Here is a 72,089-nt window from a genome sequence, read left to right as displayed (position 1 = left end):
CCTGTAATAGAGTTGGTTGATCTCAAGGTTTTGTGTCTAAGTTCAGCAGTTGGTAAGGACACCATTTACTAGGTTTTAGCTCAGTTTTTTGGATTAGTAACCTTTGGATTATTAATGAGCAATTAGGGTTAGTTTTTATCATTTTTTAGAATCTTTCAAAGTGGATTTACTATGTCTTTCGGGTGTGAGTTAGAATTGGGAGACACATCTAGGTAAGTAATCCACATAACTACTTGCTTATTTATTTATTTATTTGCTTATTAATTTATTCATTTATTTACTTTGAAAATCAACAGAATTATTTGGAGATCTCTTCAATTGGCATCTTCGTCCTGTTTGCTAGAGTTTTGGAGAATGCCTTTAAAAGAACATTGAGAAATGTTATTGCCATGAACTTGGAGATATTCTCTGCTCCTTAGGAGTAAGTGTGATGAATCCATGATTCACCTCGCTAAGATCCCCAGTCTCATTATTGATGCCGGGAAAGAAGGCCACCACATCGTGCTTAATCTTGTTCCAGAACGTATGGTGAAAGAACGAACAATAGAAAACCTTCTTGATCTCCCTTGCAGGGAAGGGCTTCTGCCTTCTAGTGTTAACCATACGCACTTCAAATCTTTGATATTTTTTTTATTTTCTTTATGCTGTGTGGGTAAACAATATTTCAAAAAGATCCTCTTTGCAAATGTAATGATTTAGTAATGTTCTAGTAATTTTGCATTTTCTACTTTTTAGGTTGGTCGATCAAGGAGATTTGGGCCATTTGGCCATCTTGGTTTGACTGTGAATTTGATCACACATGAAGACCACTTCAAGGTGTAAGCTGATCTGATAACCTTTCTCCTAATGATGCTTTTTTTTTTTTCCTTTTTCTATTAAATTATTGGAGATGGATACCAGTGCAGATACCGGATTGCGAGAGCTTGGGACTAAGATAAAGCACATATCTCCACATATAGACCAGGAGATTTACTGCTAGTGAGCTTAATGATGATACCACCATGTGTGATCTTGAAGGCCTTGCATGCTGTAAATACAAGTTGACTAGGTAAGTGATGCAGAATGTTTGTTTGTTTGTTATTTAGTGTTATTGTTTGATGTCAGAACATATGCCCTTCATCAACATTTTAATTCTCTCTTGAGAGCAATTAAAATTTCAATGTCAATATGCTTATTGTGAGTTATTTTAAATAACATTTAGTTAGTTTAATTTGCATAGCTTTTCATGTTTCCAAATCAACTTTGTTATACTTTATTTGTGCCTTTGTTCTCCCTTTGAGTTTGTTTTCCAAGGATTTTCAAAATCACAGAAAAAGGCTAAACCAAATCTGAGATCACATGAATTGCAGATGTGTTAATTGCTTCATGACATTGGACAAGTGATTGCCACGTTTACTTCGAGGAAAAATTAGTACTAGTGATTAGTTTAAATTTTTTTTAACACAACTCATAATTTATTGCAGTTTTGGGATTAATTTTCTTAACACATTCAATTGAAAAGCTAACATATGGATCGGGAAGTTTGTACAGTTGGATTCTAATTCAAATCAACAAAGACAATGTTTGACCGCAGGAGAATGGAAAGATTTAAGCAAGTGTCTTTCCTAAATTGTTTTTCAATTAGAGGGAAGATGGTTTATCAAAGTTGAAATTATCTCTTTTAATTTCATTTCTCTCTTTGGAAAAAACAGTGATATGATCAAGTCAGGAATGCAACCTTTTAGCTGTTTAATTATTTATTATTTCCCCTGTCAAGTAATTTGATCATAGTTTTGCTCTGGTCATACTGTAGCTATACATATTTAGTTTAATTATCTCCAGCAATCTGCCAGCTGAAGATGGTTTTTCCTTGTAACTTTCTTATTTGCTGATGATATCAGTCTCTCTACTATGTAAATGACATTTATGGACGGTTTGACACCTTTTGGGGAAAGGAGCTCATAGAGCTATTTTATTAACACAAATAAAAAGGTTTACAGAGTTCTTAAGATTACAAACCAGAAAAAACAACAAAGAAAACAATAACAAAAGAAAGAAAGCAAAACAACCAAACAACATAAATACAACTTAAAACTGAAAACCTGCACAAGTGAAGCCCTTCATTATCCACTTCGGGAGATCTCTACCCAGGTGGTAAAGGGAAATCGTGTGAAGATTCCTGCCAAGCAAAGCCAATTTATTGGCAGGTGATATCCATTTAGAGGGGACTAGATGGACGCGAGGGGAGCCAACGCTGAATAACAACTGGTTAATATCCCGAGTCCACTGATTGATGAAGTGAATTGGTATATCAGCAGTCCAGGGGTTGCCCAGTAGAGCTTGATAAACTACTCGGTTGGATGTGAGGACGTGATGCAGACTGATTTGAGCTCTGGAGACTTCAAGAAGGATAATTTGAAAACTTTGAAGCTCAAGCAAAGAAGCAGGATTCCCAGCAATAGGACCACAACCTGAAGACATAACAACCCGATTATGATTAGAAATGAAAAAACCAAAGCCACTTACCTCAGACCTAGGCGCATGCATCGGTGAAGTGAAGAGAAAAGGACCGTCCGCATTCTAAAAGTTGTTCAGTAAGAGTCGCCGACCAACCAGAGAGGTATTCACAGCAGAGTGACTCTTGACATGAGGAATAGCTTTTGTAGTGATAATGGAAAAATTAGGAGCAGCATGATTGAAGATAATTTCACATCTGTGTTTCCAAATATACCAAGCAACCGCAGTAATAATGGACTTATGAAATAAAGTATATTGGCTCCAGGTGATCCATGAACCCTCTATGAAACCATCAGGAAAGGCAAAAATACTCCCAATAAGAATTCTAACATCATGCCAAATAGACTGAGCTTTAGGACAGTGAACCAGGAGGTGATCAGTGCTTTCAAAATCCAAGCCACAATGAACACAAAAGTTACGAGGACCCGAGTTAATGCGATGGAGAAAATCATAAGTGGCCAGCTTACCATTAAAACAGATCCAAAGAAATATTGAACTCGAGGGGCCACATTGAGTTTCCAGATAGTCCTCCACCCATTCCAGGAATTAAAGTCATGATCAGAATGATTAAAAAAATGATACACCTTAGGAGAGATCTTAAGCTTGCAGGACTTAGGAGTCCACAACCAGTGACAAGAAGAATTAAAATCAATATGCCCAAGTTTGTCCTCAAAACAATCCACATTAGTATCAAATAAATTGAACAGCTGTTGAAAGTCCCAAACACCGTGAGAAATAAAGTCAGAGACTTGAGAATTTTCCAAGCCTAAAGCCATGTTGCAGAATGTAGGCTTAAAGGCGATGGGGATACTATCACACCAAGGATCAAATAAGAAAGAAGCCATATTAGGATTCACAGAATTCAAAGAGCAATAAGGCTTCAGATGATTGGAAGTATAACAGAGACCTCTAAAGAACCAAGAACAGCCTGAGGGAATAGAATCCCTCCAAAAATTAAACTTACCATATTTAGACACAAGGATATCAACCCAGATAGCCTCACAGCCATTTAAAAACTTGAAAACATTATTGGCCATCAAAGAAATTTTAGCAAGAGAAAGGTTTCTAATACCTAGACCCCCCTCAGGCTTGGGAAGAGAAAGATTTACTCAAGCAACCGCACGGATGCCCTTTCCATTGCCACCTTTATACCAAAGAAAATCCCTAACAATTTTATTAATTTCCTTGAGAACTGTATCCGGGATTATATAAGCAGAAGAGTAGTAAGTTGGGATTGAAAGGATGGACGAGTTAATGAGTATAATCTTGGCTGATTGGGAAAGTTTAGAGTGTTTCCAATTCGAGCACAGTCTGCGGATTTTGTCGATCATGGGATTAAAAGACATCATCGCAATTCTTTTGGGTGAAATGAGCACTCCTAAATAAGTAAAAGGAAAGGAAGCATGGGTGAAGTTAAGAATGGTGCAAATGCTTTTCCTAACTCTATGATTAAACCAGGAAGGGAAGTACACTGCAGATTTGAGAAAATTGGGATGCTGGCCAGTAAGACGACCATAAATAGCAAGGCAGAGCTTGATGCATTTGGCAGTCTTTCTGGTAGCATGAGAAATAAGAACAAGATCGTCAGCGAACATCAAGTGGTTGAAATTAACATTTAACCTAGAATTAAAACCCTGAATCCAATTCCTATGAAGAGCATAGTTAAGCATGGAAGTGAGATTCTGGGAGACCAGAATGAAGAGATAGGAGGAAATGGGATCCCCTTGTCTAATATCTCGGGAGGAAGTAAACCAAGAACTAGGCTGACCATTGATGAGAAGGGAGAAAGAAGAAGCAGATAGTCAATTCTTAATCTAGGAAACCCAAATTGGAGGGAAGTTCATCTTGGTTAAGGTGGCAAGAATTGCATTCCAGCTAATAGAATCATAAGCCTTTTTAATGTCAATTTTGACAATCATCCTAGGGGGGTGGGTAAAGTCTTTCTCAATCGTATGGGCAATCTCCTGAAGGGCAATGATATTGTCAAAAGGACTACGGCCAGCCACGAACCCAGCTTGCTCTCGACCAATGAGTTTTGGGAGAACAAGCTTGAGTCGGTTAGCCATAACCTTAGATAATATCTTAAAAGACACATTACAATGGGAGATGGGTCTAAAATCAGAAACCAAGGTATGGTTATCCTTCTTGGGGATAAGGGTGATAAAGGTACGGCCCCAAGAAGCAGGAAGGGAACTGTGCAGAAAAAAACTTACTAACAGCTTCAAAAAGCTGATCACCAATACCATTCCAAAAGAATTGATAAAATTCCAAATTAAAACAATCGGGACCAGGACTCTTACCAGAAGGGAGCTCTATGACTATACGATAAACCTCTTCCTTAGTTACTTCCCCGGTAAGCATATCACCGTCCGAAGAAGACAGACGGGGAAGGTCATCCAGTAAAGCAGAAAGAATGTCAGATAAAGAATCAGAAGAGTTAGCAGACCATAGTGTAGAATAATAATTCAAAAAGGCATCATTAATAGAGTTCTGGTCAGAATAAATATTACCAGTGATATCAGAAATTTGAGAAATAAGGCTTCTGTGCTTACGGATACGGGCATAGTTATGAAAAAAACTTGTGTTCCGATCACCATTACAAACCCAGAGTAAATGGTTACGCTGAGCCCACTTAATAGCATTTTGCCTTTACAGAGCACCAAATTTAGCATAAAGATTTAAGAGATGAGAGTGCAAACCAGGAGAGGAGATGTCCTGATGTTCAGCTATCTGAATAGCATCCTCGGTGGAGAGTAATTCAGATTCAATAGAATTGAAGCCAGTCGCATACCAAGATTTGATATGAGATCGCACTCGAGATAAAAGATGAGTACAAGCATGCAAGGCATTGCCATTAGGGTTGCAATTAAGAGCTTTCCTAACTGCAGCATAACAACCCAGATAGTCAAGCCAAAAATTATCAAATCTAAATAAACCGGACTTAAGAGAAGGACTAGTATGAACAGTAAGAAGAAGGGGGGCGTGATCAGAGAAAAGCCTAGGTAAGTGAGAAAGAGTATACGAGTTGAATTTGGAATACCACACAAGATTGACTAAGCACCGATCAAGACGAGCCCATCTCCGAGCAGCACCTGTTCTATTATTACAAGGGGAGATAATAGAATTAAAATCACCAATAATAATCCACGGAAAATCAAGAGTGGAGAGTTTAGAGAGTTCAAACCAAAGAGCCCTTTGAGAAGAGATACGAGTACCATTATAAATCCCCGAAATCAGCCAATTGTGAGATTGATCCGAAGAGATGATCAAATGTAGCGCTCTCCTAGAAATAGCAATAGGGGAAACATGGCCTGAACAAATATTCCAAATAACCATAATAACTCCAGAGTAACCATTCGCTAGAATCACCGCCCATTTCCAGCTACGAGGAAGCTTTCTAACTAGATGGTCCACACGAAGAGAGTCAGCCCAAGTTTCAACTAAACAGAGCAGATAAGGTTATCATGACGGATAAACCTCATGATCCGGTTGGAGGTATCCCTACTAGATATCCCCCTACAATTCCAACAAATAATCTTAGGTTTAATCATGAAAATAAGCAAGAGAAAGGACACAAAAACAAGAATGAACACCAAATCCATATAAACTGGGAAGGAGAAGAAAAAGAGGAAAGTTTAGGAGGAGTGGCTCTCCCCGCTTCAACTATGCCCTTCTTATGCGGGTCATTAGGGACTGCAAGGTTCTTCCTAACCAAAGATTCTCTACGCTGAACGTCTTGATACTGATCCAAAGTCATCAGGTCATCGATTTCATCCTCTTCCTCGGACATTTCTTCATCACTAACATCCTCCTCACCCTCTACATCAGCATCAGAAGAAGGACCAGGATCATCCTCGTCAGGAGCGTTTGACGCTAAGGCAGCAGTGACCCTATCCACCGCCATCAGATGAGGTTCACCATGGTCATCATGAGGATGGGAGTTAGTCTCCAAGGGTGCCATACGGAGAATGGGTGGAGGAGAGTTAGTGCGCGGGATGAAAGACGCTTTGCCTTTGCCTTTGTCGTGATTTGACTGGGAGACACGAGAGACAGTGCGCATTTCCTAGACGAAGAACATCAGTATTTTTGAAAAGAGAGCCATTAGGTGGCTCAGAGTCCCGAGAGACCACCAAACGAGGCTCATCAACGGTCAGATTTGAATCAAGAGTAACATCGTGCGGAGGGGGAGTCTCGCCATCAATGTTTTCAGCTCTTGGTGTACGAGAGGAGATGTGGCAGCCCCTGCCACACCCTGAGAAGCCGCCACTTGTACCTTGCGCTGCAGAGGGGATGTCAGAGCGAGTGACGTTGTCAGCAGGCCTCGTCTTGGCTGCCCCGTCCACAGTCGCATGCTTGCCACTTGTCAAAGCACCGTGACCGCGGACACAACCACGCCGGCGAGGAGCTAACAACCATGACCTGAATTCCAAGTCCGGCGAAAGATCGTTAGAACTTGGAAATGACGACTTGCTCATCTCATCGGGACGGTGCTGCGATGGCGTTATCGTCAACCCAGGTTGCACTAAGAGAGAGTTCGATTTGACTGCCAACCCTTGTGACGCACAAGGGGGTGGAGGAGATCTTTCCCTCCCAGCAGGCACCGGCTGAGGACAAGCCTTCAACCCATGCCCAACCAGACCGCAAGAGTAGCAGAAGGTCAGAAGCCGTTCATATAAGACCACCACAAAGACTCGGTGCACATCATCGCCAAGCCAAAAGCCACGGCTCAACGGCTTGGAAAGATCAACCTCCAGACAAATGCGAGCAAACCTTGAATGAACGAGTGAAGATGTAAGGTCATCCACCTTCAAAAGATTACCAATATGAGCCGTGATAGACTCCAGGGTTTCAGCCTCCCAGAAATCGACAGGTAGATTATGAAGTTGGACCCAAATAGCAGCGGTGGTAAGCTTAGCAGAAGATGGTTCAAAGAAAGGTTGCCAGGGTGAAAGTTGAAGGACTATGCCATTGATAGACTAAGGGCCTTCCACAAGGATTCTTTGTTTAATATCATGAGAAGCACACCGAATTAATAAGAAGCCATTAGGGAGGTCAGAAATGGAGACCTCACCGATATCCATCCATTTTGCAAGGAGAGACAACTTCACCTGTTCAAACGGAGGTGGCTTGCCGAAAAACTTGCCATATAGAGAATGCTGGAAACGCATCCGAGCGTGAGCAAGGGAATCATCATCCAGCCTAACGAACTGAGATGTGGAGCTTTTGATTTTCGAGAGAAGTTGCGGATTGTAAAGCGGGGAATTCTCAGAGGTACGAGCAACAGTAGAGGCGATTTGAGCCCAGGTTCTTGGTGGAGGAGGTTTGGAGACGGGAGGCGGATCATTTCCCCCACTTGCCATCGCAAGGGGGAAAAGAGAAGCAGTGGGGAGCCAAGGAGAAACTGGGAGCAAGGAAGCCTCAAAGCTCAGGTGACAAGGTTGAAATGCGGAGGATTTGTGGTTTGACACCTTTGAACTGTTGATCTGTTCTATCTTCAACTGTCTGTCTGAATTGCATTTGATGGGGCATATGATTATATTAAATGAAGTATACCTTGCACCTCTTTTGGGCAACCCCTTGAATGTTGATTTAAGAATGGGTTCCTATGATGGTTTATTTGTTACTTCCTAACATTTAAATTTTTAATATTTGTAAAGGTACAGTTCTTGTTTCTAGGGCTAACAATTGATTAGGTACAACTTTAGACTTTTTTCAATGTTATCTATGATCCATGAGTTTCATATGCTTTTTTTATTACCAGGTGGAATATTTAAATCACTGTTAGGTCTTGCTGTAGTTATTGATGACTTTTAATTCACCAGTAGAAATTCTAGTTTCATGTGTTTTGTATTGCAATTATAAAAAATTTGACTTAAACCTTTTATGGGTAGTTGATGATCCATATTTGAGTTGAAATGTGACTTATTAATTATCATCATGCATTTCCCTTAAATTTATTTTTATGCTTAAAATTTTGTGCTCTATTTGAATATGCAGAGATAGCTGGGGGCAAATCCCATGCATGTTTTGTTTGTTAAATTGAGGAATTTTAGTGAATTGATAAAATTTTATGTAGATATGTATATGTTCTAGTGGGTTATTAAACCAATTTTAATTATAACCAGTTTAAATTGAGTACGAGTAACATATGCCTCACATTATTCCCTGTATGTTATGCATAATTACTTGAAATAAAAATACAAAACGAGAGAGAAAATGATAGCCAAGAAATGTGGTTGTTTTTGGTTTAACTTGGATTTACTAATAGTTCGATCTATGATCCAATGTCTATGTCCCTGGTTATTATAGTTTTTTTTCCTTAATAAAGAGTTTAACAGTATGGTTATATGTGATAAATGAAAAGATCAATTGATAAAGAGTTTAATAGTGTTATTATATGCATTTGTTTGCTCAACCGATGTGGAATAGAAGAAGCTATAAATGAATTTGTATATCTCAATAGTTAAAATAAATAAATTTATATCTTTTTTTTATAAAAGTGGATAAACCACAAATTTATTGAAAATGAAACACTGCAAAGAAGTACAGTACAGATAGAAAGGGAAGTACAGAAACTCTCACCAGAGGTGAGGCACAAGTACTACAAGATACATAACAAGGAAAACAAAGAACGATAAGATAAAATAGCTATGAAGACGAAAGCCACCAACAAGGGGTACAGGTCAACAAAGCTGACAGTGGAGAACTCTACTCCAGAGCAGGATTAGGATCTGAATCGCCAAAAATGTTGGATTCCCTTGCGCTGATGAAGTTGATTGAGCGCTTGATTTTCTGAGTAGCCACAGCCAAAGACTGCTGTTGGTTAACATCGGTCATTGAAAACCAGGAAAGTAGCATATTAGCAATTTTAAACATTAAAGAGTGAGCAGGTGCTGCAGAAAATTGAAAAATGCGATTGTTACGCTCTAGCCAAATATTCCAAATAATAGCTCTAACACAAAGGTCCCAAAGAGGTTGGCATTGAGGTTAAATGGAAGTGATCCAAGTGGTCCAAATCTTCGAAAAGGAAGTTGGAATGGAGTGTATTTCAAAAATTTGTGAAAAAAAGGACCAGATACGTGAAGTGTATGAGCAGTCTATGAAAAGATGTTCTACTGTCTCAGAGGCTCTATGGCAAAGCACGCAAGTATCTGTTGTATTTTGTAAGTTGCAACCTTTTTTGAAGAGATTTGTAAGGGTGAGGATTTTATCTTCCCAAGCAAGCCAGCAGAATAGGGTGATTTTTGTTGGGCATCTAATTTTCCAGAACTGCTTATAAAGTGGACAGCGAATCCCTCCATCGATAATAAACTTGTAAAAAGATTTTACCGAGAAGGTTCCACTTTTATTCAGAGGCCAAGTGTAAAAGTCTTCTAGTCCACTTGAGCAATCAGGGATTATCTCCAACATAGAAGTAAATTCATCAGAATTACTGTTGAAGAAGAGATTTTCAGGGGAGTATATTTGTTCGGTAATCTGACGAACCGTAATCCAAGGGAAAATACATTCATTAAAAAGAAGAGGCCAATGATCTTTCAGAGAAATGCCCGAGAACCACCTATCATACCAAAAGTAGGTATTGGCTCAATTTTTAATAGTTTTAGAAACGCAGGAGCCAAAAGTATTCAAGGAAGAGAGGATTCCTACCCAAAAAAAAGGATTTATTTCTTGGAGGCGAGTGAAAAAGAGGACATGTAGGGTTACTGGAAAAATGGTTAGCTTTAATAATTTTAACCCAATAGCCATTAGGATTAGAAATAATTTTCCACCACCGTTTTCCAAGCAAAGCACAATTGAAATCCTGGAGACTAAGTATTCCCCAACCGCCCATATTCCGTGGTCTACAAATCTTTTTCCAAGCCACCAGCCTGAAGCCTTTGGGTCCTAAATCAGGTCCCTTCCAAAGGAAGTCCCTATGGATCTTGTCAATTTCTTTAATCACCCAAGTAGGAAGTTTGAATACTGACATCCAATATACCGGAACAGTTGAAAGTACAGAGTTGAGAAGAGTTAATCGACCTCCAAGAGAGAGATAAATGACCTTCCAAGGAGATAGTTTAGCACGAACAGTCTCAATGAGATGAAACCAGTCATGTCTTTTTGGTCGTCGACCAGATAAAGGAACCCCCAAATAAGTTAGCAGAAGGCAATCTCTAGAACAATTAAGTATCATAGCAGAAGTGAAGTAGGGTTGGAAGCCGTAATTAGTGGAGTATAAGCAGCTTTTAGAGTAATTAATGGTAAGACCAGAAGAACCTTCAAAAAGATAAAGAATTAACTTAATTATGTTAAGATCCTCCTGACCTCCAGCAGAGAATATGATCAGATCATCCGCATATTGAAGATGGAAGATGCTATCTGAATGGTCAAGTGGCACACCCACTAGGGTTCTAGATCTAAGGGCATTGGTAAACATAGCACTTAGAACGTCAGCAGCTAAAGCGAAAAGAAAATGGGATAGGGGATCTCCTTGTCTGAGACCTCTTTTGCAACCAATATAGCCCTGAATGGTTCCATTGATGATGATCTGAGCTTTTGCAGTTTTAAGAATAATGTGAATCCACGAGATCCATCTGGATCCAAATCCCCTTGCTTTGAGGATTTCAAGTAAAAAATCCCAGTCTAAAGAATCAAAAGCTTTACCAAAGTCCACTTTAAATGCATAACCAAGAGTTATTCGTTTTTGAAGATTGAATATCACTTCTTGGGGGGCAATGATATTTTCTGCAATACACCTGCCCTTAATAAAGCCAGATTATGATTCATCCACCAAATCGCCAATCACCAAGCTTAATCTAGAAGCAAGAATCTTGGAGACAATTTTACAGATGGAATTTATCAGGCTGATGGGGCGAAAATCAGAGACATCTGAGGGTGTAGATTTTTTAGCAATAAGAGCAATGTGAACCCAGTTCAAACTTTCATAATTAATAGTACCTTTGTAGAAATCATCACAAAGATTAACAATGGTGTTTTGAACAATGCTCCAGCTTTTTTGGAAGAAAAACATAGGGAAACCGTCAGGACCAGGAGCTTTGTCTGCGTGAAGGCTAAAAATAGCAAGCCTAATTTCCTCCATGGTGAATGGTAGCTCAAGATTAGAAAGATCAACTCTTACTTTGTATCCAAATAAGAGTTGCCAATCCAACAGGAATCTGTTAGAAATCGGAGATCCCAGAATAGATTGAAAGTGAATATTGAAAATTTTTCCAATATCCTTTTCACCTTCCATCCAAAGTCCTTGATGACAAATTCTAGGGATAAAATTCTTATTCCTTCTACCATTGGCAATTTGATGAAAGAACTTTGTGTTAGCATCCCCTTCCTTAAGCCAGGTAATTCTAGATCTTTGTTTCCAGTACATTTCTTCCTGGTTTAAAAGAGTAAAAAATTCTTGACAAATACTATGAAAACGAGAGGATTCATCAATAGAAAGGGGTATAGATTCCCCAATCATATCTAAAGAATGAAGTTCTGCCATGAGAATCTTTTTTTGATGGTTGGAATTACTAAATGTAATTTTTGCCCAGTTGCGGAGTTTATCTTTCAGAAAAGCCAATTTTTTGGTAAAGATAAAGGCACCACAACCTTCTGGGTTGATTTCAGTCCACCAATCATGAATTAAATCTGGTAAAAGGGAATTGGTAAACCAAAATTTTTCAAAGCGAAATCTACGTGGATGAGAGTGGTGATCCCCAAAGTCCAAACAAAAGGGAGAATGGTCGGAGCCAATTCTCGGTAGTACAAATTGATTGAATCTGTGATATAAAGTGGACCAATCATTATAGATCAAAAAACGATCCAAACGAGTCCAAAGTGGTACTGATTGTCCGTTGGTCCAAGTGAATCTACGGCCTTGTAAAGGAGGATCTATGAGATTAAAATCACTTAAGAATCTTTGAGCAAAAATAACATCTATGATATTAAAATCTCCAAGATTTTTGTCTTCGGGAGTGAAAATAGTGTTAAAGTCTCCACAAATCACCCAGGGGTTATTATGAAGAATTCGCACTTGACGAAGTTCATCCCAAAAAACTAATCTAAGATTTCTAGAATTCGGTCCATAAACATTTGTGCAAGTCCAAATATTATTGTTATGAATGTTTTTGAAAGTAATTGAAATGGAGTATGAGCCTTTGTGAATAACAGTTCCTGAGACTAGAGAGTGGTCCCAAGCAATGATTATCCCTCACCGTGCTTTCTGTGCAGTATGTAATCGAAAAGAATTAAATCGTAAAGCCACTAATAGATCTCCAAATTAGAACTATGAATTTTTTGAAGTTTGGATTCTTGTAAACAGATAATATCTACATTAGCACTAAGAATGACATCTTTAACTAAATGACGTTTATAGGGCCTCGCCAAGACCCTCTAACGCTCCAAACTAAGGATTTTCATAATAACAGAAATGGTCTAGCTATCAGATCTCCGAATGGAGTCTGATGAATTTTTGAAATTAGTAACTCTATCCTTTTCCAAAGAACGAATTTTATCTAGGCATTTAAATTTGTGATTTGGAGAACCCAAGAAGTTAATGCCACAAGAATTGCTATAATTAAAAAATTGAGTATCAGTCCAAGTAGATAAGACAGAATCAGAGGGATTAGGAATACCTTCTCTGGGGTCTTCAGGAATTTTCTTCTTAGTCGATCTAGGAGGGTGCGGGACACACCCTGCTTCTTCAGTCCAGCGGCCTGAAGGTTTCTTGTTTCGATCACTTCTTCTGATTTGCCTTGTTGTATTATCGGAAGAAGTTTGATCTGGAATGATACCATGAGCAGAAGTCCCCAAGTGATCCTTGTCGATCCTAACTTGATCGGGAAGTAAATCAATCTGTTATTTCAAAAGAAGATTGTCTGAGTGAAGATCAGTATCAGTTTGGGTGATATTATCTTCCTCTAGAAAGTGCTCATCTTCTACCATCTCCTCAGCTAAAAAATCATCATCTTCTCCCCAGTCAACAAGCTCATCATCAGAAGGTAAATTTAATGAATCCTTCAGAGGTGAAGGATTGTGAGCATAAAATTTATCTGTGTTAATAATTGGAATTAACGTCCATCTACCGTGTACGAAAATCCATTTATACCTATCTGGTATAATTAGAGTTGGTGGATTATATTTCAGGTGAGAAGGTAATGTCCCCTCAGTAGATGAGAGATTTGGATTTATTTGAGAAGAATCCTTGCTAAGGTTGGAAGCAATATTTCCTTCATTTGTTTGAGTAACTAATGAATTAGGAATCTCCTTATCTTGAGGCACCTTAAGCAAGAAAGCTTTGAGAGAGGGAGCAAAATCCTCATCACGAGGAGATGATGGATGAAAGTAATGTCCATCATCAGAGTTCTTATCTCGAGGTGAATTTTCTTTTAAAGGGCTGCCTATTGAATTGTTCAACGAATATGGGTGATTCAAAGAGTTTTGAAATTCATTGGTCAAAGAATCTTCAGCAACCTTATCCCGAGGAGAATGAGACGTGTGCATGGCTCCAAATGGAGAGTTAGAATTACAATCTCGAGGCAATTCTAAGGTTGATGAGCATCCATGCATCTCGTCGGCCCTGTTGGGCAATAATCTGTCCCCTTCCTCGTTTCTCTCGCAAGAGACTGGAGGAATCCGGGGAGCCTCGACCTGATTATCACCAGAGCTCCAGTACTGGTCATCCGGCATCGATTTGCCAATGACAACTGTTGTTTCCGGTGGTGTATTTCGATTAATAGGGTGACCAACCTCCTTGGTTCCCGTCGGGAAGTTAATACCGGAGACAAGCTCATCGGTCTCACCGTGAGTAATGAGACTGGGAGTGGATGCAAGAACCTGCTTTCCTTTTGCAGACGATGGAATCTGGTGTGTGCTGCGAGTAGGAGGGGCTGGTGTAGCTTGCTTAGAAGCATTAGTATGAATGAAGACATTGGAAGAATCCAGTCCAGTTGTGTTCTTCATCTGAGTTGGTTAAGAGTTGGAACTTTGTATAACTTTGGAACGGAGAACCGGGATTCCATCATCTTGAAGATAAACCTTGAAACTCCTAACACCAACATCCACAATCATGTTTAAAGGAAAGTTGATAGCTTTTTTAAGCCTCACCAAAACCCTTAGATGTTCAAGAGAGACATCCTCCTTCTTTCGAACAAAAATCAGGTCACCAATTGGCCGAAGAACCTCCACAATAGAATTCCAATTCCAAAAATGAAGAGGAAGGTTCGATATCCTTATCCAATTGTAGTTGCCAGCCGCAATAGCATGGATCCAAATTCAGGAGTCCAGTGTGACAGTTTAAGAGAGCACTGTCCAAGGTTTGTTTGTAGAGAAACCGGGCTTTTCTTAACAAAGTAAGCTGCTGCCTTAGCTGAAAATAATGTTAGAATGAAATCATCTCCATAAGGGGTTATATGCTCACATTGATCTGTCTTTAAGTGTTGAGGAAGAAAGTCATGCAGTGATTTAACACTAGCATTACCAGAGAGAACTTTAATGATAATTATTCTTTTAAGGTCGTCTTTTGATTGTATTATGGCTTCTGAAATTGGAAGAGATACCCTTAATGAAGAGGAGGAAGGGCGAGCAGGCACATGAAGGAGAGGTTTCAGAGGTTTATCTTTAATGAAAGGATGCATCTTGGTGTTGGGAGTGACCTTCACAGAGGAAAGAGAAACTCGGGGGGTGTACGGAGGGGACAACGGACGGCAAAATGACCAACACCTGAGCATCTTCTACATGTGAGTTGATGTCTACAATCACCCACATCGTGGCCTGGACGCAGACACCGTTTGCAAACCTCTCCGGTGTCCGGCGATCGGCGGCGTTTGATAGAAGAGAACGGCCTTGTGGAGGACAAGGACAGGGGGTGAGTAGGTGGTGGAGAGCTCCGAACCACTTCGGCGAAGGTTACACCATCTTTCACCGGGGATTTACGCGAAACAGGGACTTCAGCTGGAGTAGAAGAAGATTGAAGCGGAGAGAAGGTGGCTGACGGACGAGCATGACGAGAAAGGGCGGAGTTGTTATGTAGTCCTCCCCTGGTTCCTCTGCGAGAGCTGTTGCGATAACCACTGCGAGCGCCACCGTGAACTTGCCGATAACCACCGTAACCCTCACGAGCGCCACTGAGGAACCTCATTGCCTCATCGCCTCATGCTAAGTTAAATTTATATCTTTTAAAACCTACATTTTATAAACAAAATGAATATTGTTTCCTCAAAAAAAAAAATTTGAACATTGACCAAAAACTTCAGAGGCCTGTCATTGTCAAGATGAAGTGCATTATTCAAATTATGAGATGCAAATAAAAAAGCCAATAGTTTTTTTTTTAACAAAGAAAATGGTGTAGCGATATATTAAAGTGTTGTTAAAAGACATACAGGTATGGTGGTGCATTATTTATGGTGATTTATAGACACTTGGTAATTTATTAACCCATCCATACATCACATGAGGAAATACCAATGGACCCAGATTCGACCCAGAACTTTGACCATCACTAGTTGGTAACAACACCATTGGGTTACCAGTGGCTTGTTGAGCGATTAGTATTATCATATGGTACATTATTATTATTATTATTATTTTGTTTTTTGACAATAAGCAACAAGCGCTCTTAACTTAAAGGTCTGTCAAGGGACAAGCGGATACAAAACTGCACTACTTACAGTGGGACTATTGACCCCTAGTGATTTATTAAGTTGGTCAAATCGATGTCATACATATATATAGGCCAATGAAAGTCTGTAATATGCACGTCTAAAAGATTTGCAAGAATCCTACTAAGTTAATAATTCCATTTTACTATGCAACTAGGTAAGGGAGGGAACCCCTACCTGGAAGCCATTTAAACTGTGAATAGTACTTGTATTAGGAAACATTTGATAAACAGTACCATGAGCGAAGTTTTGACCCTGTATTTTTCCATTCATTGCATGTGACAATCCAAGTTAAGCAGTGGTTGTCTACATGGTACAAATTCAATAATATTTATGATTTTCTTTAGTTATTTTATTCCGATGAAATATATATCTTTAAAATAACACAATGGCATTTAACTTTCCCTATGGCTTTTGGATAAAGCGAATCAGCAAAGTGTTATTAAAAAAAATATATCAACAAAGTGGCTACCGGCCGCATTTTAACTTTTTTTTTTTTCTTATTGCCTTTGCGTAGAAAGAATGATTAACTTATCTAAAAAAGATGTATCAATAAAGTGTTATTAAATATATATCTATAAAATAAGACAATGGCATTCCACTTTCTCTATTGCTTTTAGATATAGAGGATCAACACAGTGTTATTAAAAATAAATAAACAAATAAATAATCAACAAAGTGACTACTAGTGGCATTTAAACTTTTTTCAGTGCTTTTGCAAATAAAGAATCAATAGTGACTACCAATTCAAATATGTGTATCGGGATGCTTGAAGAAACTACTAGGATCAAAAAGCAATTAAGCGCTATATACATCAGAAGCGTGTGCACATACTGAAAATTAATCGTCCAATCCACATACCCTCAATCGGAGATAAAAGGGTTAGGCTACCAACTTGCAATCACAACAGGCGACTCGTTACCATTATTGTTTCTAATAACTCTTGAGTTTGAGACCTTTTGAATGTCTCACCCTCATTTTTCGCAATAAGGTCAAGTACCGCTATGCTATGAATCCTTTGGTTACTTGGCATGTTTGTGTGGAGGAACTTTATTCTATTGTTTCATTAAAAAAAACTTATTTTTATTTATTGGCAATCATAATAGCTAACATCTGGCCATAATTTATTCAAAATTTATATATATATATATATATACATAATAAAATTTACTTGGAAAAATAATAATTATTTTAATACTATTTTAATTAATTTATTTATTTGGAATTTTTTGAGTGAAAATTTGTTTATTGGAATGCCTTTGCCCCGATTAATTTAGAATTGAATTAGACAGTGGCATGCAAAATTGAAGTTATTGCTAATTTTTATCCCAAAATTAAAAAAATATATATTTTTTGACCTTTAAAATATATAATACTGTTTGTTAACTCATTAATTTTATAAATGTATTTATTTTATGACAAATGATCAAAATATGCCCGTTCATGTAGCTTAAATATGAAAGCAACTATATATATATATATTGTTATAAAATTAAGTTAAAAAAAAAAAAGCAAAATACCCAAAGTGGTGATGAGAAATGGGCAACTATTCACTTCATTTTTCGTGTATAGAATTTTTTTTTAATAAACTATATGCATTAGAAAAAAAAAAGTACATCAAGGAGAAATAAGCATGTAACAAAAATTTAAAAGTTTAAGGAAATAAATTTTTGGGGGGTTTTTTTTTGAAAAGGTGGATGAACCACATTCATTAAGAAAAAAAAAAAGAACCAGTACAAAAGGGGGATAAAGACAAAGCCGAGGCTCTACAAAAGAAGAAACCACAAGGAGTGGTGAATAGAGACTAAAACAACAGAGATACAACAGAGGAGAAAGCGACGAGAACAACCCCTACAGGAAAAGGATCCAAGAGGGGTACAAATATCAGGAAGACTAGATCTCGCCTGAACGGGGCCTCATGCTCCGCATCGTTGGTAGTTAGAAACTCGAGGCTTCGCTTAACCTTTGCCAACGGTTCCTCAATCTTCGCCCTCTTAGCTTCTGGAGCTGCAGAAAACCACAAGAGAACCATATGCTCAATTTTAAGAATCAGAGCAACAGTCAAAAGATAATTAGTAGTGAAAATACATGCATTTCTTTCAAGCCAAATGTTCCAACTGATGGCCCTCACAAACAAATCCCAGAAAGGGAGTAGAGGTTTAGGAAAGAAGTGTGGCCAATCACCCCATAGGTCGAGGATAGACCTAGGAGTGCGGCGGATACCTAATAAATTAGCGAAGAAGGTCCAAATATGAGTAGCCAAAGGGCAGTGTAGCAAGAGGTGCTCAGTAGTCTCGACATCCGCATAGCACAGAACACAAGTAGTCATAGGCAAAACATTGCATCTACGCAAGGCAAGGTTGTCTAGAGTCAGGATTTTATTATCCCACGCTAGCCAGTTGAAGAGATTAATTTTTTTTGGCCAATCTCCTTTAAGGATGACATTGGTCTTATGGCAACGGACACCTCCATCATTCAAGAAGTTATAAAGGGTTTTGACTGAGAACCTTCCCTTTGAAGTTAGTTTCCAGCGCCTTTCAACAATCCCAGAAGAGTGTTGAGAATGGAGAGTGTTGAGTACGGTGCTCACCGTAGACAAGTTATAAACAATGGGATCAGGCCCTCTGTTCATAAAATTTATAATAGTTTCTTCCTTAGACTGAGCTAAAAGGAAGAGGTGAGGACAAATGTCAGCAAGTGCACATCCTCCGACCCAGTTGTCAAGACAAAACAGAGTGGAGGACCCATTTTTGACAATAGAGATAGGATTTTTTTTAAATGCTGGTAGCGTGTGCAAGATACCATTCAAGAAGAAAGATCTATGTCTATATTGCTTGTGGTGTAAGTTCCATGTGGGGGTACTTTTAAAGTAATTTTCGCAAATGATATCCTCCCCACACCAATGACTCCCGGAGCTGATCTTCCACCACCATTTTCCCAGGAAGGCGTTGTTGAAAGTTTGAAGGTTCAAAATCCCCCAACCACCTTGCTCAGGTGATCTGCATAGTCTTGCCCAGCTAACCAGTCTAATTTTGCTATGTTGGATATCTGGTCCAGACTACAGAAAATCCCTTCTAATCTTGTCGATGCTCTTGATCACCAAAACTGGAAGCTTAAAAATAGACATCCAGTAGGTGGGGATAGCAGTTAGAACAGAGTTCACCAAAGTTAGCCGACCACCCATGGAAAGTAATCTGGATTTCCAGGAAGCAAGTCTAGAATGGATTTTGCTTAAAAGAATGTCCCAATCTTGTCTACGTGGTCGTCTCCGAGAGATAGGAATCCCAAGATAAGTGAATGGAAGGGAGCCAGGGTTGTAGTGAATTGTTCTAGTAAGAGCAATATGGGGTTCGAGGTTTCTTTGGGTGGCAATTAAACAAGTTTTCTCAGAGTTAACTTTAAGGCCCAATAAACCTTCAAAAATGTAGAGAATGAGCTTGATGATACGAAGGTCCTCTCCCCCACCAGATGTAAGAATGAGTAGATCATCAGCATACTGCAAGTGGCACATTTTAATTCCAGTATCCCTAAGTGGCACACCATGCAGTATACCAGAGTTTAGAGCATTGTTAAACATGAAGCTGAGAACGTCAGTTGCGAGAACAAAAAGAAGAGGGGATAAAGGGTCCCCCTGCCGAAGTCCTCTGCGATATTGGACATAACCTCTTTGAACACCATTAATCAGAAATTTCACCTTGGAAGAGGTGAAATAGAATTTATCCAACCAATCCACTTATCGTTAAAGCCTCTAGCTTTTAAGAGCTCAAACATGAAATTCCAATCTACAGTATCAAAGGCTTTGGCAAAGTCAACTTTGAGAATCAATACCGGGAGGCGATTTTTTTGCATGTAGAAGATAAGTTCTTGAGCAGAAACAATGTTATCAATGATGCACTGGTCCTTGATAAAAGCGGATTGAGTTGAGTCAACCAACGAATCAGTCTTGAGCCTAAGTTTATTGGCTAAAATCTTGGAGATAATCTTGAGGGAAGAGTTGATCAAGCTGATCGGGCAATAATGTGAGGGACCTTCAGGGGCATGGCTTTTTGGTAAAAGGGCGATGTTGGCCCAATTGATTCTTTCAAGATTAGCTCTACCCCAATAAAAGTCATCACAGAGTTTAAAGATATCCAATTTGAATATGTCCCAATATTTTTGAAAGAAAAAGATTGGGATGCCATCCGGTCCCAGGGCTTTGTCAGCTTTCATGTCAAAAACCGCCTTACGAATTTCCTCGTAGGAGAAGGGGGCATCAAGGGAGGTGAGATCATGAAGTGGTTTTGACCCGAGAAGAGTCTGCCAGTTAATCCTAATTCAAAAATCTTGGGTAGTACCACAGAGGTTTTGATAAAAGGATGTGAAAGCATTTCCAATCTGCGTGATGTATTCTACCCTATTGTTTGCTTGGATGATCCAAGGAATAAATTTTCTGTTCTTACGTCCATTCGCAATAGAATGGAAGTAGCTAGTATTTTCATCCCCTTCTTTGAGCCAATTCACCCTAGCCCTTTGCTTCCAATAGATCTCCTCCTGATGAAGGATTTGGGACAATTCAGTTCTTAAGGAGACCTCAATGGTCATTTCTTTCTCAGAGAGAGCACGGGATTCCTTAGTAGTATCTAGGTCTTCGATATCATGCATCAACACAAGTTTCTTGAGTTTAATAGAATCAAACTCAAATTTAGCCCATTGCTTGAGATGCATGAAGATACTAGCTAACTTTTTAGCTACAATAAAAGCCCCACAACCCTGGAACGAGTTTAGGTTCCACCAGTCCTTGATAAGGTCAGTGAAATGATCAACCGTACACCAAGCCCATTTAAAGCGAAAGGGACAAGGAATAACAAGGTGAGTGCCAGCTTCAAGTCGAATGGGCACATGATCAGAGCCTAAACGGGGAAGGCAATTTTGAAAGGTCTTAGGGAATAGAGATAACCATTCAGGGTTGATAAGGAAATGGTCAAGCTTGACCCAAATGGGTTTCGCTTGTCCATTAGTCCAAGTAAAACGCTTGCCAAAGGAGGGAGGCTCAATTAACTGGAGATCAGAAACAAATTGTTGGGTAAGTCTAATATCTCCTAGGTTGGGGGAACCATGTAATTTATCAAAAGGGGAGAAGATGGAGGTAAAATCTCCACAAATAGTCTAGGGCACCCCTCCCTCAGGTTGGCAAGTTCTAAGCTCATTCCAAAAATCAGATTTAAAATGTCGTGCGTTGGGTCCATAGACAGTGGTACAGACCCATCTAACATTATTAGATCTAGAGATGAATTCAACTGAAAGGCAAAAAGTGCCCTGAAAAATCATGTGTCCCTCCAATACACTTGTGTTCCAACCAATGATCATGCCTCCAACAGACCCTAAGGCAGGGGTGAAGGTGAAATGATTAAGTCGGGATCCACCAATCGAATGCCAGATGGTAGGATCAACCGAGTTTAGTTTAGATTCCTAAATACAACAGATATCTGCATTATGTAAATGGAAAAAATCTTTGACTAGGAATATCTTGGATGGTGATCCCAGCCCCCGGACATTCCAAGTAATTATATTCATGGGCAAACTAAATTGATCCTGAAGCAGAACCTATCCAAGAGGTCCCCGCTTCTATTCTCGAAGGAGCAGTTCTAATGGATTCAAGCATGCGAATATGTCTAAAATAGTCCTCTCTATGATGTAATGAATCAAAAGTGATGCCACAAGCAGTACAATAATTATTTAATTATAAATCATTCCAGGCATTAATAAGAAGGGGGGTAGTTGAGGTACCTCCTGGTGTCATGCTTGTATTCCCCTTCTTTTTAATTGATCGTGGTGGTTGTGGAATGAAGCCAGCTTCCTCGTTCCATCTTGATGATGGTTTTTTCTGCCGTTCACTTCTTCTGGTGCCATGAACTGGGTCATCTGAATGACCTGTATGGAGTAAGCGTATGATTTTCTCCTCAAAGTCAGATTCAGAATCATCTAATTCTTGGCTACCTAGACTGTCTCCATCATGGCTAGAACCATCGGATATCTGGGTATTAGACTCAAGAAGAGTGTCATCAGTGTGTTTATCTTCATTCCAAATTTCCAGGTTATCATTTGGTGCCTCTTGCTCACCAAAAGTAGAGCGGGCGGTGATGGCATTGGAGAATTGCGTGGGAACAAGAGACCAAATACCATTAAGGAAAACCCAATTAAAATTAGGAGGGAGATTGATGCTTGTAGGTTTTTTAGAGGGGTTGCAGAAATCCTCAATAATTTTGGTTCAATCAGTGCTCTATTGAGGTTGCAACCGGGCCTCCGGATCAGTAGGTTTGTTGGACAAGCTCGAGACAAGGCCCAAGCTATTTGTCTCCAAAGTTTGGGCCAAATCTGGATTAGAAGGGCCCAACGAAATCATTCCATCAGAAGTCACGTGGCCCAAACCGGTTAAGCTTTCACTCGGCTGGATAATGTCACATGATTCCAGGTTGATTGGAACCGGATCTAACATGGTCCCAAGTTTTGCCATTTTATTAGCAAGTGAAATGGGGCACATATCGAGATCTGGTTGCTCCTCTCTTCTCATACCAGATCACTGTCCCCCTGTAGCGAAGCAACCTCGTCCAATGTTGGCGCGACAGCAAGAGGTTCTACTCGGGACTCGGGCGGCGACAATGCCAAGCCCGACGCTGTCGCTTGACCAGTTGTTATCTCCTTGGAGGTGGCCAACTGGTTCAAGCATGAAGGGCCATCGGTCCGAGGAGAACTCAGACCATGACGGTTATGAGCCTTGCACCGGTCGCCGGAAGTCCCGGGAGCAGCGCTCACCGGCCGGACTTCAATAGAATTTATTTTAGAAGCAGCCTCAGGATCAGTGATCACCGGTTGGGCCTTGTTAGAGGTGCTTCTCAAGACCCCGGGAGCATCACTCACCGGACGGGTCGTCGGGGCCTGTTGCTGGATTCTCCACTCCTGCGAACCACGATCACCAGCATTCCTTCTCCTTGTTTGGTCTCGGACAATAGCTTCAGACGTGACTGAGGCCGCGGCTTGAGATCCAATAGTTTCTTTTCCTTTAAGTTCACAGTTAATCTCACCTAAAGCTCTTGCAGGGGGATTCTCAGCATGTGGAACAATATCAGATGATCTTTCAGATTGATAAACATATTTCTCGAGGTCGCGACAAAAAATGGGGAAGGAGAGACGGTTGTCGGTGATGAGAATAACGAACTTTCTCATCCTGAAGCTCAGGAACAGCTCATGAGGAAGGACCACCCGATGCCGGCAACGAACTAAAACCGAAAGGAAAGCTTTGTGAGGTTTACTGGGTTTAGGGATCGCCACCAACTCACCAATAGGTCGAAGGATGTCGACTAGCACCGACCATGTCCAAGCATGGAGGGGAAGGTTCCATATGAGTAGAGCTTGAGCGTGACCTGATACTGATCCAATCGATCCCATATCTACCGACTAGGGTGAGATCAAGAGGACACAAGGGCCCATTTTGGAGGGAAGGCTTAAATCTCCAATCTTCCTTGATTTGATTGCTTCTTCTTCGCTGTTCAATGTGGCCAGATAGGAACTCCCTCTGAATTCATAGACTCCATCAACTCGGGGAGTGTTCAAAGCTCCTGGAAGGAATTCAAGGAGGATGTCATCAGATGTCTGGCCGGAGATGACGTCTAGAATAATGATCTTGGATAGTTCTTTGCGAAGTTTTAAGGTTTCTTGCGTCAGGGAGATTGAGAGATGGGATCTCTGTGTTAGAATTAATCTTGTTATTGCATTTGGGACCCTATGTTATTTATATATTACGTTTAGGCATTGTTGCCTTTATGCATTTAAGTTTGCAGTTATGACCCTCCTTGTTTTATAAATTACATTTGTATTTAAAATTATGTTAGGATTATGTTTAGATAAGTTTGTTAGTTTGAATTTGTTTAGCTTCTTGGTGGCTAAGTAATTTAGTTTGAATTCAGTTATCAATATCAATATAAAAAATAGAAAGGTGGGGAGTTTTGGTTGACCGCGTCAAAATTATCTCATCTTCTTTGAGTGTTCTTTGTGTGTTTTTCTTTGATTTTCCTAACATTTGGTACCAGAGCAAGGTTCGGAGTAGATACCAAAGATTATGTCAGGTTCATCATCAAAGAGTGAAACAACCGTCGGCACGGCAACATTGAAGACTCCAACATTGAAGGCTCCAACAAGAGACGAGACGGTGACCCTCCAGTATCCGTTGCTCACAAAGAGCAACTACTCGGCATGGGCGCTCAAGATGAAGGTGTACATGCGTGCACAAGGCATGTGGGATGCCATTGAGCCTATTGATCCGAATGAGGAGATAGAGACGCAGAAGGATTAGATGGCCCTTGCTGCCATCTATCAGGGTATTAGCGAGGAGACGCTCCTTGTGTTGGCTGAGAAGGAGACGACTAAGGAGGCATGGGAGATGTTGAAGACAATGCACATGGGCGCCGAGCGCGTCAAGGAGGCAAAGATCCAGACTCTGAGAAGCGAGTTTGAAGGTCTACGCATGCGTGAAGTGGAGACGGTTGATGACTTTGCCACAAAGTTGACCACGATAGTCAACAAAATTCGTGCATTGGGCGATAAGGTGGAGGAGGCCTACGTCGTCAAGAAGCTCCTTCGTGTTGTCCCTTCCAAGTTTATTCAGATTGCATCGACGATTGAGCAGTTCGGAAATCTCCAAACGATGACTGTGGAGGAGGTCATCGGGTCGCTTAAAGCCCATGAAGAGTGATTTCAGGGTTACGAGGATGAGAAAGAAAAACACATCCTATTAACAAAGGCCGAATGGAAGGAAAGAGAAGAAGGTGAAGGTACGTCGAACTCGTTGAGAGGATGAGGAGGAAACAACTGGCGTGGCCGTGGGCGTGGACGCGGACGCAGTGATGATAGAAGTGGAAATGAAGGCACTCATCAAGAGAAGAAGTTTGACAAGACCAAGGTGAAATGCTATAATTCTCATTATTTCGATCATTATGCCTATGAGTATAGATCCAAGAAGAAGGATGAGGAACCCTATCTTGTGGAGAAACAAGATGACAATGATGATGAGCCGACGCTACTCATGACAACCCATCTTGTGGAGAAACAAGATGATGATGATGAGCCGGCGTTACTCATGACAGAAGTATGTGAGCGCTTGTAAGACATGAAGCATGCAGCAGAGGAGATCATGTTGCATGAGGTGAACATCAAGCCTAGTGTTAGAACTAAGGAAATAGTGTATGGGAACAACTTGTGGTATCTTGACATGCGTGCAAGTAGCCACATGACCGGGAGTCGAAGCCAGTTCTCAGAGTTGGACGAGACAATAGTTGGGAGAGTGAAGTTCGGTGATGATTCCGTCGTAAACATCCAAGGAAAAGGCACTGTAATGTTTCAGTGTCAAAATGGTGAGCATCGTCTTCTCACAGATGCTTACTTCATACCTAGTTTGTGCAGCAATATTGTGAGTTTGGGCCAACTTGATGAGCATGGGTGCGAGTCGGTGATAAAAGGAGGATACTTGTGTGTCTATGATAAAGGTGGAAGGCTATTTGCATGGGTGAAGAGATCAAAGAATAGATTATATATACTCAATGTTAAGGCAGTACATCCTGTGTGTTTGCTTGGAAAACATGGAGATGTGACATGGCTATGGTATGCTTGGTATTATCATTTGCATTTTCGAGCATTGAGCGTCTTGAAGAAGAATCTAGTACATGAAGAAAGGAATAAGTACATCGACATTAAATATCATTTCATTTGTGATTGTGTTCAAAAGGATGACATCGAAGTTGAGTACGACAAAACGAAGGAGTAGCTTGAAGACGTCCTGACAAAACCTTTCATCGAGTTACGAGATAAGATAGCATGAAGGACATGAGGAAGACATAACAAGATTGAGAGGGTGAATGTTAGAATTAATCTTGTTATTGCATTTAGGACCCTATGTTATTTATATATTACGTTTAGGCATTGTTGCATTTATGCATTTAATTTTGCAGTTATGACCCTCCTTGTTTTATAAATTGCATTTGTATTTAAAATTATGTTAGGATTATGTTTAGATAAGTTTGTTAGTTTGAATCTGTTTAGTTTCTTGGTGGCTAAGTAACTTAGTTTGAATTCAGTTATCAATATCAATATAAAAGATAGAAAGGTAGGGAGTTTTGGTTGACCGCGTCAAAATTATCTCATCTTCTTTGAGTGTTCTTTGTATGTTTTTCTCTGATTTTCCTAACACTCTGTCAGGGCGGACGAGCAGAAACACCTCCCTCTTCTTTGGAGCTACTGTCCGGCAAAGGGATAGAGATATTATCTTTAGCCTTTGGACGAGCCCGACGGCATCACGGTGGAGATGGCAGTTCCACTCTACAGTTTGCAGCCATGTGCCCTGCTCCACCACAACATTTGCACGTAAGGAGATGGCGACATTCTTCCGTTTTATGAGTTGAGCGGAGACAATGAGTGCAACTCGGAGGTGATCGTGGGCGTTTATTTCCCGTTACCGGGAGAAAGCCTTGTGGTGGGGAAATGGACGTTCTCTGGTGATGTTCCCGACAAGGTCTGGCAGTTTCCCACCCTTCTGAGCTATCTGGGATGGAGTTTCCCAAGGTTTCAGGATTCAGTTTCTCCTCCAGATGGGGGATTGGAGGGCTTAGAGCTTGGGTAAAAGAGGTGCCCGACCTGACGAGATTACTCGGAGTAGGTTGACGATCTTGTTTGTGGGAACGGTAGGGACCGGAATGAGGATTTCTGGTGGGGTGCTTACTAGACCAGCCTCCCCTACTACTCGACGCTCTTTCTTTCTTGTTGCCGTCGCGAGTTTCTAAGAAGATCGTCATGAAGTGAATCGCCGCCCATCGTCGCCGTCGCCGCTCTTCAACCTAGTGGTGCTTTTCATTCTTTATTTACCAATATTTTTTGGGGTTTTGGAAAGAGTCTTGATTCATAGGCATCCATTAAATAATATTTCATAACATATATTTATTTGGGAAATTCAAAATTTGAAGGGTCACTCATGTCTTTAATTTTTTTAATTTAATATGCACTTGTTCCCATCACAAATGGCCTACAAAATTGAATGGAGTGATTTGTGTAATAAGTTTTTTATGTTTGAGTCCAGTCAACAAATCACTCCAACTTATCCGATTTTACTAACCAAACACGTCTTTAAACATGTGAAACATGGTTTCTCTTTTTTATAGTGCTTAACTTGACCCAAAATATTACCTTTGAATCAAAATAATAAATAAGTACTCCACAAATGAAAACACGCATAAGAATATGAAACAATGATTTTTTTTATAAAAAGACAAAGAACTCATTGTGTTGTATTTCATGTGATTCAAAAAAAAACAGTTTCATTATTTTTTACTGCTACAAGCAAACTTAATATTTGAAATCCACAAGCTATCTTTTTTTTTTTAAAAAAAATTGAATATCTTTTGCTTCTCTTCCATTATAACTCTTTACATATCCTAAATATGGAGTATTTGTAAACTAGTGTGTATACCAAAAAACCTTACCATCATAAGAATATTGAAGTTATAGCTAAATCAATAGAACTGGTCTAGATAAACACAAATCATGTTTGTGGTTTATAATGAAGTGGTCAAACTTAGTCCTGTTGTAGGCAGATGAGTGACATTATGGGCAGTAGAAATGAACTCGTCTAACCTCTTTCAAGCTTGTTCGTGACTGAATGAGTCTTCGGACTAAGTGAGGTTGTCAAAATAATAATAATAATAATAATAATAATAATAATAATAATAATAAGGTTAAGAGAGTAATTTTGCATGAATTAGAATGTGGAAACTTCCCCAAGGACCTCGCTGTCATTTTGCTCTTGCTTAAATCTGGTTTATATAATGCATGCATTTCTTCTATCCCATTCATACACTTCTCCATAGACATTTGTGAGAGCTTCTCTCTTTGATCTCATGGCTTGTCTCTCATTGTTTGTTTTTCTTGCTATCTTTGTTGTCTCAGCATTCCCTCCAGCTTGTTATGTCCAAGGTATAATAAGCTGCATTGAAACTGAAAGGATAGCCCTTCTCAGCATCAAAGCAGGCATTAATCATAGCGGCGACCAAAGCTTGTTCTCTTCTTGGACCGGCCATGACTGTTGCAAATGGCAAGGCGTGAGCTGCAACCATGAATCCCGGCATGTCATCAAGCTTGATCTCCGACAGCACCATTCAAGAAGAGTTTTCTTCTTGAACTCTTCTCTCATTCAGCTTCATCATTTAAAGCACTTGGATTTGAGCATGAACAACTTCGATGACTCCCCCATCCCAGGCTTCATTGGCTCTTTTGCCAACCTTGAATACCTTAATCTTTCCGATGCCGGATTCAGTGGTGCCATTCCTCATACCTTTGGAAACCTATCATGCTTGTGCTATCTTGATCTTAGCTCAAATGATAATCTACAATCCAATGACCTCCACTGGCTCTCTGGAATGAGTTCTTTGCGTCACCTTGACTTGAGTAGAGTGGACCTTTCCAAAGTGCATGGTTGGCTTCATGACATTAACAGTGTGCTCCCCTCACTACGTGTGTTGAAACTTTCTAATGCTGAACTTCAAGGTTGTGGCATTTATGCTACTACTGATCTGCCTCATCATCTCAACTTCACATCTCTTCGTGTGCTTGATCTCTCTGGGAATGATGGCCTGAAAATCACTCTGCTTCAATGGTTGTTCAATCTCACTAGCCTTGTACATCTTGATCTCTCTGCTTGTGCTCTGTGTGGCAAGTTACCAGTCACAGAATGTAACTTGAGTCGCTTGAGAGTTTTGAGCTTGTCTGGTAATCATTTTGATGGAGTGATTCCAGAGTCTTTGGGAAAACTTGGCAGCTTGGAGACACTTGATTTGTCAGAAAATGAACTCAATGGAAGAATTCCGGAATCTCTTAGCAATCTTACAAATTTAGAGTATTTCTATTTGTTTAGTAATAAGATTGGAAAGTTGCCAGAGAGCATCGGGAGGCTGCAGAAGTTGGTGAAGTTTCATTTGTCCAATAACCAAATTCAGGGATTGATGCCTGCAAGCATTTGGGACCTGAGAAACCTGCAATATTTGGATTTATCACAGAATATGATCAGTGGAGCCATTCCCGAATCCTTTGGCAATCTCACACTTTTGCAGCATTTTGATGGGGCTGTTAACAATCTCATCGGCAAATTGCCCGAAACTATAGGAAATCTTGTTCACCTTCAAGATCTAGATTTGTCTCAAAATGCAATAAGTGGAAAGTTATCAGAGAGCTTTGGAAATCTTACCCAATTGCAGTACTTGAGCATGCAGGGCAATGGCATCACGGGGGGATTACCGGAATATGTAGGAAAGCTGTCTGGCTTGTCGGTGCTTGATTTATCCAACAACAACATCAACGGAACATTGCCAAAAGGCATGGGGAACTTATGCAAGTTACTGATCTTGGATTTAACAAGCAATATGATCAGTGGAGGCATTGATGACCTTGTTGATGGATTGTCTATATGCAGCAAGGGCCTAGAAACATTGAATCTGGGAAACAATAATCTGAATGGAACAGTTCCAGAGAACATAGGCAAATTATCTAAACTGATAGAACTGAATCTCCCTTCAAATTCTTTGATGGGTGTCTTAACTGAATCTCATTTTGTTAGTCTAGTAAGCTTGGGATTTTTGGACTTGTCCTACAACTCGTTGCAATTGAATGTAAGTGAGAATTGGAAGCCTCCTTTTGATTGCTTGCTCATCAGAATGTGTTCTGTCAAAGTAGGCCCTGTTTTTCCCACTTGGATAGAAAATCAGACATATTTGAGTCACCTTTGCTTATCAGATGCTGGAATTTCAGGTAACATCCCTGCATGGTTTGGATATCTAAGTACCTCTACTAGCTATGTTCTCAATCTATCAAATAACAATTTGGAGGGGAGGCTACCAAATTCTTTGAAAAATTACAATTTCTATAGAATAGATTTGAGTTCAAACAGATTTGAAGGCCCATTACCTGAGCTTGATCTCTCCTTTTTGCTTGTTATCTATCTCAACAACAACTCATTCTCTGGGTTTATTCCTTCGTACTTTGCTAATGCTACGTATATTCAAGTTTTCTCTGTGTCTGATAATCATATCATAGGCAGTATTCCGTTGTTCTTCTGTAACCTTACTACCTTGAAATTGCTTGATATATCTAATAATAATATGTCTGGAGGACTTCCCTATTGCTGGAATTCAACATCAGCGTTGGAAATTATTAATTTATCTAACAATAATTTCATTGGTAAAATTCCTGATGGCCTTGTGTCCTTAACCAATCTCCGATCCTTACATTTGAGAAACAATGACTTCTCTGGAGATCTTCCCTTGTCCTTGAAAATTGCCAAAAAGTTGGTCACTCTTGACATTAGTGAGAACAAACTCTCAGGTAGCATACCAATATGGATAGGAGAAAACCTTTCATCTTTAGTTGCGCTCTGCTTGAGATCGAATTTATTCCATGGCATCATTCCAGAGCAATTATCAAAACTTTCCTCTCTTCAGATCCTGGACCTTGCACACAACAACCTATCAGGTTGCATTCCTCATTCATTTGGCGATTTCAAAGCCATGGTAGCCACAAACCACAATCAATGGTGGTCTTTGTTCTCTATTGTGAGTGTTGCCAAAGCTTATTTTTCTATTGACTATAATTATCGTCATAATAGCTTTGCATACTCAGAATCTCTCTTGATTAGCGCAAAGGGCCTTCAAATGGAATACTCCAAGGTTCTATCACTAGTCACAAGCATAGACTTATCGAACAATAAACTTTCCTGTGAGTTGCCTGAAGAACTGACCAAACTACATGGGTTGCACTTCTTGAATCTTTCCGGCAATCATCTCATTGGGAAAATACCAGAAAGCATCGGTGACATGAAGCAAATTTAATCATTTGATCTATCAACAAATAATTTATCTGGTACAATTCCTTCGAGCATGTCTACTTTGAACTTCTTGGGTTATTTGAATCTGTCGCACAACAATTTGTCAGGAAAAATTCCATCAAGCACTCAACTTCAGTCTTTCGATCCATCAGCCTATAATTGGAATCATGGTCTCTGTGGATCACCTCTTCAGAATTGTGCTAATGGGACACATTATTCCCAAGTCGCAAATGAGGAAGAAGGAAACGGAGATTGGACAGAGATGTTATGGCTTTACATAGGTCTTGCAATGGGATTCATAGCTGGCTTCTGGATGATCATCGGTACCATTATCATCAAGCAAACCATAAGAAATGCTTATTTCCGATCCATTGACAAAGTGCATGATTGGATATATGTGAAGATGGTTGTGTGCACTCTCGGAGGCTGAAGTCAACTTTCTCAAGAAGGAACTAAGGTTAGGCCTGAGATTTTTACTTCTCATCTATTGTAGAGATGTATTTATATAGCGTAGTATGAGCTGATTTTATGACACTCAGTATATCAAATTAATGTTATAGTACTGTTACCTTTATTAGTATCCATCGCACACACCATAAAACCATTTTTGGAGACTATAACAGTTATATTCCAAGCTTTATAAAATGATTTACTTAGTTGTGCTAGCTAATTTCCACAAGTTTTGTTTAGTTAAAGAGGGAAGGAGGAACAAGATTCCAGTAAGGGTTGTCTTTCATTTGCCTACCTATCTGAATTTCTTAATTCAATCAAAGTAAAAGAAACCATTAGTCCTAATTCATAAAATCCAATATATTTATGCTTATCACCATTGACCAATATATTTATGCTTTCATCTCTTTTGGAAATATATTTCGATTAAGATTGCTTGTGCGTATATTATATTAAAAATTTTACATGGTTCAAAAATATTTGATTGCTCATTGGGTTTGTCAAGGTTATGAATTTGTTCTCAATCTTTTCAGGTCCAAGTAACATGGCGGTGGCTCAAGTAGTGTATATCAATAAAGTGATGTCAGTGATATTATGTTGCTCTTGTTATAAGTCCTTGTTCATTCTGTATTTGAACCATGAGTTTGTTATTTGAATTATTACTGAGTTTGAAATCATAAGTGTAGAACATCATTATGTGTTGTTATTTTAAGATATAACATTTTGCTATGTTTTATGAGGATATGAAAGTTGTTTATTGATATTGGAGCATTACTTCATGTGGTTGGTATTATACTGCAAATGTGTTTTGAGTTCTTGCAATGTTAGGTAGTTCACACTCTATGGGCATGCCGTCGGTTGTCAAATACTACCTTGTTTTTATGAGTGCTCCTACTTGATGTATTTGAAAGGCATGAAAACTCTGCAAACTTGTCTAGTATAAGTAAATTGAAAATTATGAGCTATTATGAAAAGATCTATTGAATACATTAGTTTTAATTGGGCATTTGGAGATATTATATAATACACTTTTGAAGAAAAGTCCATTTTATTTGTGTAAATTAATTATTGTTGTTATATATTACGATTGAAACTATTTTATAATTAATATCTAGAGGAATGCGGCATTGATTTGAATAGGCCTTGCACACCAATGGGGTAGTTTTAAATTATCTGTGCATCATGGTTATCTCACGCTCGAGCTCATTCCTCAGTTTGGGGTGAAAGTCAAATGATCTTGCAATAATAAGAATGAGAATGATGTGAACTAGCTAATGCCCCTTTGTTGCTTTTTTTATAAAAAAATCAAGATGATCACAGTGCTTACTGATCATTACTGTATTAGTATAGTAAAAACAGAACAAGAAATCTCTTAATATATATCACATGGTCATGAACTTGCTTCCCAGAAAAATGAATCACCAAATACAAAACAAAGCACAAGCTAAGGAATAAGCTAACTAGTGTGTATACCTTGCATTTGCTCTTGGGAAAGAAAAAAAAGTACCTATTATGATGTTAAGGCCAGTTCAGCCCATGCCAGATGAGAATCTTTGTAAAGAGTAGCTGGTGAGGTCTTAATTCCATCCTCCAACATTTCAGTAATTATTTACGTGGAAGGCCTCTCTCTCAGATGCTTCAAGTTCAATGCAAAGACAAATTCTACTGCATACTACATAGTGATCATCAAGCTTGACATTTTTCAAATGAGGGTCTACTATTTAGCTCATCTTCTTTTGTTTTTTCAGACGCTCCATCGCCTGAAACAACATTGGTTATCTTCCGATGATAGTGCCAACATATTGCCTTCTTAATAATGCCACATAAAAACTGAAGATCAATAAGTAAATGAAGAACTATTTCGTCGAGTAATTAACATTTTTTTAGCAATCAATTTTTAGATGTCCATCATATATTAAAAGATTTATCACCCAACCCAATGGCCATCCTCTATCTACTGCAATATGAAGGGCCTTTCCAGCGATTAGCTCTAGTAAAAAGATTTCGAAAAGCAAATGTGTTGTCCCAATGCAAGTATGCACAAACAACAACAGCCGATCCTTTTGCTCTGGCTCTGACAACTCTCTCCCCCCGTGGCTTGCCTTCCTCAGTTCAGCTCTTCCCCCCTTACCATGGCAAGCGGGGGACAAACTCCCCAGGCTTCTTCTCCCCATCCTCCTCCGCAATCTTGGGCTCACGTCGCCTCCTCCTATTCTCGTGTACCTGATCGTTCCCCCCTTCATAACCCTCAATTGTTAGAGAAACTCAAGAATTCTTCTTCTACGTTTGTCAAACTTGATGGAGAATCCCTTTCTCGAGTTCAAATGAAATTCTAGAATGCTTTATTAGAGCAAATTCTTTGGTAAGCCCCTCCGTTTGACCAAGTGAAGAAGGCTTTGATAGACAAATGGTACATTTGTTGGTGAGCGCAACTCTCGATTTACCTAATGGTTTCATGTTGATTCGTTGTGCCTCTCACGATGCCATGAAATATCTACTCACTGAAGGCCCCTGGTCCCTTGGGGGGCTTACTCTCCAACTTCGCTCCACGGCAACCTTTTTTTGAACCTACCTTTGCTAAACTCACTACTGCTGCGATCTGGGTGCAGCTTCACAATTTACCTATTGAAATATGGGATGGTGAAATGCTTGAAACTATTCTTTGCTCATCACAGGGCAACCTCTTGAAAGTTGATAGTCTTACTGCTTCCCTATCTAGATCCAGGTTTGCTCGAGTTTGTATTGAAATCGATCTTTCCAAGCCGTTCTGTCGTGGCTTCTGGGTTGGTGATGACTCTCATTGAGTCTTTGTGGTTGTTCTTTATGAGAAATTGCATACCTTTTGTTATACTTGTGGTGTTATCGGACATGGATCCAGGTCCTGCTCTCATGTTTTAGCTGCTGGGGATGGTCGGTCATCTCCATCCCCTCAAGATTCTCGAAGGTCGGCAGTAGGATCAATCCAGACCGAGGCTACAGGTAGTGAGGGGTATGGACACGCAGTTTCCGCTGATAATCCACGGGACGATACAACTCTTGACTCGATTTTCGGTTCTTGGATGCTTGTCTCCGCCTTTGTGTGGCGTGCCCGGGGCCGGGATGGTAATTCTCGCTCTACTCCGGTCTCCGTCGGTGTGGCAACCGAGGAGAACGCTCCCCCCTGTTCCTAGTGGTGTCCCGTCTCGAGGCACAAGGATTGGCATGAAGAGTCGTGACCGTGGTGGGTCTGCTGCTCCTCGAGCCTCGCGTTTTCATTATTATAATACTGATCAAATCTCGATGGAGGACCGAGCGGTTCATCCATCTCCGCGCGTTGCGATTTACGGATCCTCGCCCCTAGAAACAATACATCGCCCCCTCGAGATAGTACCCCGCCCACTTTTTCTGACAACATCACTACTGCTTTGAATGTGGATCAAGTCCCGAATTCCTCTCCCATTCACACGCAAGCTTTATGCTCTAGCCCGCCAGTTGTCCTCGATTCCCCTGTTCGTAACCTTTCCAGCTCTTGTCTCGAGTCTCCCCCTCCCATTATCCGTTCTTCAGTCTTATCTCCTCCCTCTCTTCACTCTCTTTCTGAGAACCACCATTCCATGGCCGAGGATAACATCCTATCCGTCCTGAGTGAGGATCTCTCGGAAGGGAGCGAAATTGGTGAGGATGATGATTCTGGAGAGTCTGATGATGTCATGTCTGACGATAACGGACCGGATGATGCTATGACCCTCATGCAGTATCAAAATGAATCCCGCAGAGAAACCCTAATTCGTAAAGGGTCGCAGGTCTCTGGTTCATCCCTGAAGAAGGGAAGACTGGAAGTTGGCGAGCCTAGCTCTTAACCCTTGGCCCTTTGGTCATCTGGTCCTTTCTTTATCACTCTTATGGAAGTCCTCTTTCCTGTATTCTTTCTCATTTATGTATTTGTTTTAATGAAGGAAGCTAAAATTATTTGTTGGAATTGTAGGGGCCTTTCTTCCAAGCAGACTGTTGATCGGATCTTTTCCTTGATCAGATCTCACCACCCGTCGATCTTCTATCTGGTTGAAACTCATGCTAATGGTGCCCGCGTCGATCGCTTTTGTGGTAAATTTGCTAAAAAGTGGAATTGGGCTGCCCTCCTAGCTGACGGTCTCTCTGGTGGGATATTCATTATCTGGAAAAAGCATCTTGGTCTTGTGACTCCTATTGCGGTCTCCCGCAGGGCGTTGCACCTTGTTATTTCTCCTTCTTTTAATTCCAGTTGGATTCTTTCTGTGATTTATAATTCTAACAAATTTGTTTCTCAATGCGCCCTCTGGACCGAACTCTCCAAAATCACTGCCCTGAACTTCCCTTGGCTCATTATCGGCGATCTTAACACCATTGCTAGTCCCAGTGAACATCGTGGGGGTTCTTTTAATTATTACTCGCGCAAGGCTCATGCTTTCTCTAATTTCATTGACAGTAATAATCTTCTGGATTTGAACTTTTCTGGTTGTAGGTTCACCTGGTGCAACAATCAAGTTGGTCTTTTCAGGCGCTGGGCCAGGTTGGATCGTGGTTTGGCTAACTTAGCTTGGCTTTCTAACTTTTCTTCGGTTTTTCTTTTTCATCTTACTCGTACAATCTCTGATCATGCCCCTCTCCTTCTTTCAGTCTCTTTTATCCATCAGCGTCGTAAGTTTTTATTTCGCTTCTATAATTTTTGGTTGGATTATCTGGGTTGTCATGATGCTGTTTGGGAGGCCTGGATGGTTTCTCCTCATGATAATCCTTTACATTCCTTTACTCACCTTCTCTCTCGTACTCGGTCTAATATTTTGTTGTGGAGGGCCTCTGGTTTAACCTCGTTGGATGCTGATATGAAGGAAACCGAAGAATCTATTCGCTCCTTGGAGCTAAGGGACTCTTTGGATTCAGTGAGTATTGATCGTCTGATGGAGTGCTATAACTGGTTTTCCATTTTACAGCATCATAACTCTTTGAGGTGGGCTCAGCGTGCTCACTTGCTTTGGCTTAAGGATGGGGATCATAACACCACATTCTTTCATAATTCAGTTCGTATCCACACTCATTTTAACACTATCTCTCAGGTCTGCGACAACTCTGGTAATGTGGTATCTGAACACTCAGACATTGAGAGTATGTTCGTTAATTTTTATTCTAATTTGTGGTCTGATTCTTCTGAAATTACTTTTACTAATATCTTTAATGCCCTGCCTGATGATCTCCCTTCTCTTTCTGAGCATGAGGCTTCTGCCCTTACCCGGCGGGTTACTAAGGATGAAGTTTTTGCTTCCTTGCAAGACCTCCCCTCTGGTAAGGCTCCTGGCCCTGATGGTTTCAATGCTGAATTCTATCATTTCTCCTAGCCAGATATTGGGGATAGTCTCTTTGAGGCCATTTCCTATTTTTTTGATAACTCTGTGTTGCCACCTTCTAGGGGCAGAACCTATATCACTCTCATCCCTAAAAAGGATCATCCCAGGTTTGTCTCTGACTATCGCCCTATTTCCTTATGTAATGTCTGCTTCAAAATTGTGACTAAAATTCTTGCTAATCGGCTTAAGAGTGTCCTCCCTAAACTCATTAGTCGTAAGCAAGTTGGCTTTGTTTCGGGTAGATGCTCTTTTGATAATATCATTGCCTTACATGAGATAGTGCATACTTTGGAGAATGATAATAAGAACACCCCTAGGATGTTGACTAAAATCGATATTGAAAAAGCCTATGATTTGCTTAATTGGAGTGCAATTCTTGCCACCTTAGCTAAGATGAAGTTTCCCAACATTTGGATATCTTGGATTGACACTTGCTTAAGATCTAGTTCTTTTTCTCTTCTTATTAATGGTTCTCCTTCGAATTGGTTTTCTTCCTCCCGGGGTGTTCGCCAAGGAGATCCTATCTCTTCTTACCTGTTTATCTTAGTGTCTCAAATTCTCTCTTCTATTTTGAACAAGGCTCTTCATATGGGTTTGATTCCAAGTTTTGATGCTAATCTTTCATACAATTTTAACCACCTTATGTATGCTGACGACCTTCTTATTATTACCAGGGCTTCTCGTTTAGTTGCTAGAAACATCAATTTTTGTCTGCAGATTTATGCTCTTCTTACTGGGCAAAAGGCCAATGTTAGCAAATCTGTAATATATTTTCCTTCTTGGTTCAATTCTAGAGTGGCGAGAAGTATTTCTTCCATTCTCAACTTTCCCGTTGCTTCTTTCCCTCTAACCTATCTAGGCATTCTCATTTCTCCTAAAAGACTTAAGGCTTCTCATTTCAAACCTATGGTGGATAAAATTTCCCGTACTTGCTCCAGATGGAAGCATTCTAACCTCTTTTTAGCAGCTAAATCTACTCTTATTAATGCTTCCATTCTTGCTATTCCAGTATATTACCTCTCGGTCTTTCCTGTTTTTCAATCTGTTCTTCATGAGATATCCAAGATTGTTAGGAATTTCTTTTGGCACAAAGGTGGCAATGGAAAGGGCATCCATGCGGTTTCTTGGAGTCGGTTAATTGAGGACAAAACTGAGGGGGGGCTTGCTATCCGGAACCTTAATGTTGCTACTCACTCTCTTAAGCTAAGCATGTTTTTAGTTACCTTAACTCCACGGATTCCATCTTGGTTAATATTGTGCATCATAAATATGGGTTGATCAACTTTTGGCATGACTCTTTTCCTCGAAATTGTTCTTGGTTCTTTAAGGGCCTTTGTCACATGGCAACTGCTCTTAAACCTTTTTGTTAAATCAGGGCTATTAATCCTTCAATTACTTCTTTTCTTCATGATCCCTGGTGTTCGGAGATTCCTTTAGCTCTTAAACCTACGTTTCTTAACATGGAGCTTGATCTTATTTCTCTTACTTGCTCTGATTTATGCTGTAATGGCAGCTAGGATTTTCATCGTCTTTCTTTACTTTTTGGATCTCATGCTAGCGATATTCTTCCCAGCCTTGGCCAGATTATTTCTGACTCCACTAATGTTTGGGTTTGGGCTCATAAAACCTTTTCTGCTAAAATTGCTTCCAACGTTTATCATGTTTTAAATCGTGGTTGTTTTGCTTCCTCCCCCTGGGTGGGTTGGAAGAAAATCTGGTCTCTCAAAATTATACCTCGCGTTAAACATTTTATCTAGCTGGTATTTCATGGCAGAATTTCTACTGCTGAGTTTCTTTATGCCATTAATCTTGGTCCCAGACGAATGTGCATGTTTTGTAATCTTGATTATGAGATGTCTGAGTATATGTTCAACCATTGTAATAAATCTCAACGTATTTGGAATTTTATCTCTACTCTCATTTGTAAACACATTCAGTTCCCAGATGGTTTTTGCTCAGGTGTTTGGTTAACTCATTCTCATTACTCTGCAAAGACTAAAGCCATTATTGCCCTTGGTGCTTGGTACATTTGGAAGGCTAGATGTGATGTTGTCTTTCGCGGCATATCTCCTAACTATTTCATCATTGCTCGCAGGGCTGTTAATCAAGCTTTATGCATTAATCTTGATGGAAAACCCTCTTGCAGGAATTTTCTTCTCAACAACTTCTATAGCTTTGATGGTTCTTGTTCTCTACAGCGCGCTGGAACCAATCGTCTCAGTCTTGCAGAGGAGGATTCATTTCTTCTAGGCCTAATTTCAATATTTTCTTTGCAGGAAGGCATGTTTCCTCTGCTGAGTCCCACCTTGCTGCAGATCTTCAAACTCTTGCAATCGCTTTGCAGCTTGTAGTGGAGCATTCTACTCTAGTTCAAATTATTTTTCATTTGCAATCCCGCTGTCTTGGATCTGCTCCGAACCTCTTCTCCAATTTGTTCCTGGCATTTCGCTCGATGGATCCCACCATTAATCACCTTCTGTTAGCTGCTGGTTCTCTTCGCATTCGTGTTCTTCCCCAGTCTTGGATGGGTGTCGTCTTTAAACTCGCTGCCTTTGGAGTTAATCTTCATCAACTTTCACTCTTTCATGTTGGTCATGATCTCCCCCATTGTGTGATGAAGCTACTTGCTGATGCTGGCTTCTTTTTCTAATTTTAGTTCTTGCTTTTCTCTCCTTCTATCTGTTGTTTTTTCTTTGTTTCTTAATTTCAGTTTGCTGTCTTCTCTTCTTTTTTGTAACTTTCTCTTTTCCTTTTCTATTTCAATAAAAGCCTCTGGGGCCCTTTCAAAAAAAAAATGTGTTGCCTTGAACAACCATATGTCATCTTCCTATGGAATCCATAAACCCATTATACAGTCCACCATTGGTGACATAACCATTTATGTCTGGTTTTGAAACAATGGCTTTCCACCCCTCAAAATCAAACAACTCCATTGATACAATAGATTTCACTCATTAACAGTAGTAGACTTTATTGTATGTAGAAGACCCCAATTATGGTACTAAAATCTTCACAAGCAATGTCAAGATCCACCTGTTGAACCTCAATACTTTTCAAGAACTCTCGGTCAGTTTGAAGCATCAAAAATAAAAACCATTATGCTTCATCTTCGTTATTGCAAAATAAGTCAATAAGGTAGGAAATAAGATCATTGTGCTAACTAATTGATGTTGATATTTCATCCCTCGAACTCAATTGTTTACTTATTGGGATAATGCTAGAGCGCTTTCTTTTGCATCTTTTAATGGCAGAGCCAGGACAAGTGATCACAAAAGATGAGCATAACTACACCTGTAGTGATTTCCAAAATCAGAAGGCAATTTGGTTGATGTGGCCTTGGGTGCTTCAATGCCACATCGGAGTATTTGTAGGTTTCATTGGCTGCTCTGCTTTTCACAGAGTTACTCATAGACAGAAATGAAGGCTGTTAATCAGAGCATATTGAACAAACAAATACATAAATTGAGGAATGACAAGAAATCCTGACATAAGGCACCCTACATTGCTAAGTAAAACCTGTCTTGATGGACTCTTCATATTAAAAACAATTCCCCAGGAAGCTGAGTCTTTACAAATGATCCAGTAAAACTGAAGTTTAGTGAAAGCAAGCTTAAATATAAATTGATTTAAGACATTGTACCTTAGCAAATACTTGGAGACATGGAGGTATCTTCCCAGCAAAAAAGTTTTACGAACAATCAGCAAATCAGAAAGGACAGCTGGAAGAGATAAATATGGTACCCAAACAGATAACAATCATCCATATGTTCTAACATTATTGTGGTAGCATTTGTTTCAAAGTTCATCATGTACTATCACCAAATTTAATTATACCACCAGTCAACCCATTAGAATGAAATGAAAATCTCAGAAAAAATTTCAGTCTCACACCAGAACAAACCATTAAAAACAAGGCAACTTAATGAGGGAATTTAAATCTAAGGAGCAAATTTTTTTCTAAATTTTTGTGACACTGGTCAAATCCCCTAACCCAGAACGAATGGGCCAAAAAATTGATTCAAGCTCAAATCCAGTAATTTGAGGTTCTTCAATAAGATGATTTTTTGTGGGGCTGATCCAAGGAGTAAATTATCATTCAGAACTCTTTGCCCAACTTTGCAACTGCAAAAAAATAGAATTAGAAAGAAATGAATCAATTACATACAGCTCTTGCAAGAAATCTAATAATCCAATCTAGCTCCAGAAATCCCAAACCGCTTCAACTTGTAATCTGGTCTGAAAACCTTGCTTCTAATAATGCAAATCTTCTTCTTTCCTGTTGCATTAAATTATTGGAGATGGATGCTTGCGCAAGCATCAAATTGAGAAAGAGCTTGGGACTAAGATCAAGTAGATACCAGAGTTTATTGGGAAACTCTCTAGCTTGAGGGAGCTTGTCTTATCAACGAACAACATTAGTGGAACATTACCAAAACCTATTGGTAACTTATGCAAGTTAAGGACTTTAGATTTGACTAGCAATTTTTTAGATGGAGGAGTTGATGATCTTGTGAATGGCTTGTCCAATTGCATAGAGAGCAAGAAATCCATTAGACATGGTTAATTTGATTTCAGAGAATATGGATGGCTTAATCCAACTAAGTTTGGGAAGCAACAAATTTAATGGGACTGTTTCAGAGAGCTTGAGTGGGTTATCAAAACTGAGACTTTTGGATGCCGCAGCAAATTCATTCATTGGTACTTTAACTGAACACCATTTTGCTAATTTAACAAACTTGCTTTACATGAATCTCTCTTGTAATTCATTGCAGCTGAATGTGACCAAGGATTGGGTGCCGTCCTTTCATGCTGATACTATCCTGATGTGCTCTTACACAATAAGCTCCGAGTTTCCTACTTGGCTCAAAACTCAAACAGTTCTTGCAAGTCTTTATCCATCAAATGCAAGAATTTTTGGTAATGTCCCGACATGGTTTTGGAATTTACTATCCAATTCTTTGGCCCTTCTCAATTTACCACATAATAATTTAACTGGAATTCTACCTACTTTCCGGAATTCTGTCTTGGAGGTTATTGATCTGAGTCATAATAAATTTGAAGGTTTGATACCTGAGTGGATTTCCCCGGGTTTGAACGTCATTGATTTCAGAAACAACTCCTTATTTGGTTCTATTCCATTATCCTTTGCTTCAGCAAACCAAATTAAAGCTCTCTCTTTATCACACATAAACATATTAATGGCAGTGTTCCATTTTTTTTATGTAACCTCTCTACTTTGATAATACTTGATCTATCTAGCAATAACATGTCTGGAGAACTTCCGTATTGCTGGAATCCGTTATCATGGTTAGCGATTATTGATTTATCTAACAACAATTTCTTTGGCAGAATTCCAAATGCCATTGTGTCTCTCACCAATCTTCAATCTCTTTTTTTTTTTTGAGGGAAGAGCTCGGAGAGCTTAATTTATTGATAATAAAAAGGAAGTTTACAAAGTCTCAGGATTACAATATTAGAACAGAAATTACAACAAGAAAGAACAAACTTAAGAGAAAACAGCAGAACAGAAATAAACTGGAAAAGAATAAAAACAAACTAGAAATCAAAACCATTATCAAAAAAAGAGATCCATGAGCCATCTGGGCAAATCTCGGCCAGAGAGGAAGAGGCTGAGGGTATGGTTGTTGCTGCCGACAGAAGCAAGAGCAGATGCAGGGCCGTTCCAGCGAGCAGGAATAGCTACCAGAGTGGGGTTGCCAGCAAGTTGGAGAAGATGAGTCACAGAAGAGATGTCCTGAGCAGCTCGCCAAGCAACAGGATTGCGATCACTCTTCAAAGATTGAGGTAGATCATAGCTGCTATGAAGAATACTCCGAACGACCAGCTGCCGATCCAAAGAAGATTGAACAGCAATGCAGAGAGCTTTGAGACCAGCTTGAAGATGCGAATCCATAGAGAAAGAGCAGCAACCTACACAAGATACTCTGTAAGTATGAGAGGAAATAAAGAATCCCAACTTACCAATATTGCTGCTGTCAATCCATCTGTGGGCAAAGAAAAGAAATGATCCAGAGGAGGTGGAAAAGTTGTTGAGGAGTAGCTTCCGTCCCACAAGAGACGCATTTTCCTGCATAAAATCCTTGACATGGGCGATAGCTTTAACTGAAATGTTAGTAAAATTGGGAATGATATTGTTAAAGATGGCCTCACAACGAGCTTTCCACAGGTACCAAATACTTGTTGCGATAACAAAGATAGTATGAATTGAGTAATTGTAATCAGTGATCCAGAAACCGGCAGAAATAAGATCAGGGAAAGAAATATTAATGCCCAACTTATGATTCAACAAATTCCAAACCATCTGAGCACACCGACATTCAAGAAATAAGTGCTCAGAAGATTCACAATCGATGTGGCAAAATACACATAAAGTTATGGGGCCAATGTTGATGCTATTAAGAAAATCAGTAGTAGAGACTCTACCATGAAGCATGAGCCAAATAAAATGCATGATGCGCGGAGCAACATGGAGTTTCCAAAGCTTGTTCCAACCTGGCCACTCCAATGCCAAATCATGGTTGTGATTTAAATGATTATAAACAGCTGAAGAAATATTCAAGTTAGAGGAATGAGGCTTCCAAACCCAGAAATTGGTGTTCGCAAGATCAAAGTTGCAAATATTTGGAACTAAAGGGCCAAGGAAGTCACCAAAAGTGATATAGAGCTTATCAACATTCCACAGATCATTCACAAAAAAATCAGACAAGCAAGTATCACTGAGATCAGTATTGACATTTAAGTAGGTGGGTTTAAATGCAATAGGTATCTCAAATAACCAAGGATCAAAAAGAATAGAGGTCTGAGCAGGATTAAAAGATTTGATCCAAAGGTTATGTTTTAAATTGGAAGCTGTTCTGCAGATGCCCCGAAAGATCCAAGAGCAAATAGCAGGGATTGAATTAACCCAGAAATTTAAATGTCCATATTTATGGCTAGCAATATCGACCCAGAAAATATTATCCGAATTCAGATATTTGAAAACATTCTTAGACATAAGTGAGGACTTAGCAAAAGAAAGATTCCGGTGACCCAAGCCCCCCTCAGATTTATTATCAGTAATACTTCTCCAATTCACAGCATGGATGCCCTTTCCATTGCCCCCTTTAAACAAAAAAATCCTGAACCAGACGAGTGATTTCCTGGAGAACCGATTCATGGACAGGATAAGCAGAGAGGTAATAAATTGGGATTGAAAGGATAGAGGAGTTAATGAGAATCGATTTAGCAGCCGAAGATAGTTTACAAGTTTTCCAACGAGCACACATATTTTTGATTTTGTCAATCATCGGTTTGAAGGAAAGGACACTGAGTTTTCTGGGAGAAATAAGGATTCCCAAATAAGTCAATGGAAACTGAGCTTGAGAAAAACCAGAGATGGAGCAGATACTATGAGCCACTCTTTTATTGAACCAGGATGGGAGGTAGATTTGGGTTTTAGCAAGATTAGGACATTGCCCGGTCAAATGGGAGTAAATGGAAAAGCAAAGATTAATATTGCGAGCAGCAGAACGAGAGGCACGGGTAATCAGCATAATATCGTCCGCAAACAGTAAATGATTAAAATTGGAGCGCAAGTTACAGTCGAAGCCAGGGATCAAATTGGAAGTCAGAGCGTGATTTAAAATAGTTGTGAGGTTTTGGGCAACTAAGATGAATAAATAAGAAGAAAGGGGATCTCCTTGTCGGATGCCGGGAAAAGATGTAAACCAAGCGGTGGGAACACCATTAACAAGAATAGCAAAGGAGGAAGATCGAAGGGCTAGCACGGATCCAGGAAATCCAGATGGTCAGGAATTTCATTTTGGTAAGAGTAGCAAGAATTGCACTCCATTTAATAGAATCATAAGCTTTCTCAATATCTAGTTTTATCAGCATCCTAGGGGGGATATCTGCGGTCAAATTCAAGAGAATGGGCCACTTTCTGAATAGCTATAACATTATCAAAAGCACCTCTATCCGAAATGAATCCAGCTTTCTCTCTACCTACTAACATAGGGAGAACAGGCTTGATTCGATTCACTAGAATTTTTTATATAAGTTTATAGCAGACATTGCATAACGAAATAGGTCGATAATCCGAAACCAACTGGGGATTAGCCTTTTTGGGGACAAGAGTAATGTAGGTTCTACCCCAGGATTTAGGAAGGTGAGAAGTTTGGAAAAAAAAATCTAATAGCAGCAAATAAGTGATCACCAAAATTCTCCCAGAAAAACCGATAAAACTTAACATTGAAACCATCAGGGCCGGGAGATTTACCAGTGGGGAGATCGAGAAGAGCAAGATAAATTTCATCCTTAGTAACTTCCCGAACAAGAAAATTACCAGTATCAGTCGAGATATAAGGGAGATCATCAGGCAGATCATTAATAATGTAATTCAGATCAGTATAAGAATTGGGATCAGAGTCAGACCAAAGATTAGAATAGTAATTCATAAATGCATGCTCAATGCTATTCTGACTATTATAAGAGTTACCTAAGGAATCCATGATATGAGAAATGTAATTATGATGAGCGCGAATACGGGCAGAGTTGTGGAAGAAAGAAGTGTTCTTATCTCCGTCACAAACCCAAAGGAGACGCGCTCGCTGAGCCCATTTGATAGAGATTTGGCGTTGTAGCACTGCAAGTCTAACATACTGATTCGACAGGTTAGATTGAGAAGTGATAGAATCATCCATGCTTTCTAAATTAGAAATATCAGATTCGGTCTGAACAATAGCATGATCTAAAGAATTAACACCAGAATGTTCCCAAGCATTAAGCTTAAATCTGATACAAGAGAGTAAATGCGAAACAATATGAAGAGGATTACCATGAGTGGGAAACAGGAGAGCCTTCAAGACAGTATCATGGCAACCAGCAAAATCCAACCAGTAATTCTCGAAACGAAATAAGTAACATTTAGAAGAATCATGAAGAGAGATCGATAAAACAAGAGGAGAGTGGTCCGAGAAACTGCGGGAGAGATGAGTAAGAGAGAAATTTTTAAAGCGAGAAATCCAGTCTAAATTAACAATGCAACGATCAAAACGAGCCCAGCGACGAGCTAAACCGCGTTGGTTATTTCACCAAGTGAAAGGAGAACCAGAAAAATTAAGATCCAGAAGGTTGTTAGAATCCACAAAACTCCGGAAAAAGGAAGCTTTGCGAGAATAATAGTAGAATCAGCCTCCCTTGTGTTCATTCGGATACAAAATAGAATTAAAATCACCGATAACTAACCAAGGGATGTGAAAAGACGAGATTTTGGAAAGCTCATTCCAAACCATACATTGAGAAGAAAAACGAGTAGAATTATAAACAATAGAAATAATGGAGGTGGAGAAATAGTTTGAGGAAATAACCAAATGAAGAACGCGGAGAGAAAAAGCAATAGGGGTGACCAGATCCAAGCCCTTCTTCCAACAAACAAAAATGCCACCAGAGTAGCCCTCAGCAAGGATGGAAGCCCAATCCCATGACCTAGAGAGTTTAGAGCAGAACTTACCAAGCCGATCAGAGTTAGCTCTGGTTTCAATGAGGCACAATATAGCGACATCATTCTGATGAATAAGACGATGGATGCGAGCAAGGGTTTCTCGGGATGAGAAGCCCCTGCAATTCCAGCAACAAATTTTTTTAGCAGTCATATAAAAAAAAGTCAAGAGAGACAAAGATAACTCCCTGAAAAAGGATATATTAGTGAAGACGAAGTCAGGGATTGCTGGGTTCACCCATCTCCAAACGTCCCTTCTTTTGGGATTCAACATCTAGGATAGCACCCTTGCGAATGAGAGCAACGCGTCAGGCTTCCTCCTGATATTGGTCAAGGGTCATATGATCGTCAGGTTCTTCTTCTTCAGACATTTGATCATCTGAATCCTCAGAAGCCTCATCATCATAGCCACTGTCTTCTTCCATTGTACCATCATCCAGGGCATTAGAGACCCGACCAACGATCATGGAGTGCTCCGGGTTAGGGTTTGCACCATTGAGAATAGAGTCTTCAGTAATGGAAGTCAAGAGAACAGGAGGGGGAGACCGATGTCTACGATCCAACGGCACAGATGTCTTGGGATAGGGAATTAGAGGTTAAGTGATTAGAGGGGTTATCTCCAAATAGGTGTGGGAAATGACAGGAGGGGGCTGGACAGGGGGGGAGGGAGTCCCGATGCACATTGGAAGGATGCGATTCATAGTCCCCAGAAGCCTGTGGTAGTGTAACGGGTAAGGCAGCAATGTCAGGTCTGACAGGGGGATCAGAAGCAACCATGCCCGGGGGAACGTGCGAAGTGGCATTGGAATTATGACGCCGCCCACTAGCGCCCCCACGCAGCCCGCCACGTAAGCAATGAACAGAAGCGCCTCAGGAAGACTGAACGTCTTGTCTCGGCGCGGCTGCCGAACCCTCAGCCACGGTGGGAGTGTGAGCACTACCGCCGCGGGATCGGGAAGGACCTCGCCGGCGAGAGACAAGTAACCAAGGCCCAAAGTCCGAATCAACCACAGAGGTCGAAGAATTCACCAAAGCCGCAGAAAACACTAGCCGGGAGAGAAGAGTCACAAATACCACCTGCTCCGGCATCAGCAACCAAGGGAGAATGCTCCTGCCTTACCTCCTTCCCTCGTTGAGATCGAGAGGGCTACGAGGCATTTGCATTTCCGATTGCTGACGCGCGGCTGCAAGAGTTGGATCCATGCCCGATCACTCCACAGGTGTAACAAAAGGTAGGAAGACGTTCGTACTGAACAACAATGAACACTCGATGGAGATCATCTCCAAGCCAGAAGCCCTTTCTTAGAGGTTTGGAAAGATCCAATTCTATGCAAACTCTGGCATACTTGGTTCTAGTTAGGGACAGGGTAAGCTCATCAATTTTTAGAAGTTTGCCCAAATGGCCAGTAATGGTTTCAAGGGTGTCTCCGCTCCAGAATTCGATGGGTAAATTGTGAAGTTGGATCCAGATCGCTGCCGTCATGAGTTTGGTGAAAGTAGGCTCAAAAAACAGCCGCCAAGGAGACAGTTGGAGGATTATGCCATTAATGGTCCAAGCACCCTCAGAGAGAAGATGCTGCAGCATAGATTGATTCGGGCATCTGAGTAGGATAAAGCCATTCGGAAGGTCTGAGATAAGGATTTCCCCAATATTTTCCCATTTCTTCAGGAGAATGTTCTTGACTTGTTCAAAAGCAGGAGGCTTTCCGAAAAACTTGCCGAAAAGAGAGTACTGAAATCGAAGACAAGCTCAATCCAGAGTATCGCTATCAAGCTTAACGAATTCAGAAGTGTTCTCTTTGAGTTTGTTAAGGACTGCGGGGTTATGAAGTGGAGAATTTTCTTGAGTAGTGGAGAGTTTGGAAGCAATCTGGGCCATGAGAGGGGGGTTGAGCGAGCAGGGGCGGACGGTGGAGTGGTTGGAGGATTTGACCCCCCGCTTGCCATAGCAAGAGGGGGAAGGAAAAGAAGATCAGAGGCAGAGGAGAGCAGAGGCAGAGCAGAGCAATGGCAGTTACTTTTGCTTGCAGAGTGATCACCAATCTTCAATCTTTGCATTTGTGAAAGAATGGCCTATCTGGGAATCTCCCTTTTTCGTTGAAAAATGCAAACAAATTGGTGGTTCTTGACATTGGTGAAAACAAGATTTCTGGAATAATACCTTTATGGATTGGCATACTTGTATCATTAGTTGTCCTTCGCTTGAGATCAAACTTGTTTGAAGGTTCAATACCAGAACAATTATTAAAACTCTAATCTTTGCAGGTTCTGTACCTTGCACGGAACAACTTCTCAGGTGTTATTTTTCCTCATTCTTTTGGAGGTTTTAAAGCCATGGTCCCAAGTCGCAGTGAAAGATCCCAGTTCTTGATTTCCAAATTTGATCAAGTAAGCATTTGGAGTAATACTTCATTTTCTGATAGATTTCCATCCACATATAATTACTTGGAGTCTCTGGTGATGAGTGTAAAGGGGCAGCAAAGGGAATACACAAAGGTATGGGATTTCTTTGTGAGACTTCTCCACTTACCGAAACCGCCTAGGTCTTTGCAGTCTCTTTGGGATATTTGGAGATTGTTATTAAGACCAGCCTTTAGAGAGTTAGGGGCCTTAGTGGTGATAGCAATTGTATGGAATATCTGCTTACTAGGAATGATTGCATTTTCAACAATATTACCCTGCCTGCACATACTCTTATGTTGAAAATTGATCATATGTTGCTATCATGGTTATCTACAGTTGTTGAGGGGTCTTGAGTGAAGCTAGAGGACTCAATCTCCGCCATCCAGCGCATTCTGGAATTCTTTGGCCCTCATGTGGAGGCGACTGGTGGCTCGTCGTCTCCAGCAGCGGCTCAAGATCACAACACGGGCTAGACGGCAATGTGTAGCTGGGGGTTAGAGGAGGCCCTTGTTTTCCTCGCTTTTGTGCTTCTGTGGGTCGCCCTTTTGTTTGTGTTGTTGTTTTTTGGGTGTTTTGGGTCGACTGCTTGTGGCTTCTTTTCCTTGTTTTGTTGTTCTTTTTTTACCTCTCTTAGTTGGGGAGAGAGGGTCCATTATAACCGTTTGTTTTTTAATTGAAGTGGTTTATCCACCTTTTAAAAAAAATGAATATTGTTTCTTCATTTGAATATTAACCAAAAACTTCAGAGACCCTGTCATTGTCAAGATGAAGTACATTATTCAAATTATGAGATGCTAAAAAAAGCCAATAGTTTTCTTTTTTTTAAAACAAAAGAGGTAAACGTAGCTTATATTAAAGGGTTGTAAGTGACATATAAATATGGTGGTGCATCATTTATGGTCATTTATAGACATCTAGTAATTAATTAACCCTTCTATAAATCACATGAGGAGATACCAGTGGACCTAGAGTCTACTTTGCACTTTGACCATCACGGGTTGGTAACAGGGACGAAACCAGAACTTATTGGTAGGAGGGGGCTGAGGGTAAAATATAAAAAAAATTTAGTCAACATAACAATTGTTTCCAATACAAAATAGTATGACAATTTAACATAACTATTATTTAAGTTTCTAATTATTACTTTGAGTTAACACTTAGGTATTTAAGTTTATGGTTATTATTTTGAGTTGGTATTTAATCATTTCATCTCTAGGGTATCGCTTTATTGGCTTCGACATGGTTAATTGCTAATCAATTTTTTTTAATAAAATAACATACAATAATATGCTAATAACTAATATTATATGTTATGAAATAAATTTGTGCAAATAGATAAAATAAAAAAAAACAACCATTTGAAACCAATTTAAAAATAGATAAAGGATCTCACGGACACGGATTCAACTAAGTTAACAGAAAAACTAGAGAAACTTGATGCCAAGATTGATGCTATGCTCTGATTCATTATGTTGAAAAATTCTAAATTATCTAAATATATAAATAATTTCTAAAATTTTCTAAAATTTATAAAGAACTTAAAAATAAAAATTTTTAAACTTCACAAACTTTTCAGACTTTTTGGAATTTTTTTATAAATTTTAGAAAATTTTAGTATATTTATAAATATTTTATTTTATTTTATTTTTTTTACATAATTTAAATTATAAAAATAAAATATTTTTTAAATTTTTAAATAAAACCTAAAATTGTATTTTAAAAAGCCATATCCCAATTGAAATAATAACAAATTATATTATATCAATTAACTAGGATTGATGTGAGTAATAAAAATTTGGGTTGATTAAACAAATGATTTTTAATTTAAATTTTAATGTGTGCAAAATGCATATACTCGAAAATATTCATCCGAGTGGTATAATATGCTACATACCACATATATGCTAATTAACACTATAGTAAATTATATCCACACATTGTTAAAAATTTTCAAAATATGAAATTCATGATCATAATATCATATTGCTATCTCAATGACATCATCAACATGTAAATTTTACCGAGCAAAATAAATGTTATTTCTAAATTATAAAGACCAAATTTCATTATAATAATTAAAAAACATTCAAGCCAAAATTATTAGGAACCTAGAAACAATTAAATGCAATTTCCTTGATATAATAAAAAGAAAAGGGCAAAAAAATCAACATAGTTATCACAATAATAATAATAATAAACAAAACATCATTTCCAAGGTCCTTTTCATTTACCGAGCCACAAAATAAAAGCAAGCTTTTAATTTAATACTTTAATTAAATTTTGTTCAATAATCTCCAAAACCCCAAGTCTTCACGGTTGCCGATGTGAAAAAGAAGTGCAGGACGTTGGCACGTGTGAAGAACCTCCTCATTACACTGCTTGTCTTCTCTCCATAGCCTGAGTTTCAAACTAGAGAAACCTCAAACCAGTCTTTCCTTCTTCTCTCTCAAACCGGAAGGATGGAGGCTGGGGACAGGGAGGGGGGGCTGCCGGTTGAGGAGGAGCTTGGTTCCGTCATCCCGATGAAGAGATCGCTGGGGCCGAGGGGGGGCTAGCCCGGGCTAGCCCCCCCTTGGTTCCGTCCCTGGTTGGTAACAAGACCATTGGGTTACCAATGGTTTGTTGAGCGATTAGTATTTTATTATCAGATGGTACATTATTATTATTATTATTATTATTATTATTATTATTTTCTTTTTGACAATTGGCAACAAGTGCTCTTAACTTAAAGGTTTGTTAAGGGACAAGGGGATACAGAGCTGCATTATTACGGTGGGACTATTGACCCCTAGTGACTTATTAACTTGGCTAGAAGTCATATGGGGCAATAAAAGTGCGTAACATGCACATATAAAAAATTTACAAAAATCTTACCAAGTTAATAAGCCTCTTTTACTATGCAACCAAAAAGAGAGGGAACCCCACTTGAGGCTCATTTAAACTATAAATAGTATTTGCATTAGAAACATTTGATGAATAGTACTATGAGCAAAGTTTTGACCCTGTATCTGTCAATTGCCACGTGACAATTCACTCTAAGCAATGGTTGTCCACATGGTACAAATTTAATAATATTTATTATTTTCTTTAGTTATTTTAATCCGATGAAATATATATCTTTAAAATAACACAATGTCATTTAACTTTCCCTATGGCTTTTGGATAGAGCAAAGCAGCAAAGATATATATATATATATATATCAACAAAGTGGCTACCGGCCGCATTTTAACTTTCTTTTCTTATTGCTTTTGCGTAGAAAGAATGATTAACGTATCTAAAAAAAATGTATCAATAAAGTGTTATTAAATATATAATTTTAAAAATAAGACAATGCATTCCACTTTCTCTATTGCTTTTGGATATAGAGAATCAACACAGTGTTATTAAAAATAAATAAACAAGTAAATAATCAACAAAGTGACTACTAGTGGCATTTAACTTTTTTGAGTGCTTTTGCAAATAAAGAATCAATCAAGTGACTACCAGTTCAAATGTGTACCGGTATGCTTGAAGAAACTACTAGTTTTTTTCCCGAAAGATGATAAGCACTATATATATTAAAGATGTGCGCACATACTGAAAATTAATCTTTCAAAATATACCGTTCATATATCTTAGGTATGGAAAGGATATATATATATATTGTTATAAAATTAAGAAAAAAAAGCACAATACCCAAAATAGAGATGAGAAATAGGCAATTAGAGGACGTTGTAGAAATTTCTCTGTCTGTATGCCCCTGAGGGTTAGTGTTTGTCGCCCTACCTCAAAAAAAAAATGCAACTATTCACTTTATTTTTTATGTATAGAATATGGATACAATGCATCTACCTAGTATATAGCACATAAAACATCATACCATGGGGAGATGAAGGAACATGGAAAGGTGAACTGGTTATAAGAATTTTAGGAGTTCAAAGAAAGAAAAATTTTTTTTAAAATATGGATAAATTATATGCATTAGAGAAAAAGTACATCAGAAGACAAATTAGAATGTAACAAAATTTTAAGAGTTTAAAGAAATGAAATATTTTAGAGTTTTGGGAAAAGTCTTTGATTAATAGGCATTCATTAAATAATATTTCATAACATATATTTATTTGGGAGACTCAAAATTTGAAGGGACTCATGTCTTTAATTTTTTAATTTAATATGCACTTGTTCCCATCACAAATGGCCTGCCAAATTTTATGGGAGTGATTTGTGCAATAACTTTTTTATGTTATCCGACCTTACAAACCAAACACGTCTTTAAACATGTGAAACATGCATGGTTTCTCTTTTTATAGTGTTTCACTTGACCCAAAACATTACCTTTGAATCAAAACAAATAAGTGCTCCACAAACGAAAACAATCATAAGAATATGAAACATTGATTTTAAAAAAAAAAGACTAAGAATTCCTTGTTTCTGTTTCACGTGATCCAAAACAGTTTCAAATTTTTATTTTTTATTTTTACTGCTAAAAGCATCATTAATATTTTAAATCCACAAGCTTTTTTTTTAAAAAAAATAAATTAAAATATAATAATTTTAATAAAAACTATTTATCTTTTGTTTCTCTTCCATTACAACTCTTTGCGCATCCTAAATTTGGAGTATTTGTAAACTGGCGTATATAAAAAAAAAACTCACTTTTACTAGATCGAAATTGTAGTTAAATCAATAGAGTTTGTCTACGTAAAGACAAAATCATGTTTGTCATTTATAGTGGAGTGGTCAAACATAGTCCTATTGTAGACAGATGAACCACATTGTTGGCGAGAGAGATGAACTCGTCTAACCTCTCTCAAGCTCGTTCGAGACCAAGTGAGCCTTTGGACCAAGTGATGTTGGAAAAAAAACATAATAGTAATAAAATAAAATAATAAAATAAATAATAATAATAATAATAATAATAATAATAAAAAAAGAGTAATTTTGCATGAATATTAGAATGTGGGAAACTTCCCCAAGGACCTCGCTGTCATTTTGCTCTTGTTTAAATCTGCTTTATATATATAATATAATGCATGCATTTCATCTAATCCCATTCATTCGCTTCTCCACAGACATTTGTGAGAGCTTCTCTCTTTGATCTCATGGCTTGTCTCTCACTGTTTGTTTTTCTTGCTATTCTTGTTGTCTCAGTATTCCCTCCATGTTATGTCCATGGTATAATTAGCTGCATTGAAACTGAAAGGATAACCCTTCTCAGCATCAAAGCAGGCATTAATCAGAGCGACGACCAAAGCTTGTTCTCTTCTTGGACCGGACATGACTGTTGCAAATGGCAAGGCGTGAGCTGCAACCATGAATCCCGCCATGTCATCAAGCTTGATCTCCGACAGCACCCTTCTAATTATATCTCTGATTATTATGACTTGCCACCAAGTAAGTTGAACTCTTCTCTCATTCAGCTTCATCATTTAAAGCACTTGGATTTGAGCATGAACAACTTCGATGACTCCCACATCCCAGACTTCATTGGCTCTTTTGCCAACCTTGAATACCTTAATCTCTCCCATGCGGGATTCAGTGGTGCCATTCCTCATACCTTTGGAAACCTATCCTGCTTGCGCTATCTTGATCTTAGCTCAAATTATAATTTACAACCCAATGACCTCCATTGGCTCTCTGGAATGACTTCTTTGCATCATCTTGACTTGAGTGGAGGGAACCTTTCCAAAGTGCATGGTTGGCTTCTTGACATTAACAGTGTGCTCCCCTCTCTACGTGTGTTGAAACTTTCTAATGCTATACTTCAAGGTGGTGGCATTTATGCTACTACTAATCTGCCTCATTATCTCAACTTCACATCTCTTCGTGTGCTTGATCTTTCTTACAATTCTGACCTGAACATCACTCTGCCTCAATGGTTGTTCAATCTCACTAACCTTATTCATCTTGATCTCTTTGGTTGTGCTCTGTATGGCAAGTTACCAGTCACAGTAGGTCACTTGAGTTACTTGAGAGTCTTCAGCTTGTCTGATAACTCTTTTGGTGGAGTGATTCCAGAGTCCTTTGGAAATCTTGGTAGCTTGGAGAAACTCGATTTGTCATGGAATAAATTCATTGGAGGCATTCCAGATTCTCTGAGCAATCTTACAAATTTAGTGTACTTTGATTTGTCTAATAATATGATTGGAAAGTTGTCAGAGAGCATCGGGAGGCTGCAGAAGTTGGTGGAGTTTCATTTGTCCAATAACCAAATTCAGGGATTGATGCCTGCAAGCATTGGGGCCCTGAGAAACCTGCAATATTTGGATTTATCACAGAATATGATCAGTGGAGCCATTCCTGAATCCTTTGGCAATCTCACACTTTTGCAGCATTTTGATGGGGCTGTTAACAATCTCAGAGGCAAATTGCCTGAAACTATGGGGAATTTTATTCACCTTCAGTTTCTATATTTGTCTCAAAATATGATTGCAGGGGAACTACCAGGGAGCATGGGAAAACTCACAAGCTTGACGGTGCTTGATCTATCAATGAACAACATTAGTGGAATATTGCCAAAATCCATAAAGAACTTATGCAAGTTACGGGAGTTACGTTTAAGTAGCAATTTAATAAAAGGAGCAATTGATGATCTTGTGAACGGCTTGTCTAATTGCCCTGAGAACTACATAAGAAATAGTTCTGTTTCAGAGGACAAGGATGGTATGAGATACTTAAATTTGGCGAACAACAGATTTAATGGAAGGGTCCCAGAGAGCATAGGTAGGTTAGCTAATCTGAGAATCTTACAGCTCAAGGAAAATTCATTTGTTGGCACTTTAACTGAACACCATTTTCTAAATCTAACAGACTTGTATTACATGGATTTCTCCTATAATTTGCTGCAGCTTAATGTGCCCAACGATTGGGTGCCTCCTTTCCATGCTCTTACTATCATGATGTGCTCTTGCAGAATAAGCTCTGTGTTTCCTGCTTGGCTTAAAACTCAAACAGGGCTGGAGTATCTTTGTCTATCAGAGGCCGAAATTTCTGGCAATGTCCCAACATGGTTTTGGAATTTATCATCCAATGGTTTGGTCTTGCTCAATATATCGCATAATAATTTAAGTGGAATTCTACCTACTTTGCAACATTCCTCCTTGGAGATTATTGATATGAGCCATAACAAATTTGAAGGTTTGATACCTGATTGGAACTCTTCATCTTTGGCCATGATTGATCTAAGTAACAACTCTTTATTTGGTCCTATTTCATTAAGCTTTGCTTGGATTGAATTTCTTTCTTTATCACATAATCATATTAATGGCAGCATGCCATTTTTTCTCTGTAACCTCACTATTTTGAAAATGCTGGATCTATCTAGCAACAACATGTCTGGAGAACTTCCACATTGCTGGAATCAGTTATCATTGTTAAAAATTATTAATTTATCTAACAACAATTTCTTTGGCAGCATTCCTGAAGCCATTGTGTCTGCCACCAATCTTCGATCGTTGCATTTGCAAAAGAATAGTCTATCTGGAAATCTCCCTTTGCCGCTGAAAAATGCAAAAAAATTGGTGGTTCTAGACATTGGTGAAAACAGGCTTTCTGGTACAATACCTTCATGGATTGGAAGTCTTGTATCATTAGTATTCCTTCGCTTGAGATCAAACTTGTTTGAAGGTTCAATACCAGAGCAATTATTAAACCTCTCATCTCTCCAGGTTCTGGATCTTGCACAAAACAACCTCTCAGGTGTCATTTTCCTTCATACTTTTGGAGGTTTTAAAGCAATGGCCAAAAGTCCCAGTGGAAGATCTCAGCTCTTGATTTTTAAATATGATCTATCAAGCTTTTCGAGACATGGTTCAACATACAAGCACTTGGAGTCTCTGGTGATAAGCGCAAAGGGGCAGCAAAGGGAATACACAAAGGTGCTTTTATTAGTCACAAACATTGACTTGTCATGCAACAGGCTTTCTGGTAAATTCCCTGATGAATTGACATCACTTCATGGATTGATTTTCTTGAATCTTTCCAATAATCTTTTCAATGGAAAGTTGCCAGAAAACATTGGTGACATGAATCAGCTACAGTCACTGGATCTATCAAGCAATAACTTTTCTGGTATCATCCCTCCGAGCATATCTGCTCTGTATTTTCTCAGTCAACTGAACTTGTCACACAACAAGTTGTCTGGGGAAATTCCATCAGGCAATCAACTTCGGACTTTAGATGCATCGGGTTTCTTTTATAACGATGGTCTTTGTGGATATCCTCTAAGTAATTGCATTAATGTGACACCTTCTCAAGGCTCTTTCCATGGAGGAAATCAAGATGAACGTGGAGATTGGTTTGATGACTTATGGCTTTATATAGGCCTTGCATCAGGATTCATTGTTGGCTTCTGGATGTTCATCCTGTTCATCATGATCAAAAAATCAAGAAGAATTTCTTATTTCCGATCTGTAGACAAGGTTTATGATTGGATTTATGTGAGGTTGGTGGTATATTCCAGGAGACTGAAATCAATACTTACAAGGAAGAACTAAGGCCAGGTATGAGCTTTGTAATGACTGTTATCTTTCTATATTGTGCATGTGTGCTAAATCTCAGTTTTTTGTACTATTGAAAAGCATGTAGCTATAATAATGTACACACAATTATAATAAATGGATTGCTTTGTGTGTACTAAATTTTGACTTTCTGTGGACTAAATCTTGATAATAATAATAAAAATACTGAAAGCGAAATAAAAAAAATAAATGTTTACTTCTGATGCATTCAATTTAAATATTTTTTGTTCAACTTAATAGAACTTCATAAACAAACTTATTATGGGCATGGTAATTTTGAAGCATCTAGAATCCATGAGAGCTATAAAACTTCAATAGATAAGCCTAAGCGATGCTTCCAGTTATACCAATCATCCATGGAGTGAATAAGTAGCAGCAGGAGCAAAACAGAGGGACATGTAACAGAGGATTGTTGCCTCACATCTCCGCACAGATTGAATTGCCAAGTGAAAGAAGCTGGATATTAACATGTACCAATGTTTCAGACACTATTTATCATTCATGATAAAAATCAAAATGTGTAGAGATTGTCAACTTTCATTTATATAATTTACCCAAATTTAGCTTAATCTGCATTTATGGGCTGTTTTCATATCCAGGAGGCAACATTGAACAGAAAACTTTAGCCAATGTTATAAATTTAGATATAAAATATTGTCAAATAAATCCTATGAGAATTTTCAGTATTCTACATGGAGAACATCTATCACCTTCTTTTCAAGATTTAATAGGGTTGTTTCATTTTAACTGCCAACCAGTAAACTAAAAAAAGTAAGGCATTCACAACCATTAACTTTGGCAGAGACCTTTACGTCAAGTCCACCTTTTGTTTGCATAAATAATTCTTTTAGCAGAAATTTGCATGTACCTTTTATAGAATTGGTTTTCTAAATTATACTTCCAGAAGATAGTACTTGATTGTATGCCCCTATAAACTACCAAACTTTGATGTTTAACATTAACAGAAAACTTTAGAGAAAATAGCTTTATCATCATAAGTTGATCTATTGATGTAGCCAAAATTTTAAACATTCAATCAAAACACCAGTTTATATATGAAGGCCATAAGATTTATAGTTTAAACTTATCAGAATGAATGATGGACTATGTATGAATATTTTTAAATGCAGAGGGTACAACAGATGCTGTAACAGGAACTAAGAGGTTTTTGATTCTAATGTAGGCATTTAATCTGCATCCATAAATACCTTCTTCAATTAGAGTTCCGCATCAACAAGAGCTTTGCATATGCATCTAATGAGGGAACATCACAATTTAACATTATAAGCAAACTGAATTTATCAATATGATCCTTGGAAAAATACCAAAATTCTTCAGGGAACCTTGCTTACAGTCAGTTTTTATATTTTTCAAATAATAGGATCAATTTAGATACCAAATTCTATGGGGGATCTCTTTCATCTTCAGTTTTAAATTTGTTATATAATATGATCAGTGGAAAGTTACCAAATAGATTTTGAATCTCATTCAATTCGAACATTGAGCATAAGAAACAATGACACCACTGGAAAAATATAATAAACCATTGAGAAGCTTTCTAACTTCATAACCATATCATGACATACAAAGAACATCCATTATTCATTAGAATACAAGACTAAGAGAATATGGAGAGAAATCAATAGCAGCTCACATAATTAGAAAGCATTCTCTTGACATGGGTTTCTGCCAAAGTTTACTGCCATTTGAACTCCAATGCTACTATTGATCAACCATGGGTGGGTTGAGGGCACCTCTGGAGATTGAATGTGGCTCCCAAAGTTGAGCATTTCATTTGGCTCATGTTCAAGGGTTAAATTAAAACTTGTGAATATTTGTACTCTTTGAACTTAGGCCCTCAAGTTCTTTGTCCTATGTGTGGCCTGGACAGAGAAACTATTGATCACCTTTTTAATTCCTGTCCTAAAGCTCAGATTATTTGGTAAAACACTGGCAATTTAAAGCAGAAGATCATATCTTTCCCTTTGGGTATTTCTTCCAGTAATTGGCTGACTGCTTGCCAAGATAACACTTCAGTTTTTATCAAATCTATAATTGTTTCAGGTGTCTGGCACTTATGGAAATCAAGGTGCAATTTAGTCTTTAGAAATGAAACTCTAAATCCTTATCTGGTTGCTTGCAGGACAATTGCGCATGTTAAAGAGTTCTCCTCTGCTCAACATCCCCAACAAGGTAAATGCCTAATCCTTAATAACTTCTCCTCAGCTGATTGCCCTTTCCTCTTTTCTGCAGATTTGGGAGAGAAAATTGTACTAATGGTGCAGCTGGATTCATTGTATCAAATTACAACTCTTCAATTTTGCTGGCAGGTTGCTGTTCAATTGACAATGCAACACTTGCTGATATTGAAGCCAAAGCCTTGCTCTTAGCCTTGCATGCTGTCCATTCTTATCATTCAAGACTACATCACATCTTTATAACAAACAGAGATCTCCATGATGCAATCAAATTGGGTGCCTCAAGATCTACTTGGCAGACTGATTTGTGGATCAAAAGCATTATTGACATCCTTTCAGTACTTGGAAATCCAGAGATTTATGCCATCCCTCACAGTTGGAATGCAGCAACGCATAGATTGGCCATTCATGGCCTTAGCCAACACAGCCTTTCCCTATTTCATCAAGGTCGGGAACTTCCCCATTGGCTGATGAAGATATTCTTAAGCAATGGATTTACTTTGTAATTTTCTTCTTCCTTTCTGTTCTTTTTTAGTTTGTTTTGTTTAATTTCAGCTCAGACTGTCTTTCTCTCTCTCAGTTTGACCTTTGTTTTCCTTTCTTCTTTTTTAATAAAGGGAGAGATGAAATAAGGTTGAATTAGCATTCTTGGAGGGGGCTTCAAGGTCTCACATCTTGTTGTTAATGAACTAGTCAGAAGTACGGTCATATGAACTACTTAGAAATGCGACTTTTTAGCTACTCCATATTTGACATGTAAGTAATTTGAGGGTAAGAATATTTTGCTTTCTTCATGAGATAGTTATGCAATTTTAGTTTAATGATCTTATGCAATCTGCTAACTGAAAATTGTTTTGCCTTTTACCTTTCTTACTTGCTGTTGATATGAACCTCTGCTCTGCTAGATGATATTTATGTATGGCTTAACATCTATCAATGGTTAATCTATCTCATTCATCAGTACGTTGTCTGAATTGCATCTGATGGGCATATGATTATATATTAAAATGAAATATACCTTTACAACTCTTCTGGGAGCCCTTAAATGTTGATTTTAGGAGTGGGTTTCTATGGTATTATTTTTTACTTTTTAACATTTAAAACTTTCATATTCTTAAGGGTAGTATCCATAAACAAAGCAATTTACTACATGTAGCAATTTCAGACTTCATTCTCAGTATTATCTCTAATCAATGAGTTATTTGTAATCCATGGACTTTTCTCACTATTAGGAGGAATATCTAGAGCACCCATAGGTCTTGTTATGGTCATTGGAGATTTCATATTTCTTTTCATTGGTAGAAATTCTAATTTCATGTGTTAATATTGCAGTTATAAAAAGTTTGATTTAAACCCTTTTTGGGTATTTGATAATTAATAGTTGACTTACAAATATGTGACTTATAAATCATTCTCATGTATTTCCTTTAAATATGTTTTTATGTTTGAGAATTCGAGTTATATGTGTATGAAAGGATGTATGGGTGCATACCAATACATATTTTGTTTGTCAAATTAAATAGTGAACGTTGACTATGACTCTTGACTCTTAAATGTTTTTTGCAAACATTCTTTTGGTGGGTCATTAAATCAAACTCAGTTATAACTGATAGAAGATAGAAGATAGAGAAGAATAGATCCTCATTCAATCAATAATGAAACAAGTAACACCTTGGGTACATATAGAAGATAATAATACTAGTATACCTAACAACAACTATATATATATACATACGTACATACATGTATACATGTAACAATAACTAACATGGACCTATTACTGGTCTCATATACTATACATAATAACTTTACAAAGTAAAAAGGACCTCAAAGAAAAGGCTAGCCAAGAAATATGGTTGTTTTTGGTATAACTTGTTTGGCTAATAATTTGATCCATGATCCAATAACTAAGTTCCCTTCTATTATAATTTGTTTATTTTGATAAGAAGTTTAATAATGTGAATCATTAATTAAGAAAAATCAATTGATCACAAAGCTTAGTTTCTGCTTTTCTAGACTCGCCACTATTGATTCCTTGGAATCTGCTTTTGTTTACCATGTATATTGAGGAAAGCTTTTAATTATTATTATTATTATGGTATTTAAAAAGTTTTCTTCCACTATACTAAAAACGATTACAGTCCATAGCTGTTGTGACACCTTTAAAGTTCGAGAATTGAATACATCATATAACTTGTTAAAGACATAGTATTTGAAATTTGGGTCATTATTCAAGTTGAAAAAAATTATTTTGGTTTTCACACTATATTAATTTTGTTTCGTTTGTCTAATATGTGTTAGGTAAATGTTACGTTTCAAATGTGGTTTATCTATTTTTTATTTAAAAAAAGGTGATGTGTTTTTAATAACATTAGTCACAATATTAAATGAAAGAAGCAAAATGAAAAAATTTTTGTAAATCAAAGAATAAAATAAATTAATTTCTTTATTTAACTGTTAAAATGAACATTTTACTTTGGGCCAAAATAAATAATAATCAAAATTTTAGAAACTCATACTAGTTGGAGTGATTTTCCTCTCAACGAGATGTATTATATTAAACCATTAAATAAGTGGCATGTGGAACTAAAATTGAATCTGAGCCATTGATTTAATATCTTATTATCTCATGAGATGTTGAAGTAGTAAACTACAAGAATTGGTTTATTCTGGAAATTCACCTGTTGCCCTAAACTAAACTATAAAAATTTGTTTAATTTGATTTTTTTGCTAAAATATACTCACATAAATTAATGTGTTATATGATTGTGCATACTATTTTTTTATTTTTCTTTTTTTGAGAAATAAAAACCAAACAAATAATTTTTGTATAGTTCAACAACAATGAAAACAAATAAAAACATTATATCTTACAGTTCAAAAATGGACTTTTTCTTTTTTTAGTTTAGCAAAAGAAACAATAATGGCTTATATTTAATCCCACGGTTTGCTTTAATTCTAAATTAATTGAAAGCAAAAGCATACTAATAATACCAAACAAATAAATTTAAATAACATTAATATAATAAATATCAAGGAAAATTTACATAGTGTTTAGCATTAAACTTCAACTTCTTAGCAGAGAAAATTGGTAATAATCTCAGCTGGATATTATAATATCTCTAATTTTTTTGGGTAAAATATATGAATAGTTATCTAATTAGTCTAGTATTTCTATTTGGGTCATTGAATTATAAAAAAAAAAAAATCAATTATATCACTTAATTTTAGAATTACAGTCAATTGGGTGATTGGTGCTCACGGCGTAAACAATTGTGGACCCCACTCTCTTTAAAATTATCTTTTTGTTTTGTTTTTTTTATATTTAATTTAATTAGTTTCTTTTAAAAGTTTTTATCTTATCTTTTTCATAACCTTCTACCCATATTTTTAGGCAACCTCCCACTCGCGATTTTTTTAAATCTCAATAAAAAGGGATAACTTCGTAGTCTTCTCCCTATCGTCTCTTTAGCATTGTGGTGGCAGAATCGAGAGGTTCTCCTAGTCCCGATTGTCAAAGCGAGGATCTAGCGACTTCCAAATACAAGGTTAGGCGATCATCCGATTTACATGCCTTGTGGTGGTCTTGTTTTAGCGGTGTTGGGTGTTTGTTTGGTGTTGTATGTTAGATGTTCTCTCGCTTGTAGGTTCTTCATGTTCTTTTTAAATTTCTATTAAACATCGTTCTTTATAGTTACGCTAGTGGTTCGAGTGAATTCGAGCAAGCTTTTACTTCTCCATGTTTTATCCCCGGTTATTTATGGATGCCATTGTGTGAATATATATTATCCTTCAAAGGTTAATTAGTAATGTTTTAGCAGTTTAATTTTCTTCTTGATGCACTGTACTGTTTGGGTTAGGATGTGCAGTGTTTTGATTGAGGTCTTATAGTATCCAATGATATTTATTTTCTGATCCTTTATAAGATTAAGTGTTATACTTGGAATCCAAGACTCCTAGTTAATTTGTAAAGTTAGGGTTATTGAATTGATTTTATGTCTATAGGTTCTTTTGTGGAGAGTTAAGTGGGAGTCAACTTGGATTTTTGTGGGTTTAGCGAATATCAGGTAAGTATCCCACATATAAATTATGCTATATTTATACGTTCTTTGACACTAGCTAAATTTGTGAATTTAATCATTTTAAGTATTCATGTTTATAAAGATTAGATTACTGTTATGAATCTGACTTATCCTTTCCAGTATGATTAATTTCGGATTTATCATTTAGTTATTTAAAATATTTTAAATTAAAGACGTTTCTAAGCTAAGAGTTCTGGATTCATTAAATGTTGATTATTTAGATTTTTGAAATATTATGTACCTTTTCGTAAAAGGATCCTGATCATATCATTTGAGTTTTATTTCATTTGTTTAAATTATATTATATTCAAAATCTGAATTTTTTTTTAATTCATTTTGTTAAATCCAGGATTTCTAAAATTTCTTTTATTTATTTATTTGTTTATATCAGACACTTAGTTAATTTATAATTATGTTACTTATTTAAGTCAGATTTTCTATTTTACTGATTTTGGGTATTTTATTTAATTTTTGTTTAGCAAATATTATTATTTTTATTATCTGTTAATGTATGGATTCTATTAATTGGTTTATTTTGATATGACAAAAAAATGGGATCATGTTACTGTAAACTCTTGTACTTTGCTTGTTTTGAATTTTGCTAGTTCATCGTTTGTGAACATAAGGTACTTTGATATAAAACTAGTCCCCAACTAACTTTGCAATAACCCTGTCACTGGGGGTTAAACACTGACCGTGTCGACACGTATTTTGTTCTAGAAACTATAGTTTCCCACTGCTTGCCGTCGGTGCAGAATATCGGCCTTTGTTAATTTTGGCTCGGGTCACCGAGGGTAAAAATATGACTTTTGTTTTGTCTCGGGTCACCGAGGGTAAATATATGAATTTTGTGATTTGTTTTGGGCAATAGTTGTTTGGGGGACCTATATGCTTAATTTTTGACATCTATGTTATGTGAATTAAACTTATGGTTGGTTTTTGCAAATCATTAAATTATAATTTTTGATAAGTGATCCCTATATTTTTAGTGGGTGCTTACTGGGCTGTCAAGCTCATAAATTTTGTTGTTATTTTTCTTTCGGATCGAGGGAGTAGAGGTCGATGACGGATAGCTTAGCGAGGGATCGTTGGGCCACCGTCAATCTTCTTAGCATGTAATAAGTCCCGTTTGTTGTGGGCATAGTTTTTATTTGATTAAATTTGTAGCATCTGTGCAAAGACATTTTGAGTTATTTCTTTTTAGTGTTGAACTCCATTATTTTTTTCTAGCCTTTTAGTCTCGTTAGATTTTTGTGATTTGTTGAGAAGCGGGTTTTGAGGCCTTACATGCCTACTGGGCCTCGGCTTGGTTGGTGTGTGGCCGTTTGTCAGCGCACTGAGCCTGGCGAGCCGGGTTCGGGGCGTGACAACAACATGCTAATGTCAGCATTTTCTCACCATATCAGCACTACCATAAGACTACTAAAAATATCATTTTCTCATCTAGCACTTCCACATGATATGAACTGTGACATCAACCCACTTTCAATAGCGTGGAAATCAATGACTAAAACAACCATTATTCTTAAGTTTGGTGACCAATTTAAGATTTTTTATAATTCAACCATCCAAATATAATACCCGAATATTTGAATAACTATTTAGACATTTGATCATTTTTTTAGCACTAGAATTTGTTATCTTTAAAAGGATATCTAAGGAATTTTGTTCATAATTTACTAATTTGTACACCCTGACACACCACCAACATGGATTTGGCATGAGCTTTACTTACATAGAAATGACACTTCATTATGAAATTCACATCACCACGCACACTGGCCGCACAACATCTACGTTATGATCCTCGCAATGAAAGCCACTTCATTCAACTACACTACTAAGTTAATAACTCAATGTCCACACACCCTGCACACTGTCAACTTAGTGTCCATGCTATCATCTTTTTAGTCACATCAACTTGCATACCACCAATTCAGCAACCACATCATTATATTTTTTAGCCACGCATCTACATCATTATTCTTTTGATCCCACACATTTTTTTTCTTGACAAGAAAGACAAACAGTCCGAAGGCTATGCTAAACCGTCAGGATGTGCACAAGCCTCGGTAGAGCATGTGGGGCCCGGGCTCACACACACATAGGCACTGGGACCACCCGCACACAACCACCACTCACATCTCCTAAGAATGTGTCCTCAGCCGAGAATCGAACTCTCACCACTAGGTGAAGAGTTCTATCGGTGACCAGTATACCAATAGACCATTTGGTCGTTGGCTTTGACCCCACACATTATCAACTTAGTGCCCCTGTCATAATCATTGCTATGGGAAGCCATGTCACCACTTACACCACCCATTTAACATCTACGTTATCATTTTTTTATATAGCAACATGTAATTTTCAGGTAAGCAAAGCAAGTGCCAAATTAGCATTAATGCGTCAAGTATGGTGTATGCATCAACAAATTATGGTCAAAATTTCTTTTCTTTTTTTTAATATTGTATTTTTAAAAATACTTGTCAAAATACGCATTTGGCCTATTATTTACCAAATTGCACACAAATGTATGAAACCGATAAAAAGAATACCGGTTTAATTTGTGCATTTGAAAAATTGTAAAAGCTTTACTTTTTTTAATTTTATAACCCCTATTTTTATTATTTATATGAAATTTTTACACTTTAGTATTTAAAAGTTTTTTTAATTTAAACTCTTTTTCGCAACCCTATTTAAATATCACAACCTATCACACATACTCTTCCCATCTTCCTCCTTTCTTCTCTCCCTCCTATTTTATCCCTTTTTTTTTATTCTAAATGGCAATACTATGGAATTAAAATGAGCACATCTCTTTAATTTTATACAGTAAGGTATTTGCTTTAATAAATATTTCATGTAATTATTTTAGATAAATTTATATTATATGTGATGTTATTATGTAAGATTGATGAGATAGTATATAGCTATGCTTGTTTGTAAACATGTTATTTTATTAGTTTGATAGTTTATAAATTAGTAATTGTTATATTATAATGTATCATTACAAAGTAGGTTACGATAGAATGTTTATGTGAAAATAATTTGTAGAATGCCAATAAAGTGTTAGATAAAATGATTAAAAGTGGGGTCTCTCAAATTATGTCATCCAATCAAAAAAAATTTTAAACAATTTATATGGAGGCCATATGATATTGGCTAAAATAGCATTTCTTTAAGTAATGTTTGAACTCGAGACCTCTTAAATATCTCATAGTTATTTTTCACAATATAGGGCCTTACCACTAGAATGTTTGTTTGTTTGTTTATATATATATATATATAGCAACATAACAGTATTGTTTTAATATTTTTATTTCTGTAAATCTTTATTGTTTTGTCAAAGTTGAAATTGCATATTTAATAGGCTTCTATATTGCAAACTATACGTGAATACTTTATGCTTTTTTATCTTTAATTGTTTTTGTTTTAATTAAAAATAATAATAATAATAATAATAGGGTAGGTCAATCAAAAATCAGTTATCACCTTTCTTTCTTTAAGTTAGTTTGACTCCAAAAGAAAGTGTAAATATATTTAAAAAAATCATAGCTCATAATTTATTTAATTAATAACCGTTAGTAAATAGCATTATTATTATTATTATTATTATTATTATTATTATTATTTCATCTTTTATTTTTGTAAATTAAAACAATAGTAAAAGAAAATTCATTTATTTATAGATAGTGTTGAAGATATCCAAGTCAATGGACTAGCTTATAAAAAGATGCTTTTACGTTATAGATACTCAATTTCTAACATAATTTGGGTTTTTAATATGCATTAGCTCATCTTTTCACTGCCATTGCTCCGCTTCAATTCTCTTCACGAGCTCCGGCGATCTCTCCGACGTCTCTAGCATTGAGCATCTAGATCAAAGCTTCTCGACTCCATCGTTACTCCTCTTTAAGCCCTTTGAGAGCTCTGGTGAGCTCGTGGGAGAAACCTTCGCATCGCTCTTCTTTGTTCCTTGTTGTTGAGCTGGTTTACCATCATTCTTAGGCTTCGAAGTCGATTTCTACTAGAAAATCGGTGAGATGATGCATTCTTAATTTTTGGCCTTCTTTTTTTTACTGAAATTTTTGCTTTGGTTTTTCTTTGTTGTTGTTGATCTTGTAAATCTAGTGTGGATGAAGTCTTTTGGTCTCCAATTAAATGATAACATAGCAGTAGCTGATTCATTTTGGGAGTATTTGTCTTTCTTTTACAGTGCATTCTTGAACAGTGAAGGAGATATTTGTTGGGATTATTGGATTTCAGTGTTGGAACTATTCAATTTATAAGTCACTGAGATTAATGGAATTGAAATTGGAAAATAATTTTGATGACACTTACGAATAATCATGAATATAATTAGTCCAAGAATTTTAAATACTTATTGAAATCTGGAGCATGTCACCGAATGATTTTCTAAAGGTGTTGTGAATCAATGGATTCCATGACTATTTGATGGTTTGTTCAGGTTTCCATTAATTAAATATGTCCATTAAATGGACTTTATAGTAAAACTAGGTGCCTGTGTATGTGTATTTGTGTGTGTAGTTAGAGATATATATATGTGTACCAGCAATGAGTTTATTCTATTGATACTTCATTTAATGGTTGAGTCTTTCACAATATATAGGCTCCTATAGAAGATTTCATCATAGTGAATGTAGTTGATTTGAATTTTTTTTTCTTGAACTGAATTCTTTATGTTATAATTTATGACAAAATTGCTTGACTTAATTGTTACATGCCAAAATCAGATGGAACTGCATTCCTTTCAATCCTTGTAAACTTAACTTGTGAAAGCTATGATCCCATGTTAAGTGTTAAAAATTACTGTTGTTCTGCTCCATTTTGTTTACTGTTGTAACACTTCTACTAAAAAATCATACTTCCTAAGCTATATTTATTAAATTAGAGAGATTATTTATCATTAATATACATGCACTTGCATCATATTATATATTGCTATCTCTAAATCATTGAGAAACTAATACCCTAAATGGTTATTTTATTATGTTATTACTGTTTTGCCCATAATTTACAGCAATAATAAAATTAGTACTCAAAATTGGTTTTGTTTGAGTTTTTCCCATGTAATCAAAAAAAAAAAAATTTGAATTAATGAGCATTTATTTGGTTATTATTTGCTATTAAAATGAATGTTGTTGAGTGTTGTACATGTTGAGCTAGGGTGGTAAAAGAATATTTGTTACTTAGGCTAATTAACATTATAAGTAGCTTCTTCCTCCTCATTGTTGGAAATAATAATGATTATGTTTATCTAGGGTGCCATATTTCTGATTGACACTACTTTCAGCACAACCACCGCTCTATGTAATATATTCAACCTAGGTCCCATTTCAACCTACGCAAAAGAGTGGATACCAAGTAACAAGGTATTCAGTTGTATTTTTACTATATATATATATATATATATAATATTCCATCATACTAATTATGAAAAGCTCAAAGACATCTTTTTTATTAACTTTTCTGAAAATTTTTAAATATTTTGAGCCAGATCCTATGACAACAACGTCCATGAGTGAGCTAGAATCATGTGAGAAGTTTCTCAGGGAGGCATTGGCAAGAATCACAGATAGAAAGGTGTTTTCTTTTTTCCCCCTCATGAAATGATTTTACTAAATTCTATGCACCAAATGAAACTTATTACTCTTCAAATTTCACAGAAATATTCCCTCGGCAATCATCTTTCATCTCACACTGCTTCGAAAACAGGTATGCAAGTAAGATATATATTGAATGATATATATACATAGAAAAAAATGATTAATAGATTAGCAGATTGATCTGAAAATTCTATGCAACTTTTCATGTTCATGTTAAATGCTATGCAAATGTATTTACTGTTGGGACGCAATGGCTTAGGACCATAGTCCCACATCGCCTGTGGGAGACGCTTCTCTCTAGTTGATATACTACCACCAACCCTTCCCTGTAACTGCGGTTATGGAGAAGTTAGGGTGGTGGGTCCCTGTCTTAACATGGTATCAGAGCTATGGCTAGGGATCTTGGGTCCCACATCCGCTGTGGGCCCGAGTGTTGGGGACGCAATGGCTTGGGGACCATAGTTCCACATCGCCTGTGGGAGGCGCTTCCTCTAGTTGATATACTACCACCAACCCTTCCCTGTAACTGCGGTTATGGAGAAGTTAGGGTGGTGGGTCCCTGTCTTAACATGGTATCAGAGCTATGGCTAGGATCTTGGGTCCCACATCCGCTGTGGGCCCAGAGGGGGTGTTGGGACGCAATGGCTTAGGACCATAGTCCCGCATCGCCTGTGGGAGACGCTTCCCTCTAGTTGATATACTACCACCAACCCTTCCCTGTAACTGCGGTTATGGAGAAGTTAGGGTGGTGGGTCCCTGTCTTAACATTTACAACCCACCCAAAATTTCTTTAGAAATCAATGCTTTTCGAGCTAATCACAAAAGGTGGCATGGAGATTCCCATTTATGCAGTGTTGATTCTTTCATTTTTTTTAATAATTAATTTTGATAATTTTTTTATTTTCTTTTAGGGTGTTTCTTTGGGAATGTGTTCTTATTCCCTTCATGCATACTTCCCAACCATAATCCATGTTTAATTTATATCTTCTCTTCTCTTCACTTTTTATTCCAGTTATAATATCTTTATTCAGTGTTTGTTTGTTCTGATTCCAGGTACCATAAATTTTGGTTATGGCCAGTGACCATAGTCATCACACATACTCATATATATATATATATATATATATATAATTCATCTAAATTAAAAGATGATCGTGAGTTTTTTATTTGAACTAATTGATTGCTTACAAGCTTTCATCACACTCTTTCTAAAATATGGTGTGGTGATAGAACCTGTAAACTAACAAATAAGAGTGGCTATGCATGTGTGTATAACAAAGGTTCTTTCAATCTGAGCAATTCTGCAGACATGCCATGCTTCAAGGAGTGTAAATTTTATATAATTATTAATAATTAATTATCTGTTCTATTAATACCTTAACCTGACTTGAGTTGTGACACTCCCGATCCATGTTGGCTGTTGTTATCTAGTGATGGAAAGATTCACCTATGGTTATAGTTACAATGATGGTTGAATTTCAATTGAAGCTTTCATGATTGTGTTAAATTCGCTGTATAAATTTGTATAAGTAATGTTTCAATGAAGTTTGGCTACAGTGATTTTCCTATCTTATGAATTATAATAACGTAATTTTTAATTTGTTTTGTTGAGTAGGTTATGTCGCTAATGTCAATCCAGTGACTATGACGAAGAACCCACCAAAGATACATCCAGATTGTCACAGTCAATGCGCATGAGTTCCGGTTCATGGGTTTTGTGAGTTAAACAAGGTTGTAACGCACCTCTTGGATGTTGTTGCCAACTTCGCCAGTCACTCAATGATCTTTATATCACAAAGCTAACCATTGATCATATGCATATACTCTGTTGTTATAAGAGGCTAATAGTATTTGTATGTGTGTGCATATGCTTGTATGTGTGTGTTTTCTTATAATATGTATACTAATTATAACAAAAAAATTGTTCTTTAGTTTATTATTATTATTATTTTTGCTTATATGGTGTGAGATTAATGAATTAAAATATTAATGTAGTATTTGATGTTGTCTCATACATATATATATATATATATATTTGTTTGTCTATAGTAGAGGTTGATTTGATTAGCTATTAAACCATCTACTTAAGTGATAGGATTTAATATTTTCGGTGAGTTGCAAGGCCTACAGTAGTGGATTTTTCCGCTGGTATAAGATATTTAATTTAGCAATCAAGGATTTAATAGCTAATTGGCTATTCGCTACTATAGAGTTATTCAAGCAACATGGGGCCTATAACGGAGGATTTTTCCACTGCTACAAGTTCTCTTTCTTGTACTGACTAGATTATATTTATGATCATCATGATAGAAATAAAGAATCTAGAATAGACCATTTCATTTTGTAGAAATTTGGTGATATATGTTTGACGTGTCAAACACATTAAGATCTCTACTTACGCGTTCAAACTTCTTGAAAGTATATGCCGAAATCCTTCTTTTTCCAAAATGTCAAAATTTCAAGTAGACTTGAAACTAATTTCCATGGACTAGACTTTGAGATAATTGATTGCTTGACTTAAGTCAACTAATTGCATTAGAAAATTTAATAATATGTTCAAAGGTAGAATTCCCCGATTGGTCCTTTACTTTATCAGACCTATCCTTTTAGTCCCTCTACTTTTATTTGTACCAATTGAGTTCTTCTACTTTTAAAATTGAGAAATTTTAGTCCAATCGAAGACGCCCGTTGTCTTCACCGTCAGTGTGTGTTGAGATGGCATTTTTTAATATTAAAGAAAGATGACATGGATTTTTTTAACATTGTAGGAAAGAGAAAGGTTAAAAGAAATAATTCTAATCGGATCTTTGCCCGATCACAAATCGGATCCTCTCACTTGGATCCAAATTCTAGTTAGGATCACCACCCTCACAATTGTGCCCTAACATCTTCCCCATTTTCCCCTCATCCCCGATGAACCCCCTTTCCTCACTTGCATCCTTAAT

General features: G+C 37.7%; 5 protein-coding genes across 5 annotated transcripts; 4 read left to right on the top strand and 1 right to left on the bottom strand.

Moving 5' to 3' along the window:
• Positions 1-28,051: 28,051 nt before the first annotated feature.
• LOC120273630 (receptor-like protein 34) lies at positions 28,052-31,030 on the top strand. Its single transcript, XM_039280308.1, has one exon. The coding sequence runs from the start codon at positions 28,052-28,054 to the stop codon at positions 31,028-31,030; it is 2,979 nt and encodes a 992-aa protein (XP_039136242.1).
• A 48-nt stretch (positions 31,031-31,078) lies between these two features.
• Positions 31,079-31,456, top strand: LOC120273623 (receptor-like protein EIX2). The gene has a single exon (XM_039280294.1). The coding sequence runs from the start codon at positions 31,079-31,081 to the stop codon at positions 31,454-31,456; it is 378 nt and encodes a 125-aa protein (XP_039136228.1).
• A 3,613-nt stretch (positions 31,457-35,069) lies between these two features.
• Positions 35,070-36,827, top strand: LOC120273617. Its single transcript, XM_039280283.1, has 2 exons — positions 35,070-35,294; positions 35,460-36,827. Exons 1-2 carry the CDS (start codon positions 35,070-35,072, stop codon positions 36,825-36,827), a joined length of 1,593 nt encoding a protein of 530 aa, XP_039136217.1.
• A 5,584-nt stretch (positions 36,828-42,411) lies between these two features.
• LOC120273607 lies at positions 42,412-44,013 on the bottom strand. Its single transcript, XM_039280270.1, has one exon. The coding sequence runs from the start codon at positions 44,011-44,013 to the stop codon at positions 42,412-42,414; it is 1,602 nt and encodes a 533-aa protein (XP_039136204.1).
• Positions 44,014-53,820: 9,807 nt separating this feature from the next.
• On the top strand, positions 53,821-59,984 carry LOC120273598 (receptor-like protein EIX1). The gene is made up of 3 exons (XM_039280260.1): positions 53,821-55,855; positions 56,144-57,219; positions 59,381-59,984. The coding sequence occupies exons 1-2, from the start codon at positions 53,821-53,823 to the stop codon at positions 57,211-57,213; spliced, it is 3,105 nt and encodes a 1,034-aa protein (XP_039136194.1). The 3' UTR covers positions 57,214-57,219; positions 59,381-59,984.
• The last annotated feature ends 12,105 nt before the right edge of the window (positions 59,985-72,089 follow it).

Source organism: Dioscorea cayenensis, chromosome 2 (assembly GCF_009730915.1).
Source record: "Dioscorea cayenensis subsp. rotundata cultivar TDr96_F1 chromosome 2, TDr96_F1_v2_PseudoChromosome.rev07_lg8_w22 25.fasta, whole genome shotgun sequence".
In the NCBI taxonomy this organism is placed as follows: Eukaryota; Viridiplantae; Streptophyta; class Magnoliopsida; order Dioscoreales; family Dioscoreaceae; genus Dioscorea; species Dioscorea cayenensis.
This window is presented reverse-complemented; position numbering and strand designations above follow the sequence as displayed.

What these genes read in the sequence shown, in the direction of transcription:
- LOC120273598 (XM_039280260.1), top strand. Translation starts at nt 53,821, where the DNA reads ATGGCTTGTCTCTCACTGTTTGTTTTTCTTGCTATTCTTGTTGTCTCA. An exon ending in GAGCCATAACAAATTTGAAG is followed by an intron (nt 55,856 to 56,143) that starts GTTTGATACCTG and finishes GCATTCCTGAAG; the next exon opens with CCATTGTGTCTGCCACCAAT.
- LOC120273607 (XM_039280270.1), bottom strand. Translation starts at nt 44,013, where the DNA reads ATGAATCGGTTCTCCAGGAAATCACTCGTCTGGTTCAGGATTTTTTTG.
- LOC120273630 (XM_039280308.1), top strand. Translation starts at nt 28,052, where the DNA reads ATGGCTTGTCTCTCATTGTTTGTTTTTCTTGCTATCTTTGTTGTCTCA.
- LOC120273617 (XM_039280283.1), top strand. Translation starts at nt 35,070, where the DNA reads ATGGCCGAGGATAACATCCTATCCGTCCTGAGTGAGGATCTCTCGGAA. An exon ending in TGAAGAAGGGAAGACTGGAA is followed by an intron (nt 35,295 to 35,459) that starts GTTGGCGAGCCT and finishes TCTTCCAAGCAG; the next exon opens with ACTGTTGATCGGATCTTTTC.
- LOC120273623 (XM_039280294.1), top strand. Translation starts at nt 31,079, where the DNA reads ATGTCTACTTTGAACTTCTTGGGTTATTTGAATCTGTCGCACAACAAT.